A 66991-nucleotide genomic window follows, 5' to 3' on the forward strand; every position below is an offset into this window, starting at 1 on the left:
CCCACATAATTAGGATGTGACAGAAGCAACCAATCATGCTTTGATTTAAAAAGGGACCAATTCCATGAGAAGAAACATCACTCTAGTCTTTCAGGAGGTTCTAGATACGTCCCTGACTGTGAATATGAGTCGTACGCTAAGCAGTTTTCCAGTTAGTTGTTAGGAATGTAAAACAGCAGTGGCAGCTCTATGTCAGCTTGGCGCTAACATACACACTTAAAAAAGATGGTTCTTCAAGCGTTCTTTAGTAAATAAAAATATTCTACATAGAACCATCAACACTCAAAGAACCATCTGCATGTTTAAAGGGTTCTTTGCTTCATGAAATTGTTCTGCAGATTAATGGAGAATGGGCTGTAGATGGTTCTATATGGCACCAAAAAGCATTCTTCAACTGTAAGAAGCCTGACATGGTAACAATATTGGAACCCTTTTTGGTGCTATACAGAACCATTTTCAAAAAGGTTCGATATAGAACCATCTACGGCAAATTCTCTATCAATCTGAAGAAAGCTTTCATGACGCAACCAACCATTTAACCATGCAAAGGGTTCTTTGAGTATTCATGGTTCTATATAGAACCATTTTCTTTACTAAAGAACTCTTGAAAAAACAAAATTTTTAAGTGAATACTATTAGAAATCTTAAAGGGGCGCTGGCAGATATTAGCATTATTGTAGAGGTGTTTTTTCCTCATTTTTAATTTTTTTTTGTCATTATGGCATAAAAAAATGAAGGCCGAAGTCCAATAGTCACAGTTCGCCCCTGATAAACATGGACAAATGTGCACCATTCAGCTAATTTTGTCTGTACTTTTGTCCATTTATGTAGATAATAGAGCTCCATTCTTTGCTAAGGAGTCAAACGCACACTAAACATGACTGTTTACATTTGGGTAAAAGTGTAAATCTGTATAAATTCGATTTTTACTAAACTATTCCTTTAAATTGGCCCACTGGTTTTACAGTGATCTAAATATGCATTATGTCCGTGTCCGTGCTGTATGCTGCACTGTCTTTTAGCCTGAGATGAGTGTTATATGGTAATGATTGCTATGCACCGTTTGGAAATGCGCATTGGGAGAGCACCTGGCCTTTTCAGGGCTTTGTGCAAATGAGGTTGCTAAATAAATACAGGTGGGGTCTCTGAGCTCTGTAGGATTAGCCTTAATGCTACACAACCACAGTCTGAGACAACAGACACACATAAAGCAGGACATACAGTCAGCTGACCAAAAACAAACACATTCACCATCCACTCCGCTGGTTTTTATACCTTAACTATCTAAGACAGAATTAGTGCTAATTTGGATGATCCACTTATACGTGTAGAAGCACATATTATGTTTCATTTACATTCAACCAAATGTCTTTTAACCCACCACGTCAATTCTTCAGTCTCATAACTACAGAATAACTGCTGAATAAGTCAGCATAGTGGCTGAATAATTCATAGTAGACACTAAATAATTCATAGTAGATACTGAATAATTCATAGTAGATACTGAAAAATTCATAGTAGATACTGAATAATTTATAGTAGATACTGAAAAATTCATAGTAGATACTGAATAATTCATAGTAGATACTGAATAATTCATAGTAGACACTGAATATTTCTTAGTAGATACTGCATATTTCGTAGTAGACACTGAATAATTCATAGTGGATACTGAATAATTCATAGTAGATACAGAATAATTTATAGTAGATACTGAAAAATTCATAGTAGATACTGAATAATTCATAGTAGATACTGAAAAATTCATAGTAGATACTGAATAATTCATAGATACTGAATAATTTATAGTAGATACTGAAAATTTCATAGTAGATACTGAAAATTTCATAGTAGATACTGAATAATTCATAGTAGACACTGAATATTTCTTAGTAGACACTGAATATTTCTTAGTAGATACTGAATATTTCGTAGTAGACACTGAATAATTCATAGTGGATACTGAATAATTCATAGTAGATACAGAATAATTTATAGTAGATACTGAATAATTTATAGTAGATACTGAATAATTTATAGTAGATACTGAAAAATTCATAGTAGATACTGAATAATTTATAGTAGATACTGAATACATCTTAGTAGTGACTTAATAATTCATAATAGATACTGAATAAATCTTAGTAGATACTTAAAAATTATAATAGATATTTGGACTGCAAAGAAAACAAGTGAATGGATTCTAGACCAAATAAAGCCTCTCCTCTAACTGGAAGTCCAGATAACCAAAATGAAACTCTTACTTTGGAAAAGAATTCTGATACGAACCAGTTCCCTGGAAAAGACCATCATGCTTGGAAGTGTTGAAGGTGAAAGATGAAGAGGACGACCAGCTTCACAATGGATGGAGTAAATCAGAGGAATCACGAACCAGCCATTCAGAAGCCTGAGAACCCTGAAGACAGAACCTTCTGGAGAAACACTATCCATATGGTCACCAGGAGTCAGAAACGACATGACGGCACTTAATAATGATAATAGATACTGCATAATGCATGGTAGACGCTGAATAATTCATAGTAGTTAATGAAGTTTCGATAGTAGCTGCTGAGCATGGAGCAGTCTCCTCAAGCGTGTTGAGCTCCAATGAGGTTTAGCAGCAGTTTGGAGCTTCAGCCTCCCAGTTCTCCCAGCTAGCTAATGGCACATAACAGTTAGCACCATGCTAATAAGCTTACATTGCTTGTTAGCTACATTGGCCTTGTAGCTCCAGTACTAAAGGTAAGGAAACAAATTTCACACACCAAATATGACTCAGCTGATCGACTACATTTGTGACGAAGGAGTCAAAACTGCATAAATTAATTTGTTTTGGATAAACCGTTACTCTTTTATGTGAGATTAATTGCAAATCTAGGCCTTTTATTGAAGTGCCAAAGCTTTATTTCATTGTAGGTTGTCTAGTTGGGCCTCATATACGCAAATAAAGTGCACAAGGTCACTGAATGGTTTCCAGGAAGGCCAAGGTAGTCAGATTTTATCTGGACCTCAGTAGGTGTAACTATCTGACCCTCCTCTGCTCAATGCAGGGCTCCATTGTCTGCAGCCGAAGCTCTTTACCGCCTCTCCTCAATGGCCGTGCTATGCTCAAAACAAAGGCCTGTGTTTACTTGCCCAAGGTGTCGATCACTGAGCTCGCAGACAATAGCTGTGTTCTGTTTACTCCGTAATGAAGCGCAGCTCCAGAGGAGCCACAAATGAGTTTATTTAGAGGGCTTTAATTGCAGACGTTTAAATCCTTCACAATGGCTTCATTAAGGTGACAATAGAGTTGAGCAAACAAGTATTTAAACCCTTCTATGTGACTGCATGTGCTTAATTTCAGATTAAGGTCAAGGCATGTATATATAATGAGAGTAACACAATAATTATTAATATTTTCTCATTTTTCAATACACTACATCTAAATGTTCATAAATGCGCTTCAATAAAAGCATGGTTCATTAGCAAAATGCAGATTTTGTGATGGTTATTTTGCTCATTTTTAACACAGTGTATCAATATGTTTACAAAAATGTGTCAATTCAAAAAATAGATTGTTCATTAACAAAATACAGATTTTTAGAGGCTAATAATACAATACTTCAATATAGGTATCAGTGTACACCAGTAAAACATGTGGTTCATTATCAACAGATTCTGTAGTGTTTAATTTGTTTAATATTTTAAATTTCACTACGCTACACCAATGTGTGTACGAATGTGCATTAATAAAAAGCTTAAAATGCAAATTGTGTAGTGCTTAATTTGTTTTAGAGATGCAAAATGGTCACATAACCAGCACATTTATATTATATAATTGACATCAAACTGATTCATTTCAGCTGAAAATTTACCAATAATGACTGACATTTCGAACTGATATGGCTGTGTGCAAAAGTTTCTACACCCCCTGGTCAAATTCCATGTCACTGCTGATTGAGTGTAAAGAAGTGATCTTCTACAGAGACACACTACTGAAGATTTTAATACACAGTTACTGTTTATTTACTGAATTTAAAAAAAAAAGCAACGGCATAAAATATAAAATGTGCCATAACTTTTTCACAGGCCACATATAATGCAGTAAGTAAACAGTAATTGTGCATTCAAGTGCAGAAGTGTGCTCTCTGGAGGATGTGTAACTTATTTACACTCAGAAAATCAACAACAACATAGAATTCGACCAGGGGCGCACAAACTTTTGCACACCACTGACACTGAATGAGGTCTTTAATAAACTCTGGAAGAGCCGAGTGTTTAGGTGACGCTGGGTTACTGCACTAAAATATCTGCATGTTATTCATTTCACTGCGTTTGTAACTCTACAGAAATAAATAGCAGCAGCACTGCTGTGTCTGATCCACTCGCACCAGCACAACACACACTAACACACCACCACCACGTGAGTGTTACTGCAGTGCTGAGAATGATTCACCACCCAAATAGTACCTGCTCTGTGAGGGTCCATGGGGGTCCTGACCACTGAAGAACCGGGTAAAAGGGGGTAACAAAGTATCAGAGAAACAGATGGACTACAGTCTGTAACTGTAGAACTACAAAGTGCACCTATATAGTAAGTGGAGCTGATAAAATGGACAATGAGCGTAGAAACAAGGAGGTGGTCAGAATGTTATGCCTGATCAGTGTACTAATACTAATACTAATACTAATGCAGGTAGATTCATCCTCAGTTTCTACATTTTATAAAGGTTTATGTATCAGAATCATCAGATATGAACATGAAAACTATCAGCGATCAGCATCAGCCCACAGTTCCCACACCGGTGCACCAGAGTGTCTCAGAGTGACATCACTCCTAACTGATGCGCATGTTGGTGCCTGATTTCTGGAACAAAGGGAGCTGTGAAAGCCGTGGGAAAACGTCACTCAGCTCGGCGGATCACTCCTCGTCACTCAGTGATCTGTCTGGGAACTGAAACGGACTGTTTACGGTTTGATTTGGAGGGCATGTTACATCATGATAGCGTAGTTTTCAGGAAGGAATGCAGTGCTGAGCGGGTGTGTGATATCACCTTTGAGCAAAGTAACAACAATGAATTTACTTCATTCAAATACATCCATCAGTTCAACATGAATAAACTATTTCAACACAGTTAGTGACAAAACTATGCAAATAATTGTCCATTATGTCTGGGCTAATGACATCAGGCCACAGGCACTACCCTGTTAGAAATAAAGGTTTTTGTTCATCAAGGTACAAACAGTGTTAATGTTCCCTCAAAGCTCCAACAGTGGTTTTAAGGTCTGATTGTGACCCTTAAATAAGTGTTTCCAGGTGAAAAGTTCATATTTGTACCTTTTCATAACCGAATGTTTTAAACAGAACAGTAAAATAAAAGCCTGGAGACGAGACGGGGTGTGTGGAGTCAGTACAGCTTAGAACATATCATTTCAGTGGATTATGGTTCAGTTATGTTCCCTGACTAAAGGTACTGAGATGGACCCTTGAGGGTTCCACCCCAGTGATAAGAGGGGAACTGCCCCAGTGACAGTTTACTACCTTTATTTCTGAGAGTGGGCAGCTGAAAATTGGCAACTGGCACAATTAGTATGCATTGATTAATAAACCAAATAAAATACAATAAACCAATAATTATATGCGCATTTAAATCTAATAAATCTCATCCAGTGCAGTTTAGCTGAAACAGAACTTCATAGTAGAAATTGATAGTAGTTACTGAATAATTCATAGTAGTTACTGAATTATAAGTATTAATATTGAATAATAACCCTGCAGTTGTGGGAACAGAAGAATCAAATAAGGTGCTTTTATTTTACTTTTAAATCATAGCAATGTCCACTTTTATTGCCGTGTTTTTAAAGCGTTTGCACAGTTTCCACCACCTGTTTATCCCAAATGTAGTCGATCAGCCAAGACATGTTCGGTGTCTGAAGTTTGCTTCTTTAGTTTTAGCACTGGAGCTACCAGGCTAATCTAGCTAACAAGTAATCGAAATTAATACTCCACCAATTAGCATGGTGCTAACTAAATCATCACTGTGTGGAGCCGTTCAGTGTCTCTAATAGTCTCTAAAAATTTCTTCTTTTGTTTTTCTTTGGAGCAACGAGGCTAATGTAGTTAGGAAGTGCCATTTAGCATTAGCATAACCAATTAGCATCATGCTCACTGCATGGCTAAAACATCTCACGAGTTCTTGAGAAATCTTAAATAAACCTGATTTCCACTCACAGGCCAATTTACTTCTTTTTCCTGAATTTTTCTTTCTTTCATTATCCTTTGTAAATTAGTTTAGTAAATAATTTTAACAGTAACATCATAAATAAAGCTGGTTATACAGCTGTAACTATCTAGCACAGAGTCAGCAACAACATTTTCAATTAAATCATTTTATATGAGGCCCAGTCATTATTTCTTTTTTCTCTTAATTGTTTGTAATAGCTGTCTTAGTTTATTTTCCAAGATAAAAGTCTGTGTGCATTTAAAATATGTTTGAGGAGGTTAAAAGCTAGTTAGGCATTGTATGCAGGAAAATAATCTAGGTGGTCCAAGGGTGGACCAGCAGTGGCGTACAGTCAGTGGGGTGCCCACCTTATCAAGCCAGCGGACCGATATATGCTTAATGTCTAGGTGTCATCTATAAACATGGACTAAAGTACATTAGCATAGCCAAACAGAGTAGCAGCCATCCTGAAGCCTAAATTTTGTCCGTACTTCAGTCCATGTTTATAGATAACAGTGAGTCATACAGTGTCAGAAACTACGTAATCAAGTCTATTAGAGACGCTGAACACCTCCACACAAGTGATGATTTAGGACTGCAGTTTGCATCATGCTAATAGGTGAGATATATATGCAGAGCCGGTTAATGAGGGGTCTGGCCACTTCCTATTTCCCTCGTTATATCAAAAACAGGACTACTAAACAGCAGAGGGCGCCCACGAACGAGTCCTCAATGAACGGGGGTGAATGGAGCTCAACGGCTAAAAATGAAAAGTTAAAATAGTTTCTAATCACTGAACCAGAACTTTCCTTTAATTTTAGACAGTAGAAGGATGGATTTCACTAAAAAAACAAAGAAATCTCACCTGTATGTTTCCTTTTTCTACAGTAAACAGGTTTTAGGCAGCTAGATGCTAACATTACTGATACTGAGTTCTGATTGGTTGGCAAGTGGAGCAGCTCATTGGCTGTTCGCGCTCACAGACGTCATGAACGTACATGAGGCACTGTTTTAAACTCCTATAACTCGAGTTTAAAAGCTCTTAAAATATAACAGCGGTGTTAAAATGTTTTATGCTGTTCTGCATTCAGGATATAAATGAATTTGTTTATTAAAAATGTTTAAGCTTTCATAAACTATGGTTTTGCTCAAATGCTCCATATCAACCCATTCACTTTGGACTCACTTGGGAGCGCCCTCTAGTGTTTGAGAAACCCGGAAGACATTACAGAGCGGTGGTTCTCCTCTCTACAAGTTCTCTGGTATATGCTTCCACGACTTGTTAGCAACATTAGCCTCATAGCTGCAGGGCACATTTAAAATTCATCACCTAGGAAAGGTTTGCATTTCATTATTTTAGGCCTTGGGCTTTCATGCATATCCGACCTCATTGTTTATTACACCAGCGTCAGCAGGAAAGATGCAGCTTTGCATTTTTAAACTGACCCTCATCTCAGCGTTAGAACTTGATGAGAGAGATTTAATGTTCTACCTTGTGGAAACAAACCAAACTCGGCCAAACAAGGTCCCACGGTGACACCCGAGACGGCACCGACATCGCTCTGGTCAGAGGTCAACACTGCCCTGTGTTTTCACTGAATGCTTACACTCTTAAAAACATGGTTCTTCAAGATGTTCTTTAGTAAAGTGAATGATTCTACATAGAACCATGAACACCCAAAGAACCACTTAGTTCTCTGCGTAGTGCAATGGTTCTTCAGATTGACGAAGAATGTGCTATACATGCTTCCATACAGCACCTTTTGAAAAGGGTTCTTTATAGCACCAAAAAGAGTTCTTCTACTGTTACATGCTTGACATCATAACAATAACCGAACCCTTTTTTGGTGCTAGAACCATATACAGCACATTCTCCATCAGTCTGAAGAACCATTTCACCATGCAAAGAATCATTTAAGCATGTAAATGGTTCTATATAGAACTCATGGTTCAAAATGGAGCCGTTCCCTTTACTAAAGAACCCTTAAAGAACCCTCTCTTTTAAGCGTGTACAGATAAAGGCGGGCCAAACTGAAGTGCGTCAGAAAAAGAGAGCCTGTGTTGATATTCGAGACGGCGGGAAGTTGGCGCTTCCCTGCATTTTCAGTGCATGCCTACAGGTGAGGTGGGCCTTACCTGTTCTCCTGACAGCCAATCAGGGCAGAGGATCCGAGCAGGCCGGCCAGTCAGGGCTTGGGCTCGTCCCTCCTTGAACCCAAACACAAAAGAAAGGAAAAAAATCAAAGTTTGGGCAAAGTAAAGCAATGTTAATATAGTAACTTGAAGACTGAGTAGTAGATTTTAGGCCTGAATGTTTGTGTTTATGCTTTTAGAGAGTCAAATATTGGAGGATAATTCTGTATAACCTTGTTTGAGGTGAGGCACAAGGGTGTGGGGGGGTGGTGAGGTGAGGTGAGGTGTATGCGTTGCCTACCTGGGGAAAGTAAGCAGGGCAGGAAAAGCAGTCTTACCTGTAGCCCAGGTTCTGGCACCTCTCTCTCTCACTCTCTCATCTGTCTTCTGTTACCTGCACCGACTTGAAAGTCCAGTTTCACAAGGAAGAGAACCGAGTGGAGGAAGAGAAAATAATGTCACAGGAGACAGACAAGTAAGTGACTGACTGACTGCATGCTGATACACGGAGACTGGCTGGAGTTGGCTTCCTATTCGCCAGCTTCTTGTTCGAATTTTCCCGTTCCACCTTAAATGGTGCAGCAGTTCCATTCTGGCGCCTGAGCCGTCAGAGTGTAACTGCTGCACCATTTAAGGTGGAACGGAGAAATTCGAACGGAATGCTGGCGAATAAGAAGCTGAGCTTTGCTAATTGGAAAACAACTCCATTTAGCAGCTTAGCAGCCTTATTTTCGAGATTAAACCTAAGAAACGTTTATTTTTAATCACCCTAAAGCTAAACTGGTGCTTTGCTGAGACGTTTTGGTCCAGTTTTGGCCGTTTTGGCGCTCTTTTCTGCTTTTGGCAGCAGTTTTGTTTTGGTTGTTGTGAGCATTTTGAGGCCAACTGTTCTCCAAAACGCCACTTTTTTGCTAAACAAAAAACGGATTTTTAAGCTAAACCGATCGACTACAACAAGTTAAACAGTTTAATTGTTCAATTTTAGCGTTAATTTGACTTTTCGGCTGATTTCTGTAACTGTAAACAAATTTAAACAGCTTTCTTGAGAAGAAAGTGCTGACATTAATCTAAGGTTAATCTACTTTATTAGGTAAACCTAGCTAGCTGACTGTATTTTCATAAATTTATAATTTAGTCCGTGTATTTTTACAAACTTGAAGCTGTTCACTGGATTTTTCTTTAATTGCCAGTGCAGAGTTTATGTATGTCCAGAATGCTTCTCTAACATTGAATAATTTGACCCATATACAAGTTTCAGAAATATGACATATATAGATTTCAATATAGATATCCAGCTTATATTTGTCACATATGTACGTATGTGTGATACATATGCCAACCTATTTGAAATTGGCCATTTTGAACATACATTTCAGTCATACATTAACATACGTACAAGTGTAACACATATATTGAACATATATATGAAAGAAAATATTATTCATTTATGGATGACACATAGGCTATTGGTCATACATGCCGGCATCCTGTTTTATACAAGGTTTTTGGTTGTCCAAGCTTGTACATAATATAGTATGCATATGCATATGAATATGAATAGCTCAACAGATATGAAGTACATTTAATTTTTGTCATTTTTTCAGAAGATTTAGACATGCAATGTCTTTTTTTTCTTTCAAAGTTAGTATAAAATGCAATGAAGTCATTAAAACATAAAGTAAATGATAACATTGTTCACATTTAATAATTTAATATTATGTGCACAACATATTTGTACGTATATTTTGAAATATTTGTCTGACCCCTATGATATATGTGCATATATGGCCATATATCAGATGGGGAATCAGTGTTTTTTGATTGTTTCTTTATATTTAACCTTTGTTATTTGTGCTTTGATGATTTTACACTCTTTCTGTCTGCCAACCAGACCTGAAGGGAAAGTAAGGAAATATGTTTATACTGCACGGATGTGTTTTTGCCCTCATGAAGTTTGCAGAGGCTACAGGCTTGTTTTTTTTTTCTTATCTGATAGTCCCCAGGCTAGATATGCTGACCGACACTGAGTAATGTTTATTAAACCCCTTAAACCAGTCAGTGAACTATTACTAAACCTAAAACATTCACAATGATACCGCCTACATCTGACCACAGAGCTCAGTGCTGTGAACGTATGCCAACCTGCTGTGTTACTGGCGAGAAACGTGTAGAAGACCATATTTACCTCACTTAATAAGAGCCTAGTTGAATTTAATTTAATATAATTTAATTATTTTATTCTCGTTAAACTCTGTGGGTCTGTTTGTGGATCCACTTTTCAATTCTTCACTCTCAGAAGTACAGAATGCATATTTTAATGTCATAGTAGGTACTGAATCTTTCAGAATTTATGCTGAATTTCTAGTATATACTGAGTAATTAACATGAGTTACTGAATAATTAATAGTAGATACTGAATATCATAGTTATCACTGAATAATTCATGGTAGATAATTAGTGATTCATAGTAGATACTGAATAATTCATAGTGGATGTTGAATAATTAATAGTGGATATTAAATAATGCATTGTGCAAAGTAAATAATTCATAGTGAATATTGAATAATTCATAGTAGATATGGAGTAATTCTTAGAAGATACTGATTAATTCATAGTAGTTGCTGAATAATTAATAGTAGTTACTAAATAATTTGTAGTGGATAGTGAATAATTCATAGTAGATACTGAATAATTCATAGTGGATGTTAAATAATTCACGGTGAATATTGAATAATTCACAGTAGATACTTAATAATTCATAGTAGTTTCTGAATAATTAATAGTAACCAAAATATTTGTAGTGGTTGCTGAGTAATTCTTAATGCTGAATAATTCATAGTAGTATTTACTGAATAATACGTGCTAAGATTATGAGAATCAGGTTTATTAAGTCACACATGTATGAAAAATAGCAAAAAAGAGATGAATGTGTGAGACATGATACAGAGTGGAGTTATATGGCCTCAGTTGGGGGCTGGTAATTTCTGAATATATAAAATGGTAATAGTTTACTGAATAGTAAATAAGGAGTTATTGAAGTTCAGCCTGTGTTAACAATACTTTTAATGTAGCTAAACAGACGTTTCTGTCTGAATTCTAGTGAATTCTAGTGCTCTGGCAGATAAATGGCCCACATTTAGGATTAATAATCTAACGCCAGGGCTTTTAGTTTTGTTTCCGACATTAAACATGTTAAGTGTGACAAAATAGAGGAAGTGTGCGAGCTTTTGTCTTTACTGTGAGAAAAGTGCTGCACTGTATTCACCTGATTCAGATGTGCTCATCCTTTCCACATCAATGAAATATATAACAGTATCTAGAATATATTACTGTGTATACAGTACTATGCAAACGTTTCAGGCATGTTGGATTATTTGATGGGTCAGTAAGTGTTTATTTACTTAAATATAATATTAGCTATAAAAAATAACAATTAATTAGTACAATAAGTGGTGATTTGATGTGTGCCAGTGTTTTTGTTTCACCACTTCCAAACCTCTCCTCCTCGAGGACATCCAGTATATTTTTAGAGTTATCATCCAGTGCCTGGTTTATCTAATCAACACTTCATTAAACTAAATCAGGTGTGCTGGTGGTGGAATTTCATAAATCTGTATGGTGGCTCACGGTTAACCTCACGTTTTTTTCACAAACGCTGTATCACTTCGCTGAGACGCCGTTGCTAAGCAACGACTTTGACAGCTGTAGGAGACGCTCAAGACATTCGAACGTTTTTACTTCTTACTTTGCCACAAACAGAAAATGGACACTTTTAAGATCACATTTGACCGACAGCCGATTTGGTCAGACTCCGAAGATGAGACGACACTAAATTCCCAAACTGTCATCACCACTGAGCAGCTTTTCAGTCGGCAGCTGTGACAGAAGAACAGCTAAACAACCTGGAATCAGCCAGAAATGAACGCAACACCACTCGCCAAACGTGTAGTCTGATCATCAGTCTGACCAAATCAGACTGATCCATAAAACTGACGCAATATCAAGTTCAGCTCAGTTTTGTCAGTTTTTGCCAGATCAGTATTAATGTTGTTTTGTTCCAGCCAGTCTGTAAAGCATCTTACAGCCCATTTAGTTTGGCGAATGGTGTTGGGTTCATTTCTGGCTGATTCCAGGTTGTTCAGCTGTTCTTCTGTCACAGCTGCCGACTGAAAAGCTGCTCAGTGGTGATGACAGTTTGGGAATTTAGTGTAAGGAGCTGGAGAACGAACTGCCGGCTGTGCAGCGAGTGGGCGGAGCTCGTTACGCTGACGTAGCAACAAGCTGCTTGTTAAGGAACTATAATTTGGTGAAGGAACTGCGAACATTAAAACATATTAAACGCCGCGTTCACGGCCCAGTTTATTAATTTATTACTTTATTTATTTAACTGTTGTATAAAAGCAATAGAAATCACAGCCATGATGTTATTTGGTGATAACGCACTCTCTCTCGTGTTGTATTGCTTCAATATGATATAGAGTAATGTATTTTTGTAATGTACACATTTGCATTCAGTAAATCCACACTTTTCTCAGTGTTATTATTAAGTCCATATAAGGCGTCCAGCACGGCGCTCACTCGTGGCATTAACTCTCTGCCTTTGCGGCCTAAATTACCCGTGTAGCGGGTGTTTTTTGGCTTTCTACATCAAAGTCTCTAAGCCCAGTCTGTGATCTGACTCAGCAGGTGTCTGAGAAAGGCACACGACTGCCAGCTGGCTGCGGAGGAAACGTGTCTGTAATTGGTGGTCCAGGACCCAAACCCCAAAATTAGCTCTATTAGTGACTTATTAGAGGAACACAAGAACAAAAGCTGTCTTGGAAAAGTGGCGCTGAGCAGTGCTGTGTGATATAATCCAATATCACAGTATTATTTTCCAAATATATTGTTGTATTAGATAATATTTAACCCGTTTATTGTTTACCAAAAGAGAAAAATATGTGATTTATTATTATATCAGCCTCAGATTCTTGTCCTTTGCTCATTTTCTGTGAAGAACATATAAAATCACCCATTTTCAGTGTCTTCACTCTGTTCACCCCCCACACATTTATATTACACATGTGGTGTTGGGCTGAACCCGCAGGGAGTGAATGTGTGGAGGTGCTGTGTCCTTCACTCTGTTCTCCTCCTACATGGCCTGCTGTTAGTGTGTGTGTGTCTGTTTGTGTATGTGTTTGTATATGTGTGTGTGTGTGTGTGTGTGTGTGTGTGTGTGTGTGTGTGTGAGGGTGGACAACATGGACAGGCTGCTGACTGGCTACAGCTGCTAAAGGAGAACCCTACGCTGGACACTTGTGATATTTTAAACATCTGGTATTTTTACATAAATTGTTATGGCTGTATTGATTTAAACAGACAATAATGTGGTGGGTCCACCAGACCACTGAGTAACAAACACACCAACCCCACACAAGGGTGAAGTTTGCCTGAATAAAATGAATTAAATGGAGTAATCTGCCAGTTATTTTGGAAATTCATCGAGCAAACAGGGCTTTAAAACAATAAAAATTGGCTAAACTGAAAAGCAACACACCATATAGAGCTTTTCAAAGATGACTTTACTGGGTAAAACGATCAAGGACGCTTTTAAAAACATCTTTAAAAATTACATAGAAGCATAAAGACATATACGGACAATTCTACCGAATTAGTTCACACTGCGCTCCCACAGTAAAAAGCTATTTTGAAAAACAATGAAGGATTCAGACTTTAAACATTTACTAGGATTTTGTTATGATTTATTTAAGTCCAAGGTATTAACAGAGTTAGTAATAAGCTAAATATATATAAAATCATAATTTATAGGGTACTTTCCATTGGGAGGTGTCTGTCCCAAACGCTAACCCCTAAATTTACACTTCTGAAAATAACATTTAAATTTTTTTTGGTTTAATGTAATTTAATGTTGTTTTTAAATATCTTTTTAAATCTTTTTTTTTAATTTTTTTTAATTAAAAAAAGTTTTACTAAAAAAGGGCTGTCCCACATTTTCGTGTCACTACTGTAACACAAGCAGTTTAGTATGTGGGCGGAGCCTTATTTTAGCCCCACCCCTGCATTTTAGAGCAGGGAGTGAGGCTGCATTCCTGTCCCTCATGTCCACATGGTGAACAGTTAGATCCCTTTGTTTTGAAGTAAATGTGTCCCAAAGTCTGAAAATCAGTGTGGAACATTAAGAATCGTGATATTTTCTGCAGTTCAGTATTTTATAGTGTTTCAATGAAAAATATGATGATTTTTTTTATTTTTTTGTTTGCTGGTCAAAGCTGCATTTCTGAGCTCAAAATTAACTAAAATTGTCACAGCCGAAACACTCACTACTGAAACATTTGAAAAAAATTCAGTATTTCATAATTAGTTTCAATAAAATAAACATAGTTAAGGTGTAGCGTCGCTCAAAGAAAAGAAATTTAAAGTCCGAAATCAGTTAAAAGTCCCAAATGTGTTTTCAGCTCTGACTTTGAACCAGTTCAGTAGAATCATCCATATAAATGTATCTATGAAATCACTGCACTGTAAAAATGATTCAGTGTTTTAACACGAGTAAGTTAACAGAATGCAAGAAACAGATTATACGCACACTGATCGCCTCACAGCAGCTGAACTCTATCACTGCGGCACATCATGAAAAACCCTTCTGTTGTTAATGGAATAATCTTTGACTAATGCTGCTCACATGGAGCACCGAGTGTACTGATGAAGTAAGAACCCCTTTGTTTGTTTAAACTGAGGGGCTGACAACTTATGTTCTTAACTAGAACTGGGCTGGTCAGCTAGCTAACAGGCTAAAAGAGCCAACAGCCTAAACAGCTCCATCATTAATATCACAGGCTTGAATTAAAGCACTTACAGTCTGATTTACTGTAAAACTGCAGTATAAAAGTCTAAAAAATGTCACTTGAATGTCTCACACTCTTCAAATGTTCATGTTTCACGTCAAACCCAGACTGAATCCCAAACGGCTCTGTTCTCCCTAAATAGTGTTCTAGCTATGAAAGTTTAGAAATTCTAGCCTCTACAGCCAAACAGTGCATCATTTATCGAGTGTGGACGTTTTTGAGTCCCAAATGTTTCTGTATTTTGCTCTGTTGGGCTGCAGGATCCAGTATTTAAATGCAGGTTTAGACGACATCACCCAGCACTAGCCTAGCAGAACATTTAGTTACCTGTGAGAATTCAGCGATTCACCTGCTAACCCAGTTCTCATGGGTTCCCTCCTGTACCCATGTGCAGTATAATCAATACTCCATTGGCAGTATTCCATGTGCAATACTAGTAAAATACACCGGTCAGGCATAACATTATGACCACCTCCTTGTTTCTACACTCATTGTCCATTTTATCAGCTCCACTTACTATATAGGTGCACTTTGTAGTTCTACAGTTACAGACTGTAGTCCATCTGTTTCTCTGCGTACTTTGTTAGCCCCCTTTTACCCTGTTCTTCAGTGGTCAGGACCCCCATGGACCCTCACAGAGCAGGTACTATTTGGGTGGTGGATCATTCTCAGCACTGCAGTAACACTGACGTGGTGGTGGTGTGTTAGTGTGTGTTGTGCTGGTCTGAGTGGACTTTACATCTACAAGGTGGACCAACAACGCAGGTGCGCCTAATAGAGTGGACAGTGAGTGGACACAGTGTTTATAAACTATTTAAACTATTTATACTTATAAGTGGAGCTGATAAAATGGACAGTGAGCGTAGAGACAAGGAGGTGGTCATAATGTTATGCCTGATTGGTGTATTCTTATAGTGTAAAGAATTTTTTATAACGTTTACATTGTTTTTTTGTGAAGGATAGAGTTTATATTTTTTATCTTTAGTATTATATATATTGTCTATACAGTAATAAGTAACAAACTGTAATCGTGTTAAGTAATTAATAAGGTTAATTACCTTGTTTGTTAATTCTCTTCTTGTTACTCCATTCTTGAGTGCCTTGCTCTCCCTTTGCTGCTGTAGCGCTGTGAGTTTCCCTGCTGTGGGACTAATAAAGGATTATTTTATCTTATCTTATCTTAAAGGAACAGTTCACTGAACAAATCAAACTTACCCAGACATTTGGGGAAAGAGGGAAAACTGTGCACGTCCGATTGTTTAGTGAACGATTACTTTAGACACACAGGTTTTTTTTGACCAAAAGCCTGCATAACTCACAATAAGGGACCTCATGGCTGTTTAAACTTGGCCTAGTGTGTGTTTGATTAGCTGTGATCAAACCTACAAACACGGCTCTGATAAGATAAGGATATTAATGAGTATTGAAGGCAGCGTGGCTGATTACAGAGAGATTAAACTACATGCGGATTACAAAAGCAGCAGTGCGCAGGCCTGCTTTCACCAGCATGCAAAGAGTACGACATTTACATACAGATCTATCAGATAGGCTTCGTTCGTACGTGCATGTAAAAATGTACAGGCTAAATGCGGAATGTAAGACAACAATCTGGACTTTTTTCTTGGAATTTTTTGTTTTGCACTGGTTTAACTTAGTGGTTATGCAAATTCTGTTAAAATGCATGCATTATACGTTTGTTTACCCTCAGTTAGTAATCTAGTTAACTAATTAATGCTAATTTAATTTAGTTTAATGAAATATGTGATTTTTGACAACGTCCTGCATTCAGAATAGGACATTTTATACATATAAAGGCTCATTTAACCAGATTTATCCATACTCTGCCCACAAATGCCATTTTCCTTGGCAACTGTTGCTAGATTGGACAAGCATTACAGAGTACTGGTAAAATTCCCTTTCAGTCTAATGAGAAACTGTAGTGATCTTTGTTCAGAGACTCTATAATGTTGATTTTCCATTTTTATGTAGGTGTATCATTCACTTTAACCTGGTAGGACTTTCTGACAGTATGTATGTATTGTGTATGTGTTTGACAGTAAAAGGTTGGTGGTGGTGGTGCCCAACGAGCCGTCGCTCCACGGGCGGCGCGCCTACACAAGCGAGGATGAAGCCTGGAGATCGTACTTGGAGAACCCGCTGACCGCCGCCACTAAAGCCATGATGAGCATCAACGGAGACGAGGACAGCGCTGCAGCTCTGGGGCTCCTCTACGAGTACTACAAGGTCGGGACCACCACTGCACATTACTGGGGGTGGGGAAGGGTGGGGTGGGGTGGTAAAAATAAATCAGCAGCAGGACTGCCAGATTGTTTTAACCCTTGAAAGCAAAAATGTGTCTTTTTCTGCCGTTTAATCTGCTGTTCTCTTTTAATATTGCAGATTTCTGAATGTTGTTGTGTTTATTTCATATGCAAAGAAGGTGATCAATCAAAGCTGAAAGATCCTGTTTTTTTAAACAATTTTCAAACATTTTCAAACAAACAAACACATAAATAGCAACATAATTTGCATATCAGTCATGTTTTATCATTACTTAGACACAAATCAATAATAACTAGGGATTTTACGGCTGATTCTGATTCCTGTTTCTTTAAAGCCAAATTGGCCGATGGACAATTTTTTGGCCAATTTTATTAAGGTTTTTGTATCCGAGGCTGACGCTATGTGGGCTAAATAACACATGAAACACACTAGCACATTTCCAGCACTTTTTTAGCCAAATTAGCCAAAATATATGTAATTATATAAACAACATTATTTTCTCTTTTATGGGAAAAACTGCCGTTTAAAACTTTTCGATTTTAAATCGGTTGCCTATTTAAATAACACGAATCAAAACATTTTAGTTCGGGTGTTGGAGCTGCATTCAAATACAGCGCAAGTGCCCTTATTATTTACATCATAAAATTGTCAATCTGTCAATATATCAAAATAAAAAAATTACAGCACAAGCTGTAACTCCTCTGGTGGCAGATGTAAACAAGCTTAAGGGGCCGTTGCCAAATTCTCAGCATGGATCACCAGCGAGTCGCTTCTTTCCATAGGGTTAAAGCAAGGGTGCCAAAACTTCTTCTAGAGGGGGGCCAGACTGCAAAAATCTGCTGATTCCGATTATCCCAAATTATAAAAACTTACAGACCTGAACTGCGCTCTGAGTGAGCTCACACGCTCCTGCCTTGTGCATCTTTTATACAGTGATAGGAAACACGATAACTCACAGAAAGCTCTGATTCTGCCCGCTGATACGTCTCACTGTGGTGAACGTGGGCGTGCACAAACTAACTCATCTGGTGGCAGATGTAAACAAGTTTGAGGGGTCGTCGCCAAATTTTCAGAATGGAGATGTTTGGTTTCAGGTGGTTAATGCAGGGGTGCCAAAACTTTGTCTAGAGAGGGGCCAGATTGCGATGTTTGTGGTGGGCTGAGGACCTAAAAACAAAACAGTGTATAAATGAATATAGTCAGGTTTCAGATTAAGGTTTTGAGAAAGTAAACCTCGTATCTCCAAATTGATACCTTTACAGGAGAAGGAAAAAACCTACTTTACTTCTAATGTAAGTCAATGGAACTAGACTTTTTAACAAGTCATTCTGGGCCGTTTCTTTTGGTCCATTCATCATCAAATTTACACACAATGTAAAGGACAACAGGTATTTTCAAATTATGTCAAAACTGAAAAAAGTCAAAAATGGTGATACAAGGTTTTCTTTCGACAGCTGCGATACATAGGTGAAGGGATGGGTGACTTTCAGGAAGGCCAGTCATGGGTCAGTATTGGGCAGCCCTGGTTTAGAGTAATATTGTAACATTTTTCAGTGACTGCACATAGACTTCTGTTATAAAGGTGACGAATGGATTTTGAGTTTATTCAATAAATTCAGATACATACATCAGAACCAATAACCGACCATTATTAGTATGTGATTAATTGTTAACGAACAAGCCTAAAATCATGGATACAATCAGTGGAAACATCAAACACAGCACTGTGTTTTATATAAACAAGGCTTTAGGCTTTATTGAATGAAAAAACACAGCTTAACATTAATAAACAAAACAGTAATGTAATGTAGTCTGTCCTACATTTACCTCATGTTATTAGCCCAAATTAACCAACATATACAGCCTGATCAAAACTAGTCTACAATTCATATGCATAGTTTAAACCGGCTTATTTAAATGTCAGTTTTTTTATCAGAAATTAAATTAACATTGTAACTGAAATTTTTAATTGAACATGTATATATTTTTCAGGCAATAGTACATTTTTTATCATTAACATTCCTAGTCAGTGGTAATATACTGTACACCACAGAAAGAGCAGATTGTTTCATAATGTTATGTTCTGAAAAATTTTTATTAATTTAATATTTTCCACATAACTGTTAAAAACCTAAAAAATACTGGAAGGTCAGCACAGTAACAATTAAAACAGAGCATTTACAACTAACATGATGTCAATAGCCTTGTTAATTACTCATATTTATGTACTAAAAGGCCTAGATTTATCTGCCAGTTGTGCTTAATACAGTAACACAGAGTCCTGATCACTCTGTGGGATCCATTATTTAAAACCTTCCAAAATCATAACAAAAAGCTCAGGTTTTGAGCATTTTTTTAATCTACTCAATCCAACCAAAACCTTGCACAGTAAAAACCCTGCACCCACCCCGGTTTGGCAGAAAATCACCCAATCTGGCAACCCTGATCTGAATGTGGTGACTGGAGAGTCAGAATTGAGTCAAGTCTTAGACGATGTTAAAAAAGTAGAAGTTCTACATGACAGTAAAAATGGCAAAATGTGGTTAATTGTTGTTATTGTCCATATTCTTACATTCTAAACCAAAAACGCTCAAATCTAATCATGATATTAGAACCCACAGAACCTCTTTCAGCGATTAGTTGCGTAGGAACGTGGCTTGGAGACAGCTCAGTCCTCCTGTGCTTATGATTATTTTAGGTAATAACTCCATAACTGTTTCATATAAAGGAGTTATTCACTTCAAACAGGAACAAAAAGAATATTGTAATCAGATTTTTTAATTAAGGAATTTCACCTACCACAAACTTCCCCTGTCTTTTTTACTTCCTGTACGGAGGCTAATCTGTGGTACACATCTGAGCATGAACTAAATAAAGACCAACACTCACAGTGACCGAAACCGCATTATTCAAAGGCCAGCCACACCAACGAGCTCACAGTGGCTGCTGTGGGCTTTGCCTCACACTACTACACTGTTTATCATGTGTTGTTATATTTTCTCTGAAAACAATTCACATGTACAGTATTGAGAGACTAAATTTATATGTAAATGTTAATATTTCCAGCTCCTTAAAAGAATAATTGAGCAAAAAAAAATTAAGCCCCCTTAACCCAAATGTAGTTGATAAGCCAGGAGCCCAGATAGTTAGAGGATAGAGGGGCACTGCTGTCCTGCTGATGACAAATCAAACAGGTCACAGTAACCCAGAGAGAAAGAGAGAGAAAGAGTGGTTGGTAAGAATGAACTGAAGTACAGCTTTGAAGAAAAGCAGATGAATTTTATGGTTGAAATATTGTCTAATAAAGCTGAATCAGTATCAAGAAATATTATAAAATAGCACATAATTGTGTAAGTGTAAATAGCATGATGTTACTTTGAACACTGAGTGTAAATATATATACATATATATATATATATACACATCAGGCATAACATTCTGACCACCTCCTTGTTTCTACGCTCATTGTCCATTTTATCAGCTCCACTTACTATATAGGTGCACTTTGTAGTTCTACAGTTACAGACTGTAATCCATCTGTTTCTCTGATACTTTGTTAGCCCCCTTTTACCCTGTTCTTCAGTGGTCAGGACCCCCATGGACCCTCACAGAGCAGGTACTATTTGGGTGGTGGATCATTCTCAGCACTGCAGTAACACTGACGTGGTGGTGGTGTGTTAGTGTGTGTTGTGCTGGTCTGAGTGGATCAGACACAGCAGTGCTGCTGGAGTTTTTAACACCTCAGTGTCACTGCTGGACTGAGAATAGTCCACCAACCAAAAATATCCAGCTAACAGCGTCCTGTGGGCAGCGTCCTGTGACCACTGATGAGAACTAGAGGATGACCAACACAAACTGTGCAGCAGCAGATGAGCTATCATCTCTGACTTTACATCTACAAGGTGGACCGACAAGGTAGGAGTGTCTAATAGAGTGGACAGTGAGTGGACACAGTGTTTAAAAACTCCAGCAGCACTACTGTGTCTGATCCACTCACACCAGCGCAACACACACTAACACACCACCACCACGTCAGTGTTACTGCAGTGCTGAGAATGATCCACCACCCAAATAGTACCTGCTCTGTGAGGAGGTGGTCATAATGCATAATGTTAGGCCTGATCGGTGTGTGTATATATATAATCCATTATATATATATATATATATAGCAGAACAAGCAGTAATAAAGTGCAGTTCAGTAGATACACAGATGTACAACCAGAAACAGTAGTAGCAACATTGCTTTGTACTGTGAATCAGTCGTTTATCTAGCATATAATAAAGCAATAAGAGGCCGTGGGTTGCTGTGATTTTATCATGGGAAGGGTGTTCTTAGGCACAAAGCGAAGCGGAATAAAACTCCCTTCGCTGTGGTAAAATCACTGTAACGCACGGCCTCAAGTGGCTTATTTCTTTTATAAAACGGCAGCCAACATAAACTATATTAAAATACACAATGTTTTAGATAATTATTTTATAGTCTGACGATGCCACTTTTCTCACGCTGGGGCTGAATCTTAAACGGCTCCCTGCTCCCTACATAGTGCACTACGTAGGAGTTTAAATACTGGATCTTGCAGCCCAACAATGCAAAATATCGCTAAAAAGGTCATTTGGGATTCATCCACATTCATACTCGAAAGGCAGTGCACTGTTTGACAGCAGAAGCTGGAATTTCTAAACTTATTGTTACACAGCTCACTATTTAGGGAGTATGGAGCCGTTTGGGATTCAACCTGGGTTTGACGCGACTTCTGACTGAAACACGGACATTTGAAGCGTGTAAGACAGTCAGGTGACATTTTTAGACTTTTGTACTGCCGTTGTACAGTTAATTACACCGTTAGTACTTTAATTCAAGCCTGTGATATTAAGGATGGAGTTATTTAGCATGTTTGCTATCTTTTAGCCTGTTACCTAGCTGACCAGCCCAGTTCTAGTTAAGAACATAAGTTGTCAGCCCCTCAGTTTAAACAAACAAAGGGGTTCTTACTTCATCAGTTCACTCGGTGCTCCATGTGAGCAGCATGAGAGTCAAAGATTATTCCATTAACAGCAGAAGGGTTTTTCGTGATGTGGCGCAGTGATACAGAGTTCAGTTGTTGTGATGTGGTCATATGTGTGCGTATATGGTGGATTTTACAACGGCTTCGAACGCGGCTCAGCCAATCAAATTTCAGGACTGGAGCTGTCAGTTTTTTAAATGTGAAATAGCCCATAATAGTTTACGGGAGGTTGTTCTGATCAACATAAATCTAATTGCACTGTTACATGCTGCCAGTAACATTAGTAATTGTTCCCTGTTTAAAATGGATAGACATGCTAGCTGGCTAAATGGCCTCATGACACGATGCATTATTGTCTATTACTGAAAATTAGTGAACAACTCGACGCAGTTAAAAGCAAGTATATGATGATTTGGGTATGCACTTAGCACTATGCTAACTGGTGAGGTATAAGCTAGCATTACTAGCTACATTAACTCCAGTGCTGAAACTAATTGGGCAAACTTAAGACAACAAACATGTCTCGACTGATTAAATATGTTGGGGGTAAGAGGGAAACTGGGTAAATGTGACTCATCGCAATTAATCTTAGATCTTCATTATAATTATCAGTTACGCTGCTGTTTTATACTAAACTATACTGATTTCTAATGTAGGTGCCCAAAGACAAAAGGGTGATGCCCATCGCCAAAGTGGTGGAAATAACAGAGGAACAAGAGAAAAGGTCAGTATTTACATGCACGTGCACATAAACTCGACCTTAGACACACAGTATAGTTGTAGACTAGTACAAATAACTCATTTTCAGGCAATATTTTTGAAGAGATTAGGTAACATCAACCTTCTCCTCTTTTCTGTGGGAGAAAGTCATTCAAACGTCGTTTATAGGTTTTGCAGCTGCTTTTTGTTGTGTTGACTGCAGGGTCAGAATATATATATATATATATATATATATATATAGATAGATAGATAGATATAGATAGATATAGATAAATATATAATATACACTCTCACTGAGCACTTTATTAGGAACGCCTGCTTGTGTTTACACTTATTATCCATTATATCAGCTCCACTGAACATATAGAAGCACGTTGTAGTTCTACAGTTAAAGACTGCAGCACTGCTGTGTCTGATCCACTCGCACCAGCACCGCACATACAAACACACCACCACCACGTCAGTGTTACTGCGGTGCTGAGAATGACCCACCACCCAAATAATACCTGCTCTGTGGGGGTCCTGTGGGGGTCCTGACCACTGAAGAACAGGAAAGAATACATCGATCAGGCATAACATTATGACCACCTCCTTGTTTCTATGCTCATTATCCAATTTATCAGCTCCACTTATAAGTACAAATAGTTTAAATAGTTTTTAAACACTGTGTCCACTCACTGTCCACTCTATTAGGCGCACCTGTGTTGTTGGTCCACCTTGTAGAAGTCCACTCAGACCAGCACAACACACACTAACAGACCACCACCACGCCAGTGTTACTGCAGTGCTGATAATGACCCACCACCCAAATAGTACCTGCTCTGTGAGGGTCCATGGGGGTCCTGACCACTGAAGAACAGGGTAAAAGGGGGCTAACAAAGTATCAGAGAAACAGATGGACTACAGTCTGTAACTGTAGAACTACAAAGTGCACCTATATAGTAAGTGGAGCTGATAAAATGGACAATGAGCGTAGAAACAAGGTGTTCCTAATAAAGTGCTTGGTGAGTTTGTAAATGTATAAGTGTAAGTGTTCTTCAGATTGATCGAAAATGTGCATGAATGTGCTATAGACGGTTCTATATAGAACCTTTCTGAATAGGGTTCTATATAGCCCCCAAAAGAGTTTGACATCATAACAATAGAAGAACCCTTTTGGGTGCTATATAGAACCGTCTACAGCACATTCTCCGTCAGTCTGAAGAACCTTTCATGCTGCAAAGAACCCTTTAATCATGCAAATGTTCTTTGAGTGTTCATGGTTCTATATAGAACCATTTTCGTTACTAAAGAACCCCTGAAGAATCATCATTTTTAGGAGTGTATAATACATACATATCTGTGTTTGTGTGTTTCAGAAGTGCTGTTCTGGGCAGCAGCAGTGGTGTTGACTCTGAGTCAGTGGATAATCATGTGCAGGTTCTGAAGTCCGTGCCGGTGAACCTGTGTGTGAGCGCGGAGCAGCAGGAGTGTAAGCGTGAGCAGTTCGGCGGTGTGGTGAAGGCTGAGGTTTACGCCCCGTCCTTCATGAACTCCGGCCTGCAGTACAGGGCGGACGGCGAGGAGCAGACACGAGTCGTTTACGAACACACACACCAATTCGACTCCACGGCGGCCGGTCACACCGGCTTCGGCAAAGACGAACATCGTAGCAGCCCAGACAGCACGTACGAGGAGGACACCAGTGAGGTGAGGAGAGGCAGAGTTCAGGAAAGTTCATAAATGAGGTCTGGTTCATTTCATACGTGCAAAAAAACTCACAGAATGTGCAAAAACATGAAAACTAGATCAACTCTGTAATGTCCACTTTAAAACTAAACTAAAACTAACTGGAATTACTGGGAAAAAACTGTAATTTTCATGTTTTCAGTGTGTGAATGAGAGTTCAGAAGTGGATCCCTTCTGTGTTCAGCCACCTTTAAGGAGAGCTGGAGCCGAGCCGAGTTCAGTCGACCGTTGTTTCGATTTTATCTTGCCCTTATCAAACACCTACCATAACAGCATTCATCATAATACTAAAAACTAAAACTGAAAAGTCATAAATAAACTAAAACTATCAATGCACCTTTAAGATGAACTGAAACTAAACTGGAACCAAAAACTAAAATGGAAAACTTAAAAATAAAAGCTAATGGAATGTCAAGACTATAAGAGCCCTGGTATATATATATATACCTGCTCTGTGGGGGTCCTGTGGGGGTCCTGTGGGGGTCCTGACCATTGACTATTGAAGAACAGGGTAACAAAGTATGCAGAGAAACAGATGGACTACAGTCTGTAACTGTAGAACTACAAAGTGAAACTATACGGTCAGTGAAGCTGATAAAATGGAAAATGAGTGTAAATACAAGGAGGTGGATTTAATGAAGTGGGCTATATATATGCATATATACACTCTTTAAAAAGATGGTTCTTCAGGGGTTTTTGGTGCTGGTGCTATGTAAATATATATATGTATGTGTGTGTGTGTGTTTATTGTTACAAACGAAGCCCTTTGGTGCTACATAGAACCATATAGAACACATTCTCCATCAATCTGAAGAACCGTCCATTTCACCATGCAAAGAACCATTTAAGCATGCAAATGTTCTTTGTGTGCTATATAGAACCACTTTCTTTGCGTATATCGCTGTTGTCGGAACAAAACCTTGTATCTCCAAAATGATAAATTTACAGGAGAAGAAAAAAAAATATTCTACTTCTAATGGAAGTCAATGGAACCAGAATTTTTTCCAAGTAAGTTTGGGCCATTTCTTTTGGTCCATTCATCATGACATTTACACACAATGCAGAGGCCAGCAGCCAATTGCCAAACGACAAAAACAGAGATACGGGGTTTTGTTCTGACAATATTTATGCTGCTGTTGAGACAAAATCTCCATTTTACGTTTTTCAGTTTTTGGCATAATTTGCAAATGCCTGTTGCTCTTTACATTGTTTGTAAATTTCATGGTTAATGGACAAACAGAAACGGCCCAAAATTACATGGAAAAACGTCTGGTTCCATTGACTTACATTAAAAGTAAAGAAGGTTTATTCCTTCTCCTGTAAAGTTGTCATTTTGGAGATATGAGGTTTTGTTCTGAGAGCAGCGATGTATATATATATATATATATATATATATATATATGTGTGTGTGTGTGTGTGTGTGTATATGTATATATATATATATATATATATAGAGAGAGAGAGAGAGAGAGAGAGAGAGGGAGGTAGATAAATCTACGTCTGTCTTGCTGTTATGTTTGCTGTTTCTATTATAAACAAACGCGTGTTTGTTTTCTCTGATGTAGAAATTTCGGCCATCGTCTCTGGGAGCAAATGAGTTCGTCTTTGACCCATCAGACACGTGAGTGTCCTTACAGAGCAAATATTATAGTATATAATGTAAAATATCTGTGTATATATATATTATGCATTCATGTATATATAGTGTAAAAGCTGTGCTGTGTTGCTGTTCAGAGACACGTTTCAGTACTCTCTGGAGGCCAGTCGCTCACTGCGGCAGAAACAGGGCGAAGGACCAATGACCTACCTGAACAAAGGCCAGTTCTACGCCATCACACTGAACGAAACGGGCACTAATAAACGCCTCAGACACCCCATCAGCAAAGTCCGGGTGAGAGAGCAGCACACACCAAACAGGAACCCTGTCAGCAGTGCTGTTTATAGTGCATCATGGGTAGTGAGTTGATTGTAGTAATAGTCCTGAATTCATGTTAGCAGAAACAGCTGGGAGTGTGATTATGATTGTATCATAGTGAAATGTCAGGGGAACGTCACATTACAGCTTCGCAGTTTGTTGTAAGTTTCGAGATACTGAGCTTTTTTTTAATAGAAATGAATGTTTTCTTTGTTCACTAAATGCATCCAGAGGATTAGCATGCAGCCGCTTTGTGATCACTACACCTTTACACTTCTTAAACCTTTCTTACTTTACAGTAACAGTGAAAATCAGACATATGTTCCAAAAGAAGTCCACACTTTTGATGTGCGGTGTACGTGAACGTCTTTATTCCGACTCCTTCCTCTCACCCCATCCAGAGCGTGATCATGGTTGTGTTCAGTGAAGATAAGAACAGAGATGAGCAGCTGAAGTACTGGAGATACTGGCACTCTCGCCAGCACACAGCCAAGCAGAGGGTTCTAGATATCGGTAAGTTATCCAGTCCATTGTACAGTCCATAGATCCAGTGTTGGGTCCTGAACTTCTGTCTGTACGCAGTCGCTGATCTAATGACGGCTGTTATTGTTGCTACATGGTAATTTAACCAAACACTTTGGGTGATGATGATGAGGTTCGGGTCGGGTTCAGACAGAAATCTGTTGAGTTTTGGGTCAGTGTTGGACCAAACTGAGTGATGTGGTTTGGGTCAGGTTCTGACATAATTTTATTGAGCTTGGGTCAGTTTCGGACCGAACTTGATGATGTGGTTTGGGTCGAATCAGAATTTAATTGAGTTTGGGTCAATTTCGGACCGAACTTGGTGATGTGGTTTGGGTCGAATCAGAATTTAATTGAGTTTGGGTCAATTTCGGACCGAACTTGGTGATGTGGTTTGGGTCGAATCAGAATTTTATTGAGCTTGGGTCAGTTTTGGACCGAACTTGGTGATGTGGTTTGGGTCGAATCAGAATTTTGTTGAGCTTGGGTCAGTTTCGGATCGAACTTGATGATGTGGTTTGGGTCAGGTTTGGACAGAATTTTATTGAGTTTGGGTCAATTTCGGGCCGAACTTGGTGATGTGGTTTTGGTCGAATAAGAATTTTATTGAGCTTGGGTCAGTTTTGGACCGAACTTGGTGATGTGGTTTTGGTCGAATAAGAATTTAATTGAGCTTGGGTCAATTTCGGACTGAACTTGATTTGGTTCAGGCCAAGCTCAGGCTCGGGTCAGTTTAAGAGTCAAACCTTGATGATGTGGTTTGGGTCAGAATCAGACACAGTTTTATTGAGCTTGGGCTGAACTTGATGATGTTTGGAATAAAACTTTGTTTAGCTTAAATCAGTTTTGGACTCCAAACTTGATGACGTGGTTCTAGTCGGGTTCGGGTTGGACTCGGAGTCTTGGGCTGTATTCGGGTTCAGGCCAAATTGAAGCTCTACTTTGTGTGTTGCTGAATTTTTGTGATACTGAATTTCTAACCTCCTGGTTCAGTCAGATAAACAGGTGAGTTACGATAAAGTTTTATTTATTTATTAAAGTTTAATTTATTTATTATAGTTGGCCTCACTAACTCTCTGATACCCGAGTATCAAAATTAGTCGGAATGCACATCTCTAATGATGTGTAGACGAGTCGAATTCTCTTTAGAATTGCACTTTAGCAATTCAGCACAGTTTGAGGCACCTGGGTGAAGATTTAGTGTTGAAAATAAAGAAGCAAACTTCAGACAGCAAACAGGTCTTGGCTGATCGACTACATTTGTGGTGGGGTGGGGGGACGGTGGAGCCCCTCAAGGCAACAGGAGATTGGTTCCCCATGATTTCCCGCAGTAGTTAAAGACACTCCAGTGCTAAATAGCTGCCCGCATGCAGGCTTGACTCTCTGAGCTTCCTTTGAGTACTTGATGGAAGAGCATAGCCAGAGGGCCGGAGTGGACTTGCAAACCTGGAGTTACATGATGCAGACCACCTTAAATATATAAAGATATTTTATCGTTATTGTGATAAATTATGTCACCGTATGTTTTCCTGAGCGTATTGTCGATATCATCAGTACTTAAAGAGCACTAAATACGTTTCATTGCAAAGTGAGCGTAATTAGTGTTTAATAGCGCAGTGCAGTTTGTAAAACATTATTATTATTATTACTACAGTATTTTTTATATGGGGAGCTATAGGTTTTGTTTGGTCTGTTCCAACTTGAAAATCTCAGAAAAACTAAGGCTACGTTCACATTACCAGGCTGAAGTGGCACAAATCTGATTTTTAGCCCTAATGTGACTCAGATCTGATGTTTTCAGAGCTGTGTGACACGCAAATCTGATCTTTTCAAATCTGACCTGAGCCACTTTCATATGTGGTCGTAGATCGGATACGTATCCGATTTGTGGTCACGCGACCTTAATGTGACGCTCAGATCGGAATTCATGTGCTTTTTTCCCACTGCGCCATCATTCAGCGTTACCATGGCAGCAGCGCCGAACAGAAGTTAAAGCCTGTAAACGGAGGAAAAGCAGCTCATCTCACCTTTTTCACCTTCGTCTCGCTCTAATAATGAAGCTGAGAGCTGATCAGAGTTAATGATCTTCTCAGCGAAGCTCGTTCTGCTCGTTAGTTTGTGCTGATGATGAACGTGGTTCATTCACGTGACGTTACTGAGTAGGATGAGCTCATGAGGGTCATTTCAGGACGCCGGTTCGTCACATTAATGACAGATTTGAGTCACTTACTTAAACGAGTGTGAACCATCGTGTCAGAGAGATCGCAACGAGTCGCAACGAGACTTGTAATGTGAACGTAGCTTAAATATGGTGATGTTTGTTTCTTCTTCTGTAAAGTGACTTTTTTGGAAATTAAACACATGCAACGATATACATCTGCATAGAGCAAAACTGATGTGGAGTCAACTGAACTGAACTGTTTTAAATTTAATTTGGTTGATTGAAATGTACACTTATAAAATATATCATGTTCATTAGTGTATTTTTATGTTGACGCATGTATTTCAAGTAAATTCATTGCATCACTTTTTAAGAGTAACTGCATAACTTACATATTAGTTTCATAGTGGATATTGAATAATTCATAGTAGATATTAAATAACTCATAGCTGATTCTGAATAATTCATAGTAGATACTGAATAATGCACACTGGATACTGAGTAATTCGTAGTAGATATTAAATATTTCATAGTTGTTACTGAATTATTCATAGTAGATACTGAATCATTCATAATAGATAATAAATAATTCATAGTCGATATTAAATAATTCATACTGTAGATGGAATAATTCATAATAGTTACTGATTAATTCATCGTTGCTACTGAATAATTCATAGTATATAACAAAAAGTGAATCAGGAGATTAATAACTGAATAAAAAGCTTGAAGTTAAGAGCTTAATTGATTAGCATGTTTCACTGCTAGCTGTTGTGTTTGTGATATGGTTTTATATTTCCATTCAGCCCTAAAATGCCTTTTAGTTAAACAGTATCTGATCTGTTCTGATTGTTTCCATAAACAGTTCTCCCTCCAGAGAAAACAGAGGTTTCTCTGTGGAACGAGGCCGTTTCTGTACGACAAGCCGTAACCTGTGCGTGTAGCATAGCGGAGGCGGTATGTGAGAAAGGGAATGAGTGGTGAAAGTACGGGGCTTGTTCGGACAGAGAGAGGAATGTCCTTTTCTCTGCAGCGGACCCACGAATGGCTAACCTTAACGGTGTTTATGTTAACAGGCTGATAGGCATTTCATAAACACATATTAACCTTGAGGTTAATAGAGTCCTGCCTTATTCCTCGACTCTGAGGGGAGCAGAAAGGAATGTCTCGAGCACCTTCACAGCAGTAAAGCATTACAAACCTTTTTTGCCAGCTTGCCAGTTTTCTTGTACTTCTTATTTGAATTTTCTGTTCCACCTTAAATGGTGCAGCGGTTACATTGGTGTCAGAATGCAACTGCTGCGCCATTTAAGGTGGAACAGCTAATTCAAAGAAAATAACTTAAGCTTGTCATGATATTTTAGATATTTTCTTTAGAAACAATAGATGTAGGGAAACAGGGAGCATGTGAAACTCCATCACGGTGTTCTTAAATCTATCAGGAAGTGGACTGTTTACCTGGACTCGGTCATTTGTTAGTATAATGAGAGAGAAACTTGTGTCCCGTGTAGCAGCTCTGGATACATTTCATGCACTGCATGTCAACTCAGTTAAAAAGTTTGGAAACATTGATTAGAATTAATTTCCACTAATATAAAACCCGATTTCTTGCAGGCGCGTGTATAAAATGAACAGCATTTAAAGACTACATTGCTTTGTAAAGCAGAATTAACCCATTTTTTTCAGTAAATCTGCTCACGCTGTCCTCTCCAGTCCACTATCAGCCTTTTCTCAAAGTGTGCAAGCCTGTGAGGGTGTAATTAGGAGTCAGCGGCAGATGGTGAATGAATGATGGGATTATATTTGGGTGAGAAGATTGAGGGCGGTGGGTTAGCTGACTCCGGTGGGTGTGGACAGCGGGGGGATTCAAGAGGATGCCGTACCCTCAGGCAAAAACAGGATCCCCCTTTTAAAACTCGTAAACTCTTTCCAACTCCTTTGGATCAATGTAATGTGATAAGATGACTGTTATCTATATTTTAACCCTGTCTAAATTAGGCTTAATGTATTGTTAATGAAATGCTTAATGTAATGTTGGTGTTTTGTCTGCTTTAAAGGAGAATTCCACAGATTTGTCAAAATTTCTGTGTAATTAGATGGTTAAGAAGTAAACAGAGCAATTCAGAGTGGTTTGGTGTGAAACGCTCTGTTCTAGAGAAACTTGCCGAGTCAGAACTGTTCACAGTGGTGGTGATAGGAACCAGACGTCCACCTCTAAAAGCTCCCTCACAGAAAGTTCCTACATGAAATGGTTATGAATTCACTGCCTGATGACTGAGACACTCTTTTATGATAGTTTTGAGAAGATTTTGGCCTTAAAATCCATTCATGGTGGAGGGATACATGCATCATGTTGTGAGGCCAAATAGTCTCCAAGGAAACATATTTTTTCAGATTTTCCACTATTCAGTACATTCAATAAAACAGCACTTTGTGATCTTAACTTGTGCATTATGTGTATCCTAGAAATGTCAAAGTCAAGTCAAAGTGAACTTCAGACTATACAACAAGGAGTGCACACTGTCGCTGTCAGGACAAAGCTTTGTATCTCCATATCTTTAATATTTACTTTTTTTTTTTCCTTAATTAGAAAAAGTCCAATACCTTTCAAGTTGTCTCAAAACGATGTGCATTTCTAGGATACATATAATGCACAAGTTAAGATCACAAAGTTCCACTTTACTGAATGTTTCAGCATTGAAGCACATAAAGCCGCCCTCTGTTACTGTGCACCAAAGATTTGGAGCTCTTTACTGGTCAGTGTTCATCAGGCCCACACCCTCACGAGTTTCAGAAGAAGATGTTTGCATTTTATTGGTTGATTTTTTTTATATTTGTGACATAAAAATATAACATCACGATACTTGAAGACATTCTCATGATAGACGACATGTATCACAATATTTAGCTTTTCTGAGATTTGATAAGTTGGAGCAGAAAACAACAGAACCAGTAGCGCATGTTTAAAACACTATGAAAAACTATGAATAAATGGATTTTTGTTCAATATTTCACACACTACGCTGCACCAATTGCAACTAAATAGGACTAATTATGCTCTCCTGCTGATGACACATGCAGTTGGTCAGTAGCCATGTTTACATGCAGCCTAATAATCCATTAATAATCAGACTAATAGCTCAATCGGAATAGAATACGTCCATGTAAACACCTCAGTCGGAATAGTCTAGTCTGATTGAGGCCATTCAGAATACAGTTTCTGTCTGATTGATCGAGGTGGGTAATCCTGTAAATAATCCGTTAAATAGAAGAATAATATCCATGTAAACTCCTGTATCTGATTACATTCCCTATCGGAAAGTTTAAGCACGTTCTGATCATGTTCGTCACGTCATAGTGCAAGTTTATACCGTTCAGCATGGTGGAGCAGAAACTGGTCTGCTGAGGAGACGAAGTTTATGCTCTGATCTTTAAAAGACGGCGGTGGGACGACCAGCTTACGTGTCTCAGAACACGACGTCTTCCTCTCGGCCTTCTTTAATAAGGACATGTGAAGGACGTTTTCCTGACATCATTTTAAAGCAATTAAAAACACAAGCACTGCTCACTGCTGCTCATCTCACTCTGACTGGACTCACGTGATGCTGGTTGTCATAGTAACGTCTACACTAAGTGGCTCTCTACACATGAGTCTGGATCTGATTACTTGTAGTGAGCATGTAAACAAAGATTTTCATCAGATTGTTGAGTAAAGTGAGAAAAAACACCCCAGTCTTAACCTATAATCAGAATGTAGTCAATCAGATTGGCAAAAATCTTCGTGTGTAAACACAGACAGTGTTCTTTAAGTACTAACGATGTCCATAATATGCTTGGTAAAGCACACTGATGCGTAATGTATCACAATAACGATAAAATTACATCATATTGCCGACCCCTAGTAGTCGATACACTGTCTACAGTGTTTGCTGCTGCTTCGGAGTTGTGTGAAATGTCAGGAAGTTGCAGTTACAAAACTCTGCTGAGGGCTTTTAATTTGAAATGCACATCGTCGCTGTCGGGACAAAACTTTGCATATCCTTATCTTTCATTTTTCATTTTTTGACACAATTTGAAAAAGCCTGTTTCCTTTCAACTTGTGTCAAATTCCCACGATGACCGGACCAATAGAAATGGTCCAAATTCACTTGGGAAAAATCATTTCTCCATCGACTTCCATTAAAGGTTAAGAAGTTTTTTCCTCCTCCTGTAAAGTTAAAAAAGGAGCTTTTGCTCCGACAGCAGTGATATAAATGAGTGAGAGAGCAGTAGGAGGGTTTAAGGTGAGTATTATCACGAACACTGACACCTGACTGACTGATCACTGGGTCATTTGAGCTACCGTCCTCCTTGAAGTCTGTCTAATAATCGGACGCTGGGGTCAGAGAGTGGTGCTCTGACCTTTGTGCAGCAGCAGGCCGCAGTGGGCCGAGCAGGCTGAGCAGACAGGGACTGTAACCCGACACCTGCGCCGTTGAGATTTGAATAGCAGTTGAGGCAGGATTGTTCTTCAGGCCTGGGGCCATGACACAGAATCCGGGATTTGAATGGGGCTATTTAACGGGGGAGGACCAGCTAACGGACAAAGACTGTGTGTGGAAGAGAGAGAGAGAGAGAGAGAGAGAGAGAGAGTCTCTGAGAAAACCAGGTGAGGATCAGGAACAGGTGTTCCGCTCAATGAACAAAGACCTGCGGGAACCTGCAGCTCTGAGATGAGAGCAAAATACAGCTACATTTAAGGTTCATACGCTGTTTTAAAGGAATAGTCTGGCAAAAGAATCAAATTTAGAAGAGGCCTGGGTGATATCTAATATTCTAATATATATCTGATATTTAATAGATAATATGATATGTCAGATATATATTAAATATCATATCTAATATTCTAATATGTATCTGATATTTAATATTATCTATTACCTTTTTTCTGATGTCGTTTTCCAGCCATAGACGGGGATCAGAAGAACTTTCCCTCCAGGTTAGAGCTGCTCTCGGGTAAAACCCAGTGACTTCAGCTCGGCTGTTTTACTGCATCGAGACACACTGAAACAAGCTGAAGCTCAAAAGCGCAGCGGCATTTATTTCCATTCACTAAAGCTAAACTTAATGTGAAGTGATATAAGTGGATGAGCCGTGCAGTAAAGCTACACTCTGAAAAAAGATGGTTCTTCAGGGGTTCTTTAGTAAAGGGAATGGTTCTAATTAGAATCATGAGTTTTATATAAAACTATTTGCATGCTCAAAGGGTTCTTTGCATGGTGAGATGGTTCTTTAGATTGATGGAGAACAGTTTTATTTGTATAACGCCAAAAAGCGTTCTTTTAATAGAAGAACCCTTTTTGGTCCTCTATAGAACCACATTGTACAGAACCGTTTAATCATGCAAAGAACCATTTACACATGCAAATGGTTTTATATAGAACTCATGGTTCTAAATAGAACCATTCTCTTTACTAAAGAACCCTTGAAGAACCATCTTTTTTAAGAGTGTAACTTTACAATATGTAGCAGAGAGAACTAACAGGCAGCTACTTAACGACCTCTCTCTCTCTCTCTCTCTCTCTCTCTCTCTCTCTCTCTCTCTCTCTCTCTCTCTGGTGATTACACAATTACACAAGCAGCGATTATCACCTTTTACACATCGCTATCGATTTACTTGTCCATCATTGGTGATATTTAAGCAATAGAACACAGAGGGAGTGTGTTATCGTGAAATAACATCACGGCTGTGATTTGGTCGCCGTAGATCATCACAGCCGTGATGTTATTGGCGATAACACACTCCTCGAGTGTTCTATTGCTTTAATACAACAGTTAAATAAATAAAGTAATAAATTAATAAACTGGGCCGTGAACGCGGCGTTTAATATGTTTTAATGTTCGCAGATCCTTCCACCAAATTATAGTTCCTTAACGAGCAGCTTGTCGCTACGTCAGAGTAACAAGCTCCGCCCACCTGCTGCACAGCCGGCAGTTCGTTCTCCAGCTCCTTACACTAAATTCCCAAACTGTCATCACCACTGAGCAGCTTTTCAGTCGGCAGCTGAGACAGAAGAACAGCTGAACAACCTGGAATCAGCCAGAAATTAACCCAACACCATTCGCCAAATGTGTAGTCTGATCTTCAGAGTCTGACCAAATCAGACTGAGCCATAAAACTGACACAATATCAAGTTCAGCTCAGTTTTGTCAGTTTTTGCCAGATCAGTATTAATGTTGTTTTGTTCCAGCCAGTCTGTAAAGCATCTTGCGTCTGACCAAATCGGCTGTCGGTCAAATGTGATCTTAAAAGTGTCCATTTTCTGTTTGTGGCAAAAGTAAGAAGTAAAAACGTTCAAATGTCTTGAGCGTCTCCTACGGCCGTTGCTTAGCAGCGGCGTCTCAGCGGAGTGATACAGCGTTTGTGAAAAGACTACAAATGATTATATCACCCTGTCACTCAGGCCTAATTTAGACAGCCCCCTTGTTGTTTTTTAACTATGCAACATAGTTTTGTCCATTTTTTACAGATAACAGTATCTCATATGACCTAAGCCCCCCTCACCCCATCGCTCATTTTCAAATTATTATTTCAGGCTTTACGGAGTGACTCACAGCAGCCTGTGTATGTTCTCCTGACTCCTTTCAGGTTTAACAAAAGAAGTCTCACATATTGCAGCTTTAATCATTTCTATATGGCGAAATGCACTAATTTTCTGGACACAGGACAAAATAAAATATCTAAACCCTGCTGGTGTAGCAGCTGCAGCGCTTTCAAACTCCAGTTATAGGACTTTCTAACCGTGTCTTACGTCAGTTCATGACGTCAGTCAGCACAAACCGCTTTAAGATGCTTTCAGATGGAAAGCGTTTGGCGCTTTGCTCATGGCGAGGCTGAGCACACACTGCCTTTTTTTCTCACCGTTGGGTTCTGGCTGAAAGCCGCCCACCTGACACAGTGTATTCACATGCAGTGAAACATTTTTCTAGAACATTTCAGTTTCTGCCGTGTGCTGTGTGTTTGTATACATGTTAGCAACATTAACTTTAGAGCTGTAGTGCAGTGCCACGGAAGGAGACATCAGATTATGCCTCGATTGCATTTGAAATCTGTCTTTTCACGAAAAGAGTTTTGTCCGATTTAGAGGTCCATGTTCAATACGCACGGAGAACCGAGTGAACATGGAGTAAAAAGGTGGTGGAGAACGTGCAGATTGTGAGTTTTTGAGGTTAGTGTTTTAGTAATTGTGCAGACAGGCTGACTCCAGCTGAGCGGTTCATGATTGGCTCCCCCACCCTCTCCCCGCGGCAGTGAAGTGGCGGAGTTGTTGACCCAATCACAGGCGTGAGGGCCATAAAGTACAGATAGCCTTTATCTCTCCCAAGCAGCCACTTTGAAGGCAGACAGAGAGTGTTTACTCAGGCAGATAAGATTTATCAGGGATGGGAGCGTGCCGCTTTAGTGTACGAGCCAAGTAGCGCTTATCTGAGTGAGCGATCTAGATGAACAAGAGTTTACCTACTGTGGGAGATGGATACTGTTCTGAGTCTTCGTCTGACAGATCACACATTTATCACTCAGCTGTTTCTGATCCTGACAAAGAAAAGGTTTCTCTGGCCCACAAACTCTGTATGCAGGTAACGTTAACCTGACTAATAGGGGAGATAGAGGCGCAGTCTAACCCGTTTGGGTTTGGGGCTGTAACGTTTCCTAAAAAGAAGACTAGCTAATCGATACAAACGCAGCTAATTTGGTACAATTCTGTGTTGTTTGACTCAGAGATACCAGGGCTGGATTCACATAATTAATGACTAATTATATTTTTATTATTTGTTCATTGTTGAAAGTTTTTTGTTGTGGCTTTATGAGTGGACAAATAACCTTCATCAGAATACATTTACTACTTTTAATAATTCATTATCGTTATGTTCACCGTGTGAACGCAGAACCTTAACATGAATGTCGTGATTTAGTTTCCAGTTTTCATCACTGACGGCCAGTGAGAGCAACAGTGGCTGCATGTTCCAACCATTACCTGTAAATATCAGGGCTGTGGAACGGTTAAAATGATTCATTGTGATTTATCGCATTAGCCTGTTGTAGTTAATCGCGATTAAACAAGTTAATTTGTGTAGTTAATTGTGGTTAATCACATTTGTTTTTGTAGATAATCACAATTAATCACATTGATTTGTGCAATCGCGATGAATCACATTAGTTTGTGTAGTTAATCGTGATTAATCACATTCGTTTGTGTTCGTTTGTTAATCACATTTTTGTAATTAGACACAATTAATCACATTGTAATTCAACAGTTAATCAATCACATTCGTGTGTGTAGTTAAACATATTTAATCACATTTGTTTGTGTGGTTAACTGTGATAATCACATTTGTGTACTTCAACACATGTAATCGCATTCATTTTTGTAGTTAAACACAGTTAATCACATTAGTCCATGTAGTGAATCACAGTTAGTCACATTAGTTTGTGTAATTGATCACGATTAATCACAATTGTTTGTGTAGCTACTTGCAAATAATCACATTCGTTTTTGTAGTTAAACAGATTGAATCATATTCGTTTTTGTAGTTAATCGTGCTTAATCACATTCATTTGTGTAGTTAATCACAAATAATCACGTTACAGTTTTGTCTCGTGCTCAAATTTGACACTGAAGAAAGATGGTCAAAATACTCTTCATCAGAATGTTTATTACTGTCAGTTATTCAACTGGAACCTGAATATGAAAGTCACATGAACACCAGTTGAACATGAAGATAAGGTCAGCACGGTTTCCAGTTTTATCACCAACGACCAGTGAGAGCAGCAGTGTCTGCATGGTTCAACCAATGTGTATATATTATATATATCATATATGCAGTCGGTGAGTGTATATATCATATATACCATATATATAGCCAATGAGTATATATATATATATGTGTATATATATATGTGTGTGTGTGTGTGTGTGTGTATATATATATATATATATATATATATATATGATACATCATATATATCACATATACAGTCAATGAGGGTATGTATCATATATACTATATATATATAGTCAATGAGTATATATATATATGTGTGTGTGTGTGTGTGTGTGTGTATATATATATATATATATATATATATGATACATCATATATATCACATATACAGTCAATGAGGGTATATATCATATATACAGTCAGTGGTTCAGCTCCTCCGTGATTGTAGCCTCTCGCTCTTGTCCATTCAGCTCGTGGATTCTTGTGACAGTGGAGGATCTCGAGGGGAACTGGAGCTCCACTAAACTGCTGCTGTTGTTAGTTTGCTGCTTGTTTAAAGGGGTTTAATCAATAAACCGTGACTGTCCTTTTTCACATGTCCATCTGTAGCATCGCTGTCTGTGATGCTCATGTACGTATGGAGACTAGAGCTCTCTCATCTGTGTTCTCTCTACAGCTGACTACAAAGAGAGCTTCAACACCATCGGGAACATCGAGGAGATCGCCTACAACGCAGTGTCCTTCACCTGGGACGTCAACGAGGAGGCCAAGGTGAGAGTTCAGACCAGGGTGAGGTTCATCTGATCTGTTCAGAGGAGTCTGAATAGCGCATCCTGCTGGCCTGTGGGTTCGTATGTGGATGTTTGTTTTAGATTAAAGAGGATCTTGGCTCTCATTTCTGCTCCTCCCTTCAGATCTCAGTCAGGATCCCATCAGATCTGAGACGCTCAGTCTGTAGACATTCCATACATGCTTCACTCTCTCTCTCTCTTTCTTTACTGTCTCTTATTTTCTCTCTCTCCTCTTCCCCCTCCTCTATCTCTGTCTTTCTCTCTCCTTCTCTCTCTCTCTTTCTCCCCTACCTCTCTGTCTGTCTCTCATTCTCTCTCTTTTTTCTCTCTCACACTCTTTCTTTCTGTCTTTTTCTCTGTCTCTTCCCTCCTCTCTCCCTCTCCCTCTCTCTCCCCATCTCTCTCCTTTCTCTCTGATTCTTTCTCTTTTTCTATCCATCTCTCTCCCCATCTCTCTCTCCCTCTCTCTCTCTCTCTCTCTCTCTCTCTCTCTCTCTCTCTCTCTCTCTCTCTCTCTCCTCGTCTTTCTGTTGGATCCTGATCACACCCACATGCCCAGCCCCCCCGGGCGTGTCCCACTGTTCCTGCAGAGCTCAAATACTCACATTCAGTTCTCTGAGCAAACATTTACTTTTAAAATCCCTCTGTACTCAAACCCATTAGCTCTGAGATCACATGACCCCCTGCGTACGGACCATTAATCACTTTTCATTCATTTACACCAGTTCACTGTGAGTCTGCCAATATAAGAGCTGCAGCAACAAGAAAATGTGGATATGAAAATATGCTGATGGCATATAAACATACACATACATAAACATATACATATACATACACATATGCATACACATATACACATACATATACATGTACATATACACATACACATATATACATACATACACATGTACATAAACATATACATATACATATACACATACATACACATATACATACACACACACACACACACACACACACATATATATATATATATATATATATACATATATATATATATATATATATATATGTATATATATATATATATATATATACTTACACCCATATACATATACATACACATAAACATATACACATATTCATCTACACATACCTATACATTGTATGCCAAAGTTTGGGCACCCCTGGTATGTGTTCCGCTTAGAAAATCATCAAAACGCATAATTGGATCAGGGGTATTCAAACTTCTGCATGCGACTCTATGTAAATGCATTTGTTTTTGTGACATCACAAAAACAATAATCTCAAAACAGGCTGTTTTTGCAGTTTATTTTTCGTAGATGTGCTGTATGGACTGAGGAGTGAACGGTACATTTTACAACTTTAACAACGTTTACATACAATATAAGGAGGATTTGTCTTTCCGGCATACGGGCCCTTTAATTTGAGACTTTGAGAATCTGTTTCTGCTCTGAAAGCAGCCATAAACCCTCAGGCTGGAGTTAAAAGCCCATCAGTTTATGAGGGGCAAGAACAGAGGTGGGGCAGAAAGCCTTCAGAGGGCCGTTGATCTGTGGAGCGGAAATTATAGCTGTTAGTGATCAGACCGAATTCAGAATTTAAATGAGGCCTCGTTTTTTCAGGCAGTTCTCTTCTTATTACTGCAGCCTGATTCCAGACTCTGTAGTGTAGGTTTTCCTCAGTCGATGCGGATTAGTTAATACTCAAATATGTATTTATAAACCTGTTTACATACAGAATTGTGGCTATTTAATATTTTATTACACAGTGTTTATTTCTAGTCCAGCATTATTGCAGTTTTGTTAATACAAACACTAATTAATATGATATTACAACAAAAAATGATAATTTTACTACTAACAATTCTCAAAAATAATGTGTTAAAAACAGAGATATACCAATAAATCAGTATTAATCTCAAATAATAAAGTTAAATATAAAAGCATGAGTACATATCTAAAATTAAACAAAAACAATAAACTAAAAAGAAGGTTCTTGGAGAATTATTTAGTAAAGGCAATGGTTCTACACTCTTCAAAAAGTTTTTCAAGGGTTCTATATAGAGCCATGAACACTCAAAGAACCCTTTCCTTGATTAAATAACTCTTTGCATCATTAAATAGATGAATAGTGTGTTGTATATGGTTCTATATAGCACCAAAAAGGGTTCTGCTATTGTTATGATGTGAAGCTTGTAACAATAGAAGAACCTTTCTCGGTGCTATATGGAACCTTTTCAAAAAAGTTCTACATAGAACCATCTACAACACATTCTCTATCAATCTAACAAACTCTTTCACAATACAAAGGACCTTTTAATCATGGAAAGGGTTCTTTGAGTGTTCAAGGTCCTATATAGAACCATTTTCTGTACTAAAGAACCCTTGAAGAACCATCTGTTCTAAGTGTGTATGCAGAACCGTTTGCATGCTTAAACGGTCCTCTGCATGGTGAAATGGCTCTTCTTGATGGAGAAGGTGTTGTTTTGAGAAGTGTTCTGTGTAGCACCAAGAAGGGCTCTGCTGTTGTTACAATCTTGACACTGAAACAATAGAAGAACCATTTTTGGTGCTATACAGAACCCTTTTAAAAAATGGTCCTGTATAGAACCATCTACAGCACATTCTCAATCAGTCTGAAGAACCATTTCAGGATGCAAAGGACCTTTTAATCATGCAAAGGGTTCTTTGAGTGTTCATGGTTCTATGTAGAACCATTTTCTTTACTAACCCTTGAAGAAACATTATTTTAAGGATGCAGCTAAGCAGTACTCACTGGAATGAGTGTCAGTTCTTAATTGTTACATTTATTCAAATAATCAAACGAAGCAGAAACTCTTGAATAATACAGTCAAGTGAAGACGATTGGACTGCCCTGGTTAAATTCCATCTTTAATTGATTTTCTATGTGTAAATAAGTTAACACAGCCTCTACAGAGACGCACTGAAGTATGATGTTGTGTGCTAATTTTAGTGCACATTCTTTTTATTTACTGAGTTTAACATGTTGGAGAACAATGAAACATACAATATGTGTGCCATAACTTTTGCACAGGCCACATTTATGTTCCATTTTTTCCCAGTAAGTTGAATTCAGTAAATAAAAAAAGGTAATTGTGTATTGAAACGTGCAGAAGTGCGTCTCTGTAGAGAACCACGCAGAAGATCAATAACAACATGGAATTTGACTGGGGCGCACAAACTTTTGCATACGGCTGTATGTGTGGAGTGTTTGATGAAGATCCGCTCTGTGCGAACATGTTCAGACACCTGCTTGGCTTGAGTAGGTGGCGCCTGTGGAAAAAACAAGGCGCTCTTCTAACGGCTAACGTTCTCCATATCAGGGAGAATCGGACCGTTACACAGCAGGAACACAAGAACCACAGTCACACTAACGACTGACCGCAGCTTAGGGCATCACTAAAGCCACCTCACACTGACGAAACACCTCTAGTTCCTCTAAAAAACTGCATAACTCAGTGTGTGAGATGTAAACAGAGTGATTCAGAGTGGTTTGGTGTGAAATGGTTCAGATGTCTTTACAGTGGTGGTGATAGGAACCAGGGGTCGCCATGACTACAACACAGATATAGACATTTTATTTACTATCCAGAACCACCAGCGAACCTACACGAGTCTTCTGAGTTTATATGGAATGTTGATGATGGAAAATAGTGGAAAATCTGAAATAATAAGTTTTCTTTGAGGACTATTTTGCCTCACAACACCCTGCATATTATGTATCCCTCCACCATGAATGGTGAATCTTCTCAAAACTATCATAAAACAGTGTCTCAGTCATCAGGCAGTGAATTCATAACCATTTCATGTAGTAACTTTCTGTGAGGGAGCTTTTAGAGGTGGACGTCTGGTTCCTATCACCACCACTGTGAACAAGTCGGTAAGTTTCTCTAGAACAGAGCGTTTCACACCAAACCACTCTGAACGACTCTGTTTACATCTTAACCATTTAATTATGCCGAAATATTGAAATCAAAGAGTTAGAGTTAGTAGGGATAGTACAAATTGCATGTCTAAATCGTCACTGTGTGGAGGTGTTCAGTGGCTCTAATAGACCTGTTTATGTGGTTTCTGACTCTGTATGACTCACTGTTATCTATAAACATAGACTGAAGTACATTAGCATAGCTAACAACAGGTGCAGTGATCTTAAATCCTGAATTTAGTCTGTACTTTAGTCCATGTTTATGGTAAACAGTGTGTTATACCGACCTGGTTTGATGGAGAACAATCAAACATTTTCTGTAGTTCGGTTTGTTTTGATAGGTGTGAACAGTCCAGGTGGTGTCGGTCCGCTGGTTCAGTTCTCTGCTGGTGGTAATGCATTATTATGATGGTTCACCTCAAATAAGGGAATTCAGCTACAGAACGCTTCTCTCTTCTTCTATCAGGTCGTCAGAGCTGTACTGTCCGCATAATCTGTCTGTTTTAAAATCTGAATTTTTACAAACATTCATCGTTTCTGCAGCACAAGCGATTAAAATACTGTAATAAAAGTCTAAGACAAGCGGTAAAATAATAAACTGTTAGAAATGAGAGGTCAGCTCAACTCAAAATGATGTAGTAACTGATTACATGGCTTTTCTTGAGTTGACTCAACTTGAGGACACCATGGCTGTGGCATCACTGGGGCTCAAACTCACAACCTCCTGTTGGGGTGACGGCTTAGTCCACTGCACCACTAACTTTAAAGCCTGGCGTTGTTTCATGTGGTGCAGCTGTCTGATAATTCATCCCAACATCAGGAGGTTGTGAGTTTGAATCCCAGTAATTCCACAGCTGTCCTTATCCAGAAGCCCAAGAGGAAAATATGCCAGATGGGACTGTGTGATAGGAGGAGCGCCAGCTAGTGGAGAAACTGAGTAAAAAACACAAACTCAGTTTTGTTTATCTAACTGAGATGCAGACCCAGAAACTCAAGAAAAGCCATATATTCAGTTACTATATCATTTTGAGTTGAGCTGACCTCTCATTGTTTACAGTGTACCGAAGCAGTGCCTTTAATTTTGGCACCTGGGTTACATATTTTTGGCCAAGCCTCAGCGACCTGATTGGTTCAATTCAAATTGGAAACATTCAATCATAGAGGTGTAAATAGGGAGTAAATTTTATTTTTCACTGAACTGTCCCTTCACTTTATTGCTAACTGTTCTGTGGCTGATGAAACAGTAACATCTGTGTTGTTTTTCTCCTGCTTATAGATTTTCATCACGGTGAACTGCCTCAGCACAGATTTCTCCTCTCAGAAGGGGGTGAAGGGTCTGCCCCTCATGATCCAGATCGACACCTACAGCTACAACAACCGCAGCAACAAACCGCTGCACAGGGCCTACTGTCAGATCAAGGTGTTCTGTGATAAGGTGAGTGCAGGGTTAGTCATTAGAGCTCCTGGAGAACAGTGAGAGGGAGACGGTGATGTCGCCTGGGGGTGGGCAAAATGGCAGACGTATATTATGATACTTTTTTTATGGTTGGTTTAGTTTTTCTAAGGGTTAATAAGCTGGAACAGACTAAATAGCAGCTGTAGTGCCACATACAAAATACTGTAATAAGAAATCTAAACTACATTGATTTTTATTCGATATCAACAAACTGTGCTGCACTAAATCCAATCAGACAGGCCTAATTATGCTCACTTTGGAAGGAAGCATGCAGTTGTCAGTGTCAATGTTGTTTAAGTACTGGCGATGTCCACAACATGCTCAGAGAAGCGTATTGTGACATTATTTATCACGATAACGATAAAACATCATCAGTGAATACATGTGAATGCTTGATGTGATTGATATTAACCCCTTTAATGACAGGTTAAACCTATTATTTGAAATCCACAATAAATAATTTGGGATCTGCTGTGAACTTACAGTATTAAAATCCAGATTAAATACTTTTTAAGCATATGGAGTCATGAATTAAGATTCTTTTACTGTTTATTCTGTCTTCTGTGAATATACTGTAATTTCATCATTTTATTTGATCGTTTAAACTGCACACTTACAAAGGATGGTTCTCAAAGGGTTCTTTAGTAAAGAAAATAGTTGGATGGTTAAAGTTTTCTTTGCATCATGAAAGCGTTGGTCAGACTGATGGAGAATATGTTGCGTATGGTTTTATATAGAACCTTTTTACAAGCTTGACATCGTAACAATAGAAGAACCTTTTGGTGCAATATAGAACCCTTCTCAAAAAAGGTTCTATATAGAACCATCTGCAGCACATTCTCAACAACACTTTCATGAGGCAACGGGTTCTTTGGGTGTTCATGGTTCTAGAACCATTTACTTTACCAAAGAACCGTTGAAGAACCATCTTTTTAGGTGTGTAATGTTGTAGTGTTGCAGTTTTAGCTTAAAGATTCTGATATTTAGTGACTAAAATAAAAAAATAAAGAGAAAATGTGTTATAAACACAGATTATTATTTTATTTACGAGAGGGAAGAACTGAATTGTGGAGTATTGGACCTTAAAAGACACACATCTTAATTTTTTCTTCAGTTAAATCAGTTTTCTTGTAAATCTGGTATTTTTTTGTAAATGTGTCAGAATTCTACTTTAAAAGCATGTAAACAGTGCTAGTATTAGTCCCTCGTCTACTGAGGAGCTTTACATTATCCTCCATAGCGAATGAATGTGGATGTCCTAAAGCTGAGGGTGAATATTCACAGGGCTGTGCTCTAGCTTACTGTGGCTCTCTAGCGCCCTCTGGTGGCCCCGTACCGTTTAGAACAGGAGCTCTGTGGAGGTTTAATCAGTAAAACTGCTGTACTTCATCAGCAAAGAGCCAGCAACTCCACTACCATTAAAAGCCATGCTGTCTCTCCTGTCTGTCTGTCTGTCTGTCTCTCTGTCTGTCATTCTGTGTGTCTGTTTTATTCAGGGAGCAGAGAGGAAGATCAGAGATGAGGAGAGAAAACAGAATCGCAAGAAATCAAAAGGTCAGATACACAGAACTTTCCGTTTTATTACAACTGAACATCTGTATAAACTACCAGCAATGCTACTGTGTTTATTTTTGTGTAATGTAAGCCAGTTGTCCTTTACACTGTGTGTAAAGTTCATGATGAGTGGACCAAAAGAAAAGGTACAAAGAAGTCTAGTTACATTGGCGGACATTAAAATATGTATGTATTAAATTTTATATAATATCGCTGCAGTCGGAACAAAACCTGCATTTCATGATAAATGGACTAAAAGAAACGGCCCAAAATGACTTGCAAAAAATTCGGGTTCCATTGACTTACATTAAAAAAAACATACTTAATACATATGTAATTATATATATATATATATATATATATATATATATATATATATATATATATATATATATATATAATTACATATGTATTAAGTATGTTTTTGCCTTTTCCTGTAAAGTTACCATTTTGGAGGTGTGAGGTTTTTTCCTGACAGCAACAAAATGTTATAGAAGTTATAAATTACTAACCAAAGGCTATTTTTAGATGATTTATCAATATTTCCGAATAAAACATGGGGGGGTATAAGAAGTTATTATTATGTATGATATACTATAATTATCTATTTACACTCATTTCACCACTTAAAATCTTCTTCAGCTCCTTTCATCATTCTAGACACATCTAGGTTGTTTTCACACTTGTCCCGAATACCTGAGTGCGCATCGAGGACTGATTCTGGGCTCGTTTGGGGGAGGGGCTCTTTATCGCTGGTTTGCTTCCACACACAAGAACTCCATCCAAACCATGAATCAGTTATATCATTCCATACGTCACTTTTCTGCGTGCAGGTTTGTAAAAGGGTCATCATTAGCGTCTTCCGTTTGCTGCTTTTTCTTGGATACAAACACTCAAGTGGCAAAGAACAGCGTTTTTTGTCCACGATGATCCTCCCCACATCACGAAACCTGAAAAGGGAAGTGACACGATAAGTTGAAACAGTCGCGTTTTAAAAATGGACCAATCACGCAGCCCCACACGCGGCGCTGGGAGTGGATAGCTTTCGTACCAGAGTTGGCTGGAAGCGAATCCCAGACCACGGATTTTAGGAGGACCAGGAATCGGTTCTCTGGACACTCATGGGCTTAAAATCACCTTTCATGCTCAACCAAACATTCCGAACTCCGGAAAAAAGCTTGTGTGAAAACTCCCTTTCTCATTTTCTTAGCTTCCTCTCTTCCTACTACCTATTGAGGTCCACTTGTAGCATTTTTAGGTTTTATCTGTCCAAAACAGTCATAATTCATTTTTACATGACCATTTTTCCAACCTCACTTTATTATTCAACATGCTGTTTTTTTCACTGTGCCTTTGAAGTCGATATATGTAAATGAGCCCTGTGCTGATTGGCTGCTCTGTATTGTGTGGGATGAAAGCAGTCTGAATTGAAACACTCCTTATGGCTTCTGTGTGAGTGGGCGGAGCTAAACTACTGTAGGCCGAACAGGTGCATATATGTAAATGTGTTTGGTTTTTGTGACATCATAGAAACAGTAAGAGTGTTAAAGTGACCAGAGCAGTAAAATCTCCAGTCTCAGACACTGTTAAGCACGGCTGCTTGTGTAATAACTGTGGTGCTGTTATGTCCATCGTTAGGGAAGGACGCAGGTGTTGGAGTGGTCACTGTTCCAAAAAAGGGTGACACCACCCTCTTTAAGACGATGACGGATCTGGACGCTCAGCCGGTGCTCTTCATTCCAGAAGTTCACTTTGGAAACCTGCAGAGAGCCGCTCAGGTACGGGTCAGACTCAATACTGTCTGTCTGCAGAGCCGCAGAGCCACAGGTTCACTCCAGCAGGTTTAAGCCAGCGCCATTCAGCACATGAGCCGACACTTGTTCTGGTTTTTCTTAGCGAGTTTTAGGTGAATCAACATTTCTGTCGTTTTTTATGTGAGTTTCCAGTAGATTTCTGGTATATTTGCATTGGGCTAACGTTATATTTTAAGCTTTAGGCTAAAACAAACTTTGGTTTGAACGCATATAGAGATTCACAGAGTAAATATTACACAAGCTACAGCTGATGTGGGCTGGGTACGCTAATACGGGGCTTGATGTGTGCACTTACATTACATGTGCAGGAATAAAACTTTACCTCAAGCAGGCTGAGCATAACTTTGAGCTTTAGGCTAAAACAAACTTGAGTTTTTCAACATAACCCTGCTGAAAAAAATAGTGTTTCTTTTTGTTTCTGATGGTTTTGTAATGTGTTCAGGCTTTTGGTTTAACTGGTTACCAGTGGTTGATTCGTAGCTTAGCAACGATATCCCTTCCTGAATGCTAATATGTATGAGGGCATATACAACCAGCCCAAACAGTCGCTGTTTACATCAGAGATGTTCAACCGGCCACTGGGTGAAATATGAATGTGATGCTCCTAACGCTCAACTTTCCTATAAGGACTTTGTTTACATGGCACAGTTGCTCTGTCCTGCTGTGCATGAGCTCCACTGGCTGGAAACTGCTGGAGTGAAACTGCGGGTGCAAATCTGCACACCAAACCTGTGCTTCCACTAACGGGCCTCTTTATTGGAAACACCTACCTTGTACTTCCACTAACTGGTCACTTTATTAGTTGCACATACCTTGTGCCTCCAATCACTGGCCACTTTATTAGAACCCCCCAATCTTGTACTTCCAATAACTGGCCACTTTATTAGAAACACCTCTCTTATAGCTCCACTATGTAGGTGTACAGTTACAGACTGTAGTCCATCTTTTGCTGTACAGTTTATCAGCCCCTCTACCTCATTCATCACTGGTCAGTTTCTGACCACAGGGCCGCTGGTGTCAGCACAGCAGTGAGTCTGGCGTGGTAGTGTGTGTGGTGCTGGTACGTGTGTGTCAGACACACGAGTTATACACACGTCACTGCTAGGTTGAGAGTGGACCACCACCCAAAAATATCCAGACAAGATCGGCTCTGTGGTCAGAAACTGAGGATGGAGAACACAAACTGTACATTAGCAGATGAGTTACAGTCTTTAACTGAACACCAGCAAGGTGGAGCTACAGGAGACGGGTTTCTGATAAAGTGGCCAGGTAAGCTGATCTAAAGATCGATTCACGAGTTCCTGTTTTAAAGCTCTGAACTCTCTGCAGGTATTTGCCTTCAACACTGAAGAGATTGAGAGAGAAGGGTGAGTCTGTAGTGCACACACACACACACACACACACACACACACACACACACTCTAGTACCCCACAGTGTTGAGTATGAGCTCAACAAAGAGCCGCATGTTTCTTAAAGCTGCACTATGTAAGATTTCTTTTGGCCAAAATTGAAAGAAGTATCATTACTGAATCAGGAGAATAAAAACGTTTTGTCACATGGTTTGCACTTCACTCCCCTTCCTGAGTGGATGAATCTGCTGATTGAAAGAGAATTCAGAGAGAACTCAGTCTAAACTTGGTGAAGCAGCGTCTCTGAGGATGTGAGTGAATTATCTACTACTGTCATCACATCTTCATCAGTGTGATGTTGATTTTGAGATCATTTGAGGCCGAAACATCGAGCTGGACCTTCTTTTTGAGTCTGTGTGTGACGTTAATACGTAAAGACGTACAATGCGGTGTGAGAAACTCCTGACTCGACGCCTTATTTCAGGCTTTACAGGGCGACTCGCAGCAGCGCACACTCAGCATGTCACTCTTATAAAAGATGGTCCAGCCGCCTCGAATATCAACTCAGGCTCTTTTTTTCTGACACACTTTAGTTTGACCCACCTTTATCTCTACACTCTTAAAAAAGATGGTTCTTTAGTAAAGACAGTGGTTCTGTAAAGAACCATTTACATGATTAAATGGTGAAATGATGGAGAATGTGTTGTATATGGTTCTATATAGCACCAAAAAGAGTTACAATGTAAAGCTTGCATACAATAGAAGAACCTTTTTGGTGCTATACAGAACAGTTTTCAAAAAGGCTCTATATGGAACCATATACAACACATTCTCCATCAATCTGAAGAATGTTTCACCATGCAAAGAACCATTTAAGCATGAAATGGTTCTATATAGAACGCATGGTTCTAAATATAACCATTCCCAAATAGAACCATTTTCCCCAAAAATCGTTCCGCCCCCGGCCTAAGGGTAGAAATTATTATTCAGTAAAAATATGAAAATAGTACACTCTTAAAAAAGATGGTTCTTCAAAGGCTCTTTAGTAAAGACGATGGTTCTACATAGAACCATGAACACTCAAAGAACAGTTTGCATGATCAGATAGTTCTTTGCATGGTGCAGCGTTTTTTCAGATTGATAGAGAATGTGTTGTATATGGTTCCACATAGTACCTTTTTAAAAAGGGTTCTATATAGCACCCAAAAAGGGTTCCTCTATTGTATACAAGCTTGATATTGTACCAGCAGCAGAACTCTTTGGTGCTATACAGAACCCTTTTCAAAAACTTCTGTATAGAACCAAATAAAACACATTCTCCATCAATCTGAAAAAAAAAGTTTCACCATGTAAACAACAATGTAAGCATGGTTCTATATAGGAGTAATGTCTTTACTAAAGAACCCTTGAAGAACCATCTTTTTTAGGAGTGATATGGTCAGCGTGTGCTGCTGCGAGCCTGTAAAGCAGGGGTCTTTAATGAAAACTCAATAAGGTCCAGTTAGAGAAAATATCCTCAAGCAAAGGTCCAGAACATCATCATGTCTAACCTGCATTATGATTCAGTGCCATATACTGTTTACTGAAGTAGCCTAGTAGGTATATCAGCATCTTATACAGTCAACAACTGAACATCAAATCAAATAAAATACAATTCAGTAACATTTCAACAACATTTATTATCAGTTTTCTCTTTTTAGAGAACATCATGTGAAATAACTTCCCTCTGACTCACTTTCTTCTCCAACTGCCGTTCCTCGCCGCATCCCCCCTGTGTGTGCGTCCCTCACTCGAGTCTCAGTCCTCATCGTAATGCACAGATCTGATTGGCTGAATAGCGACACTCATGCGATTGGTCTGTGAGTCTCCCGGGCCACTAAAGTTGCCGTAAAGGCTAGAAAAGTTACGCTGATTAAAACAGGACCACCCCATCAAAATTAACAAATTCTCCATAGTTTATCGGTGACAGGTCCAGGTCCGCATAGGACAGCATCTGGGTCCAGACTCGGACCGCGATCCGCCTATTAGCGACCTCTGCTGTATAGTCTGTATTAACGTCACACGTACAGACTCAAAAAGAAGGTCTCAAATGATCTCAAATGATCCCAGAATCAACATTGTACTGATGACAGTAGTAGATAATTCACTCATCGTGTGGATAGAAGGGCAAAACAGAAACAGAAAATTTCCAAAATATCCGGATGTCTGAGGAGTCAGCAGCATGGGCCGGTATGAGCGCATGATTGTCTGGTTTGGTTATGCAGTAGAGAGACTGATGCCTGGTGTTATGGTGACAGGAGTGTGCTGGTGAAGAGGATGTTCCGGCCGGCGGAGGATGATTACTGCCCCTCCCCTCATAAACAGGCCAAAGAGGAGACGCAGAAGAGAGGTGAGAGATGATGAGTCTGTCTGGGGTAAACTGGGAAACTCTTTGCTGAACTATCGCTTTAATCAGCCGGGCTCTGCAGGGCGGCTCTAAACGCTGTGTGTCTGTGTTCAGTGCTCCTGTACGTGAGGAAGGAGTGTGATGAGGTGTTTGATGCTCTGATGCTGCGTTCCCCCACTCTCCGAGGCCTCATGGATGCAGTAAGTAACCTTCCAGTAGGGGGCGCTCTTCACTTAGCTGTAATTAGAATGATAATGAAGGCTGACGTCAAACAAAAGCAGCCGAAGCTTTATTATGGCTTCGAAACAGCACTTGATGAAACAGCTAAGCACATATAAATGTAATTTTTCTGAATGTTAATGTATAAAATTGATTAATGATGAGTTATTGAATTATTTATCAGTCCTCGTGATGAACTGATGGTGTAATTCTGCTTCGTGTCCACAGATCTCAGAGAAGTATGGCGTGCCTGTGGAGAGGATCGCCAAGATCTACAAGAAGAGCAAGAAAGGGTGAGAAATTAACACTGAAATTTGGCCGAAACCGAAACTGACAATAAGTAATAACAGCTTCCATAAAACAAACTAAACTAATTACAGTGCACAACTTCAGCGCAGACACCATATGGAAAAACATCTATGGACATATTTTTATATATTTGAAATACATTGCAAACATTTATTTGATTATTAGAATATTTTGCCATATTAACCAAATATATTTTAAACTACATTTATTTTAGAATGTATGGGGAAATATTACACATAGACAAAAATAACTGTATGTAAATGTTTTTATCAAATCCATTTGAAAATGTATGAAAACAGCCAAAATCCTGTCTGATGCTCTTCACTGTCTGATACCTTAGAAATGAATTTGTATTCCAGTATCTTAAATATGATCAAATGATCCTTTAACAGGACAGAAGCGAGTGTTGTAGGTATTGATAATGCAGTGATGATCTGATATCTTGTTTATCTGAAATACATTGTGTGTGAGAGTCTGACTGCAGACGTACATGGTTAATGTAAAGTACAGTGCAGATCACAGAAGTCAGTACGTTTAGTTACGTCTATTACACACAACTGCACACAGATAATAACAAAGACTAATAAATGCATTTTAAATATATTTAACAAACACATTTTGGCCATTTTCATACATTGTAAGAATATATTTGATAAACACTTTTGGAATATATTTTAGTCCATATGGGTCTTTTTTTTCTGCTTCTGTCGTTTTCCTTTGTTCTGCGTATCGAGTCGTGTTTTCAGCTGCTTTCAGACCTGCAGTGGAGACGTTTCTGGGTGTCTTGATGCTCCAGATGAACAGAGATTATAGATCCCGTGTCTAATGTTCCTCACAGAACCTGAAATGGTTCTGATATTTTCACTGTTGATGTGCTGAACAGATTGTTTGAACGCATCTTTGTGCAGAGCTTTAATCTTTGTTTCTTACTTTCATTATTATCAAAATGTAATAATGATCTGTAAACTCTTACATCTTAGTTGTAGCCCTAATTAAGCTTTGCTTTCTTTTGTTTGTTTTTTCAGTTAAAATTTTCAGCATTTTTTGTCTTTCAGCCAAAATAAAAGTTCCATTCTTGATTATTTTCAGCTGAAAGTTTCTGTTGGCTTAAGGGGAATCATGCAGCATTGAGCTTAGCATAACTTGTATTTTTGTTGGGTTTGCATTTCACAGTCATTTATACGTAATTAAATAATGAATTAATTAGTAATGAAAAGCATTAACATTTGATTTCCATTTGGTTTGGAAAGGCTTGAGTCTGCACTTCTGACTTTTCTGGGGTTTTATACAGCAAAACTGTAAAGAATTTAACCCTTGTGTGGTGTTCAGGTCTGTGGGACTCGTTTTCAATGTTTACCAAAAGAAAAAATGATGCGATTTATTATTATTTCAACCTCAGATTCTGGTCCTTTGTTCATTTTCTGTGAAGAACATATAAAATAACCCATTTTCAGTGTCTTCACTCTGTTCACCCCCCACACATTTATATTACACATGTGGTGTTGGGTGAACCTGCGGGGAGTAAAGTGTGGAGGTGCTGTGTCCTTCACTCTGTTCTCCTCCTACATGGCCTGCTGTTAGTGTGTGTGTGTTTGTATATGTGTGTGTGTGCGAGGGGGACAACATGGACAGGCTGCTGACTGGCTACAGCTGCTACAGGAGAACCCTACGCTGGACACTTGTGATATTTTAAACATCTGGTATTTTTATATAAATTGTTATGGCTGTATTGGTTTAAAAAACAATAATGTGGTGGGTCCAGCAGACCACTGAGTAACAAACACACCAACACCACATGAGGGCTAAAGAATGTAAATTTGATGAAAATAACGTAAAGTCAACTCATAATAAAATATCTGCCCATCTATGTAAAAACAAAATTCCATTGAAAGTGTAGTATCTGCACTTTCCACACAATTTCTCCACTGGTTTTAAGCTGAGTTACATGTATAGTATATGAGTGCAAAAGTTTGTGCGCCCATGGTCAAATTCCATGTTGTGATTTTCTAAGTGTGTATAAGTGAAACCATTCTCTACAGAGACACACTACTGCACACTAATGCACAATAAGTGTAATAATGTAAGTGTGCATTTAATTTATTGGGAAAAATACTACATAAAAAAAAACAAAAATAATAAACATGACCTGTGCAAAAATGATGGCACATTTTATATTTTATATTTTATTTTCTCTAATATGTTGAATTTTGTAAGTAAATAGTAATATGGTCATATCAACAACAACATGGAATTTGACCGGGGTGCACAAACCTTTGCGTACGACCGTAACCCATATAAACCTACAGATTTGAGTGATTTAGCTTTTACCTGCAGCTTCTGAAGGTTAATTATATTATATACTGTAATGATCTTCTTGCTGGACTTCCTTAGAAAACTACACATCCTTTACAACTTGTACTAAACGCAGCAGCATCCTAACAGAAACAGCACAGAGAGATCAGATCAATCCCGTTTTGAAAGAGCTGCACTGTCTGCCTGTATCATTCAGGATAGATTTCAAGGTTCTGCTACCAGTCTTTAAAGATCAAAACGACCTAGCACCTGCTTACATCACAGAGTGTCTGTCTGTTTATGTTCCAGCACGCAATCTAAGATCTGCAGATAGTGGCCTTCTACAGAGACCCTCTGTACAATACAGAAAACATGGAGAGACTCTTTCAGTTATTCTGCTTCTAAACTGTGGAGCTCAGTTCACCTTTTATTAGACAGTCAAGCTCAGAGCTCACTTTTAAGAAGCACCTAAAAACGTCTCTCTTTAAATTAGCATTTAACTAAAACTGAACGTCTCATGGTTTTTATCTTCTAATTTAATCTTCTTCATTTTCTTCTGATTCTAATTAAGTACTAATGATCTTTTCTATAACTGTTTTATCACCTGTCTGTAAAGCACTTTGAGCTGCCACTGGCATGAAAAGTGCTATATAAATAAAATAATTATTATTATTATTATTATTATTATTATTATAATTGATTAGCTGAGCTCTGTTTCTCACAGGATCCTGGTGAACATGGACGATAACATCGTCGAACACTACTCCAACGAGGACACGTTTATCCTGAGCATCGAGAGCTACGCAGACGCCTATAAAATCACTCTGCTGGAGATATAAACACTCACTGACCGTTTATCGGACATATGTACAGAACATGAAGGCTGAAGGACCTCACAGTGCTGGTTAGAGCCGCTTCGTCCTCACAGAGCTACCGCAGAAGCAGCGCTGAACACTGAGCCCAGCGGGATTATAATATTTTGTTATTATTATTATTATTATTATTATTTTTATGTTTCTCCAGTGGACCCTGCTTTAAAGGGGGTCTCAAGTAAAAGATTTCAAATAGTAAAAAATCTGATTTACACAGTTTCACACCTGTTAACACAGATGTAGCCGATCAGCCGAGACCGAGTCTGAAGTTTGCTTTTTGAGTTTTGAGCTACGAGGCTAATGTGGCTAAAAGCTAAAGCAGATTAATTACTGTGAATAGTAGTTACAACTGTCAGCACCTTCTGAAGATGTAGAGGATACAGAACCTTTTTGAAAATGGTTCTTTTATCGTTACAAGCTTGACATCGTAACAATAGAAGAACTCTTTGGTGCTGTATAGATCCCTTTCCAAAAAAGCCTCTATATAGAACCATCTGCAGCACATTTTCCATCAGTCTGATCTGATCAAAGGGTTCTTTGAGCGTTCATGGTTCTATGTAGAACCATTTTCTTTGCTAAAGAACTCTTCAAACTTCAAACTCTTCAGTCTTTTTTAAGAGTGTACAATAGCAGAACCCTTTTTGGTGCTATATTGGACCACTTTAAAAAAGGTTCTGTATAGAACCTTCTACAGCACATTCTCCACCCATCTGAAGAGCCCTTTCATGATGCAAAGAACCTTTAATCACGCAAAGGGTTCTTTGAGTGTTCATGGTTCTGTATAGAACCATTTTTGTTGCTATAAAGAACCTTTTTGAAAATGGTTCTATATCACCAAAAAGCGGTCTTTATGTTGTTAGAAGCTTGACAATGTATTAGTAGAAGAATTCTTTTGGGTGCTATATAGAACCCTTTTCAGAAAGGTTCCATCTACAGCACATTCTCCATCAATCTGATCTGATCAAAGGGTTCTTTGAGTGTTCGTGGTTCTATATAGAACCATTTTCTTTACTAAAGAACCCTTCAAACTTCAAACTCTTCAATCCTTTTAAGAGTGTACAATAGCAGAACCCTATGGGTGCTATATAGAACGTTAGATCGTATCAATGATGGGGCTGATAAGTAACGAAAAGCATGCTGCTACTAAAAACAGCAGCACCAGCAGTGTTGATGACAGTTTGGGGGAAATATCTATTTTTTCTGACCAATTTTGCGATTGTTTTCTCTGAATTAAGCTTCAGGACTTTTATGTCCTCAAGAAGGCCAGCAGGTCCAGTTTTTCAGCTGCATCATCACGGTCATCTTTTTTGAACATTGAGCATCCTCTGCTCTTTATTCTGTTCCAGTAACAAAAAAGAACCCCCACATTGACGATAGAAAAACAAAAGAAAGCGGAAAAGGCTGTATTTTGTCCGATCAAAACCACTAGAGCATCAGACTATCATGTCGTACTGATGACCACTGAAATCAGAAATGTGAGCTTCTGAAGGGCAGCTAATGGCCTACATTCGCTTTAGCATGACGCTAACTGCATGCTTGCCTCAAACCGTGTGGAGGTGCTCAGTGTCTCCAATAGACTTGATTGTGTGGTTTCTGACACTACGACCCACTGTTATCTATAAACCTGGGCTACACTCAGGCGTTGAGACGACTGCTGTTGTTTTTAGCTGTGATTCACTTTTCCTGTAAGCTTCCAACACTTGTTAGCTGCATTAGCCTCGTAGCTCCAGTGCTAAAGCTAAAGAAGCGCCAAACCTGTCTTGTCTGATCGACTGCGTTGGGAATAAGGAGGGAAACTGTGCTCATCAGATTTGAAGTGAACTCTTTGTTTATGAGCCTGTATTTAAACTGGTTTATCGGTCGCGCCGAGGGACGATCACGGGACGGGCTGATCAAAGCCCTGCAGCTGAAACGGACGCCCTCCACTCAGCGGTCAGCATTCAGCTGACTTTATCAGAGCACTGAAACGGAAACAGAAGAACTTCTCCAGTCCAGTAAGTCAAAAAATACGATGTGTCATTTATTTCAGGCATTTCAAGGACGCGCTTCATTTCAAGGATGTACCACTCCGTTTAAACATGTTCAGGACTCAGAACGCATTTCCACATCTTAACCACAGAGCCTTTAGTGTTTCATGTAAGGATTTTAAGTGGGAGGAACAGAGATATGCAGTCCAGTCCATTCATTTTCACTAGTTTGATATTGTTCATGTGGTTTTCTCATTTCATAAAGCCTGTTTTGACCATATGAAAAGCATAGCTTGTGATAATTTATAGTGAATAGAAAGCTGTTCGGATCTTGGAGTCGTTCTTTAAGGAAGATCATTTCCTTAAGATAGAGCAGAGAAAATCAGCTGCGCTCTTTTTCTTCTGTTTCTGGCAGCGTTATGTCAAAATTTTTGACGTAGTATCTCAAAATAATGACTTATTTTCTGTACATTTTGACTGAGTACTTTGAAATGATAACTTATTTTCTCTAAATTTTGACGTATTATCTTAAAATAATCACTTACTCTAAATTTTGACTGAGTATTTTGAAATAAAGTTTTTTTCTTCTCGGTTTCTGGCAGCATTATGACTTACTTTGACTTAGTGTCTCAAAATAATGACTTATTTTCTGTACATTTTGACTGAGTATTTTGAAATATTGTCTTATTTTCTGTAAATTTGGAGTATTTGGAAATAATGACCTACTTACTCTACAATTTGACTGAGTATTTTGAAATAGTCACTTATTTACTCATAATTTCAACTTAGTACTTTTAAAAATAATGACTTATTTTCTCTAAATTGTGACTTATTATCTTGATATGACTTACTATGTCAAAATAATGACTTGTTTCCTACAAATTGTGACTTGTTGTGAAATAAATACTTTTGTGAAATGTAATGTCCTTATTTTCACTTTATTTTGACATAATTCAAAATGTCATTATTTCCTGATAGAAAGTCATTATATGGAGATACTGAGTCATAAACTGAAAGAAAATAAAGGCTCATGCAGTTCAGAATGGTCAAAGCAGGCTGCTGGTGCCGCTGTGTAAGCTCATGTACACAAACCCACTGTGGGTTTAGATCAGACTCACTGAATCACATGTAGAGCTCAGTCTGCAGTTCACAGCCTCATCTCTGTCTTTGACCTCTGTAGTGGAAAACCTGTTGACTCAAAAAGCACTTATAAATCAATGGGCAGTTGCTGAATGGATTGATTATGTGATTGTATATAACGCACATTTGAAATTAACCCTTGTGTGGTGTTTTCAGTTTTCAAAAGAAAAAATGACGTGATTTATTATTATTTCGACCTCAGATTTTTGGCCTTTGCTCATTTTCTGTGAGACCAAACACTTTTGGAGCGAAGCTGAAGCCAAATACATGCTCGACGAAATGAAGGATTTAAATATTCTTCATCACATTCTTCATCACGCACCCTCACAGAGCAGGTACTATTTGGGTGGTGGATCATTTTCAGCACCGCAGTAACACTGACATGGTGGTGGTGTGTTAGTGTATGTTGTGCTGGTACGAGTGGATCAGACACAGCAGTGCTGCTGGAGTTTTTAAACACTGTGTCCACTCACTGTCCACTCTATTAGACACTCCTTCCTTGTCAGTCCACCTTGTAGATGTAAAGTCAGAGACGATAGCTCTTCTGCTGCTGCACAGTTTGTGTTGGTCATCCTCTAGTCCTTCACCAGTGGTCACAGGACGCTGCCCACAGGATGCTGTTGGCTGGATATTTTTGGTTGGTGGACTATTCTCAGTCCAGCAGTGATACTGAGGTGTTTAAAAACTCCAGCAGCGCACCACCCAAATAGTACCTGCTCTGTGAGGGTCCATGGGGGTCCTGACCACTGAAGAACAGGGTAAAAGAGGGCTAACAAAGTATCAGAGAAACAGATGGACTACAGTCTGTAACTGTAGAACTACAAAGTGCTATATAGTAAGTGGAGCTGATAAAATGGACAAGTAGGTGGTCATCATGTTATGCCTGATCGGTGTATTTTCATATTTTCAGGTAAAGTCGTGTGATGTTTTATAAAAAAAGCCACGTCATGAAGTTTGAGCTTTACATTAAGTTCTCGTCTCGTCTTCTTCTGTGAGTTTATTGGCTGGTTGTACAGCAGAAATCTGATTACTGTCTGACTCATGTAGACCTGGAGTTTCCCCATTATCTGATTACTCAAGTGCATGTAAACTTGTTAATCAGATTACTGACAAAATCTGGTTTTCTGCAGTTTTAGGATTATTGATTGGATGTAAACACACTCGATTCTGAAAGATTCATGTTAAGCATCTGCCCATTGACTTCTATTATAGGTGCGTTTCGAGTTAAAAGGTTTTTCTGTTCTTCTCAGTTCAGGGAAGCAGAGATGATGTTGAATCATGCAGGACTGTTCCTTTAATTATAAGTGACGCTCTGATTCTTCAAGCAACCTTTATTTCATCTGTTTACATCATTTCTGTTTGTAAACGTTAGAAGCCCTCATTTGGCTCATCGCCGCAGTCAGAACAGTGAATTTGCCTCAAAAGTAAGTATATATCACAGACAGACTTCAGCATTTACTCTTCTTACATTCCCTCATTATTCAATCAGCCACACTTCTACAGGACAACTACTGTTTTTTAAAAGATATATACTGTTATTTGTGCCATGTACAGTTTTTTATTGTTTTTAGTGTATATGAATGCTGTTGTATATCTGTGTACTGTATTCTCTCTGTGAAATCAGTTTAGTACGTGTAGATTAGAAGACGTTACAGCCATGTTTTTATCTGTTGCACTCACTGTATGTGAAATATATCGTGAAAATCCTGCCGGTTCCAAGCGTGAGTGCAGGTTCACTGCGTTCACATTGATTTTGCCTCTTACGCGTTTGAAAAGTGCTGTTCTACACGCAGAACTCAGTTAGACACTATAGCAGCGGCACATGCTTCTCTTTTCTTATGACACTGACTCAGAATGCATTTCCACATCTTAACCACAGACCAGTTACTGTTTCATGTAAGGATTTTCAGTGGGAGGAACAGAGATATGCAGTCCAGTCCATTCATTTTCACTAGTTTGATATTGTTCATGTGGTTTTCTCATTTCATAAAGCCTGTTTTGACCATATGAAAAGCATAGCTTGTGATAATTTATAGTGAATAGAAAGCTGTTTGGATCTTGGAGTCGTTCTTTGTAGAAGCCCATTCCCTCCAGTTAGAGCAGAGAAAATCAGCTGCGCTCTTTTTTTTCTGTTTCTGGCAGCGTTATGTCAAAATTTTCGACGTAGTATCTCAGAATAATGACTTATTTTCTATACATTTTGACTGAGTATTTTGAAATGATTACTTATTTTCTCTAAATCTTGACGTATTATCTTGAAATAATCACTTACTCTAAATTTTGACTGAGTATCTTATAATGACGTATTTTCTCTAAATTATGACTGAATATTTTGTAATAATGACTTATTTTCTCTAAATTTTGACTAAGTATTTTGAAGTAATGACTTACTTTCTGTATATTTTGACTTACTATCTTGAAATAATCACTTACTCTAAAATTCAACTCAGTACTTTTGAAATAATGATGTATTTTCTCTAAATTTTGACTTACTATCATGAAATAATGGCTTGCTTTCTTAACATTTTGACTTATCTTGAAATCATGACTTGCTATGTCAAAATGACTTATTTCCTCAATATTCTGACTTATTGTGAAATAAATAATTTTGCAACGTCATTATTTTGACATAATTCAGAATGTCATTATTTCCTCGTAGGAAGTCATTAAGTCATTAAATGGAGATACTAAGTCATAAATTGAAAGAAAATAATGGCTTATGTATTTCAGAATGGTCAAAGCAGGCTGCTGGTGTCACGGTATAAGCTTTTATCCACAAACCTGTAGATTAAACGTACACAAACGTGTAGATTAGAAGACGTTACAGCCATGCTTTTGTCTGTTGCACTCACTGTATGTGAAATATATGATGTGAAAGGCCTGCCGGTTCCAAACGTGAGTGCAGGTTCACTGCATTCACATCGATTTTGCCTCTTACATGTTTGAAAAGTGCCGTTAGACGTTATTACAGAGGCAGATGCTTCTCTTTTCTCATGATTCATCCAAATCAGGAAAGCACCAGCAGTGCACACAGAGAACCTGCAGTGAGGAGAACTGGCACTCAGTAATGTCCCCTGGGTTCAGGCACTAGAGGGCGCTCCTCAGCAAGTCCAGAATGAATGGGCTCCTATGGAGCTTTTGTGTTGTTGTAGTTTGTAAATGCTTAATCACTTTTTATATAGATAATGCACTAATTTTCTGAACACAAAACATCGATAAATGTTTCGACACCGCTGTTAATATTTTTGAAAAGCTTTTGAGCTCCAGTTATAGCTGTTCAGTTCCATACACTCTTCGAGGACTTGCTCTTGGGCGCCCTCTAGTGTTTGCAGACATGTTTCTAGTATAATAAGAGAAACAAAGGGCGACAAGGCTCATCTTAAAGGGGAATTCCACCTATTTTTTTTAAATCTCTGCATAATTAAATGGCTAAGATGTAAACAGAGTCGTTCAGAGTGGTTTGGTGTGAAATGCTTTGTTCTAGAGAAACTTAACCAAGTTAGAACTGTTCACAGTGGTGGTGATAGGAACCAGACGTCAGAAAGTTACTACCTGAATTATGAATTCACTGCCTGATGACTGAGACTTTGATAGTTTTGAGAAGATTTTGGCCTTTCATTCATGGTGGAGGGATACATGCTGAGACAGAATAGTCCCCAGAGAAAACTTATTTCAGATTTTCCACTATTTTCCATCATCAACATTCCATATAAACTCAGAAGACTCGTTTAGGTTCACTGGTGGTTCTGGATAGTAAATAAAATGTCTATATTTGTGTTGTAGTCATGGCGACCCCTGGTTCCTATCACCACCACTGTAAAGATATCTGAACCATTTCACACCAAACCACTCTGAATCTCTCTGTTTACACCTCAACAATGAATTGTGAAGAAATTTGGAAGAAAAAGGGGCTGGAATTCCCCTTTAAACTGGCTGAGCCAGTGTTTGGGGACGCCTAGCTTTTCAAAATGTTTTCAGTCCAAATGAGTATTTAGATTGACTTTGTCATAGTTTGCAACACTCATATTTAAACCACTCTTTCTGTGTAAAAGGTCCTCCTTTGGGAATAAAACTGTTCGATCCCCTTGTTTTGATAACAACACACACAGTTTCAGTTAAAGGCACCCAGCAAAACGTTGTAAACTGGATTTGTCTTCCACGGCTGTGTACTGTACAGAGGCACTTGTTAATGCAGCGTATGTAAATAAACGTTTTGTGAGTTTTGTGTTTGCTTTATGTTCACATTGCTTTGTTTCCAAAAGGTGGGCGATACGGCAAAAATATATCATAATAAACTTGAAGACATTTTCTCAATATGCATCACAGTATTTCGTTTTTCTGAGGTTCGATAAGTAACACTTATTAAAGCAATAAGCCACGGGAGGCTGTGTGTTACTGCGATTTTATCATTGGAAGGATTTTCTTAGGCACGACGCGAAGTAGAACTCCCTTCCCTGTGATAAAATCACTGTAACGCACAGCCTCAAGTGGCTTATTGCTTTTAGAAAACGGCAGCCAACATAAACTATAAAATACACAATTTTTCAGACAATAATTTGAGTTATTATTAATAATAATCGACATAAACAAGTATTCCACCAAGAAATGCGGTTCCTTTAGAGTATGGTATTGTTGTCAAGCAACCATGGACCATAGAATGAGGAGAACGTTTGGTCACCCACTGCTGTATCATTCGGTCATTTCACACATTTTTTCACTTTTTGTTGTGTATCAGTGAACATATGATAACGCAGCACTGTTTAATGCAGAAACTTTAGCTTTATAAGTACTTTTTCAGTCACCAGATTACAAGCGCGAGTCTTATTTAGCACCAATCCAGCGGCGCCCCTCTCCTCACGCTGGGGCTGAATCTCAAACGGCTCCCTGCTCCCTACATAGTGCACTACGTAGGAGTTTAAATACTGGATCCTGCAGCCCAACAGAGCAAAGTACAGCTAAGAAACAGTCATTTGGGACTCAGACTCATCCATACTCGATACATGATGCACTGTTTGGCTGTAGAGGCTAGAATTTCTAAACTTTCATAGCTAGAACACTATTTAGGGAGTACAGAGCCGTTTGGGATTCAGCCTGGGTTTGACGCGACTTCTGACTGAATCATGAACATTTGAAGCGTGTAAAACATTCAAGTGACATTTTTAGACTTTTATTCTGTCGTTTTACAGTAAATCACACTGTAACTGCTTTAATTCAAGCCTGTGATATTAATGATGGAGCTGTTTAGGCTGTTGGCTCTTTTAGCCTGTTAGCTAGCTGACCAGCCCAGTTCTAGTTAAGAACATAAGTTGTCAGCCCCTCAGTTTAAACAAAAAACAGGATCATACTTCATCAGTATATCATATATATAAAGATTATTCCATCAACAGCAGAAGGGTTTTTGGTGCTGTGGTACAGAGTTCAGTGGTTGTGAGGCGGTCATAGGTGTGCGTGTATCATGGATTTTACAGCAGCTTTGAATGCGGCTTAGCCAATCAGATTTCAGGACCAGAACTCTGCGTTTTATAATTTATAACACTTCATCTTGATGGTCCGCTGTAGATGCTGTAGATGCTCAGTCTGTGTTTAAGATTTAAATGTTTATGCCAATGAATACATATTTACATTTAAGGCCTTTAGTAGCTGCTCTTATCCAGAGCGACTTACAGTGTGATCATTTTACACAGGTAGGTGAAGGTAGTGTTAGGAGTCTTGCCCAAGGACTTTTATTGGTATATATATATATATATATATATATATGTGTGTGTGTGTGTGTGTGTGTGCATCATTGCCGTTGGAACAAAACCTCATATCTCATTTTACTTTTCATAATTTGTATTTTGTGCCCAAAATAACTGGGAAGAAAGTCTAATTTCATTGACATATATTAAAAGTAAAGTGTATATTTTACTTCTCCTGAAAGCTGGAACATATATATATATATATATATATATAATACCACAGTGAGTTTCAGATAAAATTTGTTATTTTAACTTTAGAAAAATTAGTATTCAGGCTGCTTTAAAACATTTTTAGAAATTTAAAATAGTTTTTTTATAGAACGAGAATCTGTTTGATGCACTATCCACTTATTAATTGAAGTTCAAATAAGTCAAACGTTTAAGGCAGTTCAGACACTCACTGTTCTGAATTAAAACCCCCACGTTTTAAACAGGGTCTGCTCAGCTGGGACATATTTATAGCACAGCGGCTTTTTTGTCTAAATATCATATCATATAATATACATATCATAGCATTTCCAACACACACAAACTTCACACAGACACAATCCTGTTTTTTAAAGACTTTTAATTTATAACCAAAACAGACGCTCTGTTTTCCAAAACTACAGGGACACAAAGTACGTTACCATACAAAAAACTACAAAATGATGATGACAAACATTTTGTTCGATAGTGAACAATCATACAGTATAAACCCAAACAATACTGGCTTTTCCTCGTACAGTTAATGATTTCTATATTTGGCACTTTGACCACTTTGCTGCTAATGTGCACGATTCAGAAGTGAAATGCCGGACACTGGAATTGAAATATTAAAAAAATAAAATAAAATAAGAACAAGAAAGGAAATCCTTGTTTATTTGTTTTTTTAAAAAAAAGCACATAAACATTTCAAACGTTCATACTTCATCACAAAAGCAGGTCTTTCACTCAAAGCCACATTCAGAGCTCTGAGAGCTGTCGGTCATTGAGGTGGTCTCAGAAGATGACTGGTCATTGTTATTTTAAGATTCTAGGGTGTTTTTGTATTGATTGTATTGATTGTATTGATTGTATTGTTATTTATTAGCATCTCCTCTTCATTTAAAGCACAGTCTCTTCTAGCCCTGAGCGTGTGTTACTGTACATACATTTACATAACTGAAAGAAACAGCATTTACACTGAAATCCTCCTTTGTTTTTGATCACTCACGTCTGATGTACGCACAGATAAACACCAGTAAAACGAGACGGCGCTCAACAAACTTCGTGCATGCACACATACGTCTGCATATTAAAGCATATAGACGAAAAAGCGGGAGCTGGGTGGGCTTATTTTAGCTAAAATGAGGCCAGAGTTCTGTCACACTGAAGGGGAATTCCATCAAATTTTCAGAATTTCAGCATAATTCACTTATTAACCATCCAGTGAACCTACACGAGTCTTCTGAGCTTTTATATGGAATGTTGATGATGGTAAAATAGTGGAAAATCTGCTAAAAATAAGTTTTATTTAGGGACTATTTTGCCTCACAACACCCTGCATATTATGTATCCCTCCACCATGAATGGATTTTATGGCCAAAATCTTCTCAAAACTATCATAAAACAGTGTCTCAGTCATCAGGCAGTGAATTCATAACCATTTCATGTAGGAACTTTCTGTGAGGGAGCTTTTAGAGGTGGACGTCTGGTTCCTATCACCACCACTGTGAACAGTTCTGACTCTGTAAGTTTCTCTAGAACAGAGCGTTTCACACCAAACCACTCTGAACGACTCTGTTTACATCTCAACCCTTTAATTATGCAGGAATTTTGAAAAATTGGTGGAATTCCCCTTTAAAGACAATTATTGTAGTTTAGATCCAACATAAAGCCTCGTTCACACTTACTGTGCAGAAGACTGAGTGAATGAAGGTGTGACAGAGTAAACATGACATTAAACAGCATCTGAGACATAATTCACATACGGGATTCAGCCGCACTCTCACAGTATTTCATTATTTACACTGTACATACGCAGTTTGATACTCTATTTTCATTTCGGTTGTTGTATTTATGCTTGTTAGTGGCCGTATGGGACAGTCGGGGGAGATGACGGTGGAAACTGCAGCGCTTAAAGAAACATTTCAGCAGAAAATCACGTCTCTACAGTCCCCCGTTACCCCAAACACAGTCGACCAGGCCATGTTTGGTGTCTGAAGTTTGCTCCTTTAGTTTTAGCTCTAGAGCTACGAGGCTAATGTAGCTAAAAAGCACACAGAGGTAAAAACAGCACCGGCGACCCTGAAGCCTGAATTTAGTCCATGTTTATAGATAACAGTGTTTCATACAGTATCAGACCCCCCCCCCTCCACAAACACATACACAAAAAATAATGAAAAAAAAACTAAAGCTGAAAAATAAATAGCTCGTTTTTTTTATGTATGCTTTGAACAAAACATGTAATGTAAACATTATATTACATGTTTATGTTCATTCTCTATAAATGTGCAATGTCCTATTTAATTTCCTGCACATTTTTGGTGTTTATTTTGCATTTTTAATTGTTTTAAATAAATGTTTGTGGACCTCTGGTCAGATTCCATGCTGTTTTTTTTAATGTAAATAAGTTACACATCCTCTATAAAGAACACAGTTCTGCAGAATGTGGCCTGGGAAAAAGTTATGGCACATTTAATATTTTATATATGAAACATTTCTTTTATATTTATTATATATAAAATATTTAATATTTCATATATATATATATATATATATATATATATATATATATATATATATATTCTGTACTTAAATTTGCATAAAAAATGCAAAAATGCAATTTAAGTGTGCTCTCCATAAACAATGTGTTCACTTATTTACAGTCACAAATGTATGCATACGACTGCTACATTAGCCTCGTATACATT

The 66991-nt window shown here is 38.4% G+C and overlaps 1 protein-coding gene across 5 annotated transcripts; it reads left to right on the top strand.

The window, feature by feature from the left end:
• The first annotated feature begins 8468 nt into the window (after positions 1–8468).
• grhl2b (grainyhead-like transcription factor 2b) lies at positions 8469–55716 on the top strand. 5 transcript variants are annotated; one of them, XM_036565893.1, is made up of 17 exons: positions 8469–8582; positions 8751–8814; positions 17239–17425; positions 23127–23194; positions 24549–24879; positions 26484–26539; positions 26653–26809; positions 27235–27346; positions 38956–39050; positions 44277–44435; positions 45953–46010; positions 47649–47788; positions 49154–49191; positions 51439–51563; positions 51675–51760; positions 52008–52072; positions 55105–55716. In XM_036565893.1, exons 2-17 carry the CDS (start codon positions 8795–8797, stop codon positions 55217–55219), a joined length of 1812 nt encoding a protein of 603 aa, XP_036421786.1. In that variant the 5' UTR covers positions 8469–8582; positions 8751–8794; the 3' UTR covers positions 55220–55716. The 5 variants fall into 5 exon arrangements, with proteins under 5 accessions (XP_036421786.1, XP_036421787.1, XP_036421785.1 ...); XM_036565894.1 differs by having other exon boundaries at positions 8756–8814; XM_036565892.1 differs by lacking the exon at positions 8469–8582 and having other exon boundaries at positions 8609–8814.
• The last annotated feature ends 11275 nt before the right edge of the window (positions 55717–66991 follow it).

This window comes from Colossoma macropomum, unplaced genomic scaffold (genome assembly GCF_904425465.1).
Source record: "Colossoma macropomum unplaced genomic scaffold, Colossoma_macropomum, whole genome shotgun sequence".
Classification (NCBI taxonomy): domain Eukaryota; kingdom Metazoa; phylum Chordata; class Actinopteri; order Characiformes; family Serrasalmidae; genus Colossoma; species Colossoma macropomum.

What these genes read in the sequence shown, in the direction of transcription:
- grhl2b (XM_036565893.1), top strand. Translation starts at nt 8,795, where the DNA reads ATGTCACAGGAGACAGACAA. An exon ending in GTCTTTGACCCATCAGACAC is followed by an intron (nt 26,540 to 26,652) that starts GTGAGTGTCCTT and finishes GTTGCTGTTCAG; the next exon opens with AGACACGTTTCAGTACTCTC. An exon ending in TCAAGGTGTTCTGTGATAAG is followed by an intron (nt 44,436 to 45,952) that starts GTGAGTGCAGGG and finishes TGTTTTATTCAG; the next exon opens with GGAGCAGAGAGGAAGATCAG.